Source organism: Eurosta solidaginis, chromosome 4 (assembly GCF_040869045.1).
Source record: "Eurosta solidaginis isolate ZX-2024a chromosome 4, ASM4086904v1, whole genome shotgun sequence".
Taxonomy (NCBI): Eukaryota; Metazoa; Arthropoda; class Insecta; order Diptera; family Tephritidae; genus Eurosta; species Eurosta solidaginis.
The window spans coordinates 272,385,540-272,446,210 of record NC_090322.1 but is presented as its reverse complement, the minus strand read 5'-3'; the positions used below and the strand labels follow the sequence as shown (position 1 = coordinate 272,446,210).

The 60,671-nt window shown below is 37.2% G+C and overlaps 4 protein-coding genes and 1 long non-coding RNA gene across 13 annotated transcripts; 3 read left to right on the top strand and 2 right to left on the bottom strand.

Moving 5' to 3' along the window:
• Window positions 1–20,551: 20,551 nt before the first annotated feature.
• Window positions 20,552–26,459, top strand: LOC137249548 (uncharacterized). 3 transcript variants are annotated; one of them, XR_010952415.1, is made up of 5 exons: window positions 20,552–21,756; window positions 22,246–22,412; window positions 22,487–22,689; window positions 22,749–22,979; window positions 26,017–26,459. It is a non-coding gene; the product is annotated as an uncharacterized lncRNA (long non-coding RNA). The 3 variants fall into 3 exon arrangements; XR_010952413.1 differs by lacking the exon at window positions 22,246–22,412 and having other exon boundaries at window positions 20,564–21,721; XR_010952414.1 differs by lacking the exon at window positions 20,552–21,756 and having other exon boundaries at window positions 21,770–22,412.
• Window positions 26,460–27,210: 751 nt separating this feature from the next.
• LOC137251488 (2',5'-phosphodiesterase 12) lies at window positions 27,211–29,812 on the top strand. Of its 2 annotated transcripts, none has more exons than XM_067786161.1 (6): window positions 27,211–27,679; window positions 27,731–27,991; window positions 28,064–28,744; window positions 28,827–29,109; window positions 29,156–29,313; window positions 29,365–29,812. In XM_067786161.1, exons 1-6 carry the CDS (start codon window positions 27,212–27,214, stop codon window positions 29,476–29,478), a joined length of 1,965 nt encoding a protein of 654 aa, XP_067642262.1. In that variant the 5' UTR covers window position 27,211; the 3' UTR covers window positions 29,479–29,812. The 2 variants fall into 2 exon arrangements, with proteins under 2 accessions (XP_067642262.1, XP_067642263.1); XM_067786162.1 differs by having other exon boundaries at window positions 27,212–27,679; window positions 29,162–29,313.
• On the bottom strand, window positions 29,534–30,562 carry ND-20 (NADH dehydrogenase (ubiquinone) 20 kDa subunit). Its single transcript, XM_067786163.1, has 2 exons — window positions 30,431–30,562; window positions 29,534–30,305 (listed from the first exon to the last, which is right to left on the bottom strand). The coding sequence occupies exon 2, from the start codon at window positions 30,287–30,289 to the stop codon at window positions 29,609–29,611; it is 681 nt and encodes a 226-aa protein (XP_067642264.1). The 5' UTR covers window positions 30,290–30,305; window positions 30,431–30,562; the 3' UTR covers window positions 29,534–29,608.
• Window positions 30,563–44,210: 13,648 nt separating this feature from the next.
• Window positions 44,211–47,339, top strand: comr (cookie monster). Of its 5 annotated transcripts, none has more exons than XM_067786159.1 (3): window positions 44,211–44,370; window positions 45,271–45,991; window positions 46,051–47,339. In XM_067786159.1, exons 1-3 carry the CDS (start codon window positions 44,346–44,348, stop codon window positions 46,499–46,501), a joined length of 1,197 nt encoding a protein of 398 aa, XP_067642260.1. In that variant the 5' UTR covers window positions 44,211–44,345; the 3' UTR covers window positions 46,502–47,339. The 5 variants fall into 5 exon arrangements, with proteins under 5 accessions (XP_067642260.1, XP_067642258.1, XP_067642261.1 ...); XM_067786157.1 differs by having other exon boundaries at window positions 44,251–44,370; window positions 45,075–45,991; XM_067786160.1 differs by having other exon boundaries at window positions 44,275–44,394; window positions 45,365–45,991.
• ND-75 (NADH dehydrogenase (ubiquinone) 75 kDa subunit) lies at window positions 46,595–60,111 on the bottom strand. 2 transcript variants are annotated; one of them, XM_067786155.1, is made up of 9 exons: window positions 59,981–60,111; window positions 59,571–59,762; window positions 59,175–59,506; window positions 58,871–59,107; window positions 58,346–58,809; window positions 57,951–58,282; window positions 47,191–47,557; window positions 47,009–47,136; window positions 46,595–46,953 (listed from the first exon to the last, which is right to left on the bottom strand). In XM_067786155.1, the coding sequence occupies exons 2-9, from the start codon at window positions 59,754–59,756 to the stop codon at window positions 46,789–46,791; spliced, it is 2,211 nt and encodes a 736-aa protein (XP_067642256.1). In that variant the 5' UTR covers window positions 59,757–59,762; window positions 59,981–60,111; the 3' UTR covers window positions 46,595–46,788. The 2 variants fall into 2 exon arrangements, with proteins under 2 accessions (XP_067642256.1, XP_067642254.1); XM_067786153.1 differs by having other exon boundaries at window positions 59,571–59,785; window positions 59,981–60,081.
• Window positions 60,112–60,671: the final 560 nt, after the last annotated feature.

The following is a 60,671-nucleotide window of genomic DNA, read 5'->3' as shown; positions in this document are numbered from 1 at the left end:
ACTTCGAAAATTCGAAATTCCTATTCCCCAATTTTTCTTCTCCCTAGGAGAAAAGAATTGGAGGAATTTTTTCGCGGGAATAAAAAAATCCGGGAGACAAAATTCCGCGAGAATATTTAGAATTGGTCCGTTTATCTTATTTAGTACTTTAATAAAAATGAAAATATAAAGAAAACTATATACTTTTAAATTCTAGATATTTAGTCCTATCGATTATCACCGAATTTATGGATATGCATACGTAAGTTAATGGTTTGATAGTTATTTGACCCAACCTTTCATTTTTGCCCAAAAAAAAATAAAATATTTAGTTTAGTTTAGGGAATTTGCATAGATCGCTTTGTCGCGTCGAAGCAAAAAAAGAGTTCCATTTTAAGAATCGTTCCATTAAGTCATCGAGCTCTGTATCACGATCAAATCTCATTGGAACGATGAGCGCCCAAATTCCAACCTCCGCTAACGCTAAAACTCCATGGCCAAAAATATCTAAAACAGCATCAAGTGCGTGGAAAAGTATGGATCAGTACTATGAGAATTGGTAACACTCAGCGAATGTGTTGTTTTCAACCTTTTTTCCCGCATCGCTCCATAAAATTTTACTTAAAAAGTAAAAACAAATTATCAAACTTATAGCTAGTATTATAAGTTCTTCAAACCATGCCACAAATGCGATATATTTTCCCTATAAAGCTGTATGGGATTTTTCATTAAAAAAAGGTTAGAGTACTAATGCCAGAGAGGATAGATAGAATAAGAGACGTCATTTCAATTTTTATTTGTAATGTACCTGATGGGCGGGTATTAGAAAATTGTGCATGCATGTATGGAGTACTCGCTATGGACCAAGCGAGTGCTCCAAAATTAACCACAATTCATACAAAAATATGGTCCAAGTAACATTGCGATGTCCTAGGACCGGACCATATACTCCAGCTCCGCATTACATCATAGTAATCCATGGAGTACCCACAGTCCAATAAACATCGTGTAGTGATTACAATCGTTAAAAACGAGCAATGATCGGCTTACAATATGTTCGTGTAGAAACATGAGTTGGTCCATTGCTGCATTACAGTGGAGTATAATGGTAAGTACTCCAGTGGACCACATGGTCCAACGATTTTTACAAGGATGTTATTCACTATGGCCATCAGAGGGTTGTGTCTCCGCTTTTCGGTACACCCTGTGCTGTATATAGTTATTTAACCACTGCCGCTAGATGGGTCTCATAAGCATTTCTAAGCGAGGATAAGCGTTTTTTTACTCGCAAACGTAAACGTACGTGTAAAAAAAATAAGTGTGTGCGGTGTACACCCAGGGGAAGTTTACTTCTTTAATTTAGCACTTCGCCGTCTATCACGAGCCCCGTTGTTATCTTTCGGCATATCGGTCCTTAAACGTAACCAACAAAATTATGAAAATTCATTTGTTTACAGATATCGGTAATTCTATTTCTCACAAAATATCACAACCGTAATAAATTCCATTACAAAGACAAATCAAATGCAATTATGATGTAAGTGACGTTTCGCATTAAATGATTAAAAAAACATATATTAAAGATAAAAAAAGAAATTATATGGAAAAAAAAGAAATTATATGAAAAAAAGGAATTATATGAAAACAAGTAAGGAAGGCTAAGTTCGGGTGTAACCGAACATTATATACTCAGTTGAGAGCTGTGGAGACAAAGTAAGGGAAAATCACCATGTTGTAAAAAGAACCTAGGGTAACCCTGGAATGTGTTTGTATGACATGTGTATCAAATGGAAGGCATTAAAGAGTATTTTAAGAGGAAGTGGGCCATAGTTCTATAGATGGACGCCATTTAGGGATATCGCCATAAAGGTGGACCAGGCCTGACTCTATAATTTGTTTGTACGATATGGGTATCAAATGAAATGATAATTTTAAAAGGGAGTGGGCCTAAGTTATATAGGTGGACGCCTTTTCGAGATATCGCCATAAAGGTGGACCAGGGGTGACTAGAATTTATTTTGTAGGATATGAGTATCAAATGAAAGGTGTTAATGAGTATTTTAAGAGGGCGTGGGGCTTAGTTCTATATGTGGACGCCGTTTCGAGATATCGCCATAAAGGTGGACCAGGGGTGACTAGAATTTGTTTGTACTATATGGGTATCAAATGAAAGGTGTTAATGAGTATTTTGAAAGGGAGTGGGCCTTAGTTCTATAGGTGGACGCCTTTTCGGAATATCGTTATAAAAGTGGACCAGGGTTGACTCTAGAATGCGTTTGTACAATATGGGTATCAAACGAAAGGTGTTAATAAGTGTTTTAAAAGGGAGTGTGCCTTAGTTCTATAGGTGGACGCCGTTTCCAGATATCGCCATAAAGATGAACCAGGGGTGACTCTAGAAAAATGAAAGGTGTTAATGATTATTTTAAAAGGGCGTGGGCCTACGTTCTATAGATGGACGCCGTTTCGAGATATCGCCATAAAGATGGACCTGGAGTAACTCTAGAATTTGTTTGTACGATATGAGTATCAAATGAAAGGTGTTAATGAGTATTTTAAGAGGGCGTGGGGCTTAGTTCTATATGTGGACACCTTTTCGAGATATCGCCATAAAGGTGGACCAGGGGTGACTCTAGAATTTGTTTGTACTATATGGGTATCAAATGAAAGGTGTTAATGAGTATTTTAAAAGGGCGTGTGCCTTAGTTCTATAGGTGGACGCCTTTTCGAGATATCGCCATAAAGGTGGACTAGGGGGGATTCTAGAATTTGTTTGTACGATATGGGTATCAAATGAAAGGTGTTAATGAGTATTTTAAAAGGGCGAGGGCCTTAGTTCTATAGGTGGACGCCTTTTCGGAATATCGTTATAAAAGTGGACCAGGGGTGACTCTAGAATACGTTTGTACAATATGGGTATCAAATGAAAGGTGTTAATGAGTATTTTAAAAGGGCGTGGGCCTTAGTTCTATAGGTGGACGCCTTTTCGAGATATCGCCATAAAGGTGGACTAGGGGGGATTCTAGAATTTGTTTGTACGATATGGGTATCAAATGAAAGGTGTTAATGAGTATTTTAAAAGGGCGAGGGCCTTAGTTCTATAGGTGGACGCCTTTTCGGAATATCGTTATAAAAGTGGACCAGGGGTGACTCTAGAATGCGTTTGTACAATATGGGTATCAAATGAAAGGTGTTAATGAGTATTTTAAAAGGGCGTGTGCCTTAGTTCTATAGGTGGACGCCTTTTCGAGATATCGCCATAAAGGTGGACTAGGGGGGATTCTAGAATTTGTTTGTACGATATGGGTATCAAATGAAAGGTGTTAATGAGTATTTTAAAAGGGCGAGGGCCTTAGTTCTATAGGTGGACGCCTTTTCGGAATATCGTTATAAAAGTGGACCAGGGGTGACTCTAGAATACGTTTGTACAATATGGGTATCAAATGAAAGGTGTTAATGAGTATTTTAAAAGGGCGTGGGCCTTAGTTCTATAGGTGGACGCCTTTTCGAGATATCGCCATAAAGGTGGACTAGGGGGGACTCTAGAATTTGTTTGTACGATATGGGTATCAAATGAAATGTTTTAATGAGTATTTTAAAAGGGCGTGGGCCTTAGTTCTATAGGTGGACGCCTTTTCGAGATATTGCCATAAAGCTGGACCAGGGGTGACTCTAGAATTTGTTTGTACGATATGGGTATCAAATGAAAGGTGTTAATGATTATTTTAAAAGGGCGTGGGCCTTAGTTCCATAGGTGGACGCCTTTTCGAAATATCGCCATAAAGGTGGACCAGGGGTGACTCTAGAATTTGTTTGTACGTTATGGGTATCAAATGAAAGGTGTTAATGAGTATTTTAAAAGGGAGTGGGCCTTAGTTCTATAGGTGGACGCCTTTTCGAAATATCGCCATAAAGGTGGACCAGGGGTAACTCTAGAATTTGTTTGTACGATATGGGTATCAAATGAAAGGTGTTAATGAGTATTTTAAAAAGGAGTGGGCCTTAGTTCTATATGTGGACGCCTTTTCGAGATATCGCCATAAACGTGGACCAGGGGTGACTCTAGAATGTGTTTGTACGATATGGGTATCAAATTAAAGGTATTAATGGGGGTTTTAAATGGGAGTGGCCCTTAGTTGTATATGTGAAGGCGTTTTCGAGATATCGACCAAAATGTGGACCAGGGTGATCCAGAACATCATCTGTCGGGTACCGCTAATTTATTTATATTTGTAATACCACGAACAGTATTCCTTCCAAGATTCCAAGGGCTTTTGATTTCGCCCTGCAAAACTTTTTCATTTTCTTCTACTTAATATGGTAGGTGTCACACCCATTTTACCAAGTTTTTTTCTAAAGTTATATTTTGCGTCAATAGACCAATACAATTACCATGTTTCATCTCTTTTTTCGTATTTGGTATATAATTATGGCATTTTTTCATTTTTCGTAATTTTCGATATCGAAAAAGTGGGCGTGGTCATAGTCGGATTTTGGCCATTTTTTACACCAATATAAATTGAGTTCAGATAAGTACGTGAACTGAGTTTAGTAAAGATATATCGATTTTTGCTTAAGTTATCGTGTTAACGGCCGAGCGGAAGGACAGACGGTCGACTGTTTATAAAAACTGGGCGTGGCTTCTACCGATTTCGCCCTTTTTCACAGAAAACAGTTATCGTCCTAGAATCTAAGCCTCTACCAAATTTCACAAGGATTGGTAAATTTTTGTTCGACTTATGGCATTAAAAGTATCCTAGACAAATTAAATGAAAAAGGGCGGGGCCACGCCCATTTTGAACTTTTCTTTTATTTTTGTATTTTGTTGCGCCATATCATTACTGGAGTTGAATGCTGACATAATTTACTTATATACTGTAAAGATATTAACTTTTCTTTTAAAATTTGAATTTAAAAAACAAATTTTTTTAAAAGTGGGCGTGGTCGTTCTCCGATTTTGCTAATTTTTATTAAGCAGACATATAGTAATAAGAGTAACGTTCCTGCCAAATTTCATCATGATATCTTCAACGACTCCCAAATTACAGCTTGCAAAACTTCTAAATTACCTTCTTTTAAAAGTGGGCGGTGCCACGCCCATTGTCCAAAATTTTACTAGTTTTCTATTCTGCGTCATAATTTCAACTCACCTACCAAGTTTCATCGCTTAATTCATATTTGGTAATGAATTATCGCACTTTTTCGATTTTTCGAAATTTTCGATATCGAAAAAGTGGGCGTGGTTATTGTCCGATATCGTTCATTTTAAATAGCGATCTGAGATGAGTGCCCAGGAACCTACATACCAAATTTCATCAAGATACCTCAAAATTTACTCAAGTTATCGTGTTAACGGACAGACGGACGGACGAACGGACATGGCTCAATCGAATTTTTTTTCGATACTGATGATTTTGATATATGGAAGTCTATATCTATCTCGACTCCTTTATACCTGTACAGCCAGCCGTTATCCAATCAAAGTTAATATACTCTGTGAGCTCTGCTCAACTGGGTATAAAAAAAAAAACAAATTAGAGAAAGTAGCCAGCCTCGAACCCGCGATCTTTGCGTGCTCATTTGCACGCTTACCACATGTGCCATACAGACGTTCTCATTTTCATGTCAAATGCCGTACTTAAGATTGTCTATGGTGCTTTTGTTATATGAGTGTGGTGTGTTCGTAAAATTCCACACACCCATATACATACAAAGCATCACTACCCTTCAAAATCTCGCGTGTACTCCATAAATAATGTAAGGAATACTCCTTTGAGAGTGTAGGACTATTCCAAAACTAATCTGTATTCATACAAAAAATGTGCTCCAATTAACATTGCGATGTCCTAGGAGAGGAGTAGGTGATCCCACTCTCGCTTTGTTTGTGAGTATTCCATAGAGTACATACGTGAGAGTACTTTCCAAAGTACTTTCACTGTTGTACTCCATGGAGCACCCACAGAGGACATATGCCAAAGTACTAAAGAGGAATTGTGTTGGAAAGAATTATCGGAGTGAATTTAATTTAAAATGAAAGTAAATGATGAGGGACAATACAAATTTTATATTTTTTACTACGAATATTCTTGTTATTTAGCATTTGCGTGAATAAAGAAACTAACATTGCTCTATACTATAGTATGTATACATAAAACCAGTGCGCATTTTATCAGAGTTGCCATATTAAAATTTTATTATCAGTTATTTGTATGCAATATTTTACTTTTGGCAACTCTGTTCGATCGTCATCGTGTCGTGATCACGGTCGTTAAAAAACGAGCAATGATCGGCTGATGGTGGTACGCAAACGCATTGCAAAGGAGTATTATTAGAGTACTCCAACATGAAGAAAATGGAACACGTAATCCAACAATTTTTGCAGGGTAGCTGCTATATGAGTGTGGTGATGTTGGATTATAAACTCTGAAATGAAGGAATGGTGATTTTATACTCTAAAAACTCTGAAATAAATGAATAGTGATTTTATACTCTGAAAATCTGTTTGTTGACAGATATCGGTAATTCTGAAGTGTAACCTTCTTTAAATTAAACTAAGGAATATTTTTAGACTTTTAATTTTATTATTATTAATCAAATTTCTACAAAAGATACAAGTGGCTTATGATAACTAAAATATGAAACATATGTCTTAGTTTCGATTTGATCAATGTTCCTTTGAAACACGGCGTCAATTGCTGTTTTTGATCGCGTTGTAGATTCAGTGCGACTGCTGCAAAGCTTTAAATTAAATTTGGTGGCGAGAAATTCAATTAATGAGATCGATGTATCCGAGGCAAAATTTACATTGAAATATCCACTTAAAATCATCGGCATTTTGTGGTAGTCTTTTGTGGTTTATTTTATTAAACCCTCGTGGATGAATTCAATAATTTTAGTTATTGCTTTATTGGGAGAAATATAAATTGCTACAATTACAATTGTTTTGCCCAATGTACTCTCAATGTACTCTCACAAGCACATATTTCTCCCACCTTAGAAATCTGAACGGACATTGATTCCAATTGTTTTGCGTTGAGTGTTGTTTGTGGAGTAACAACACTACCCCGGTCATGTGTGTTATGGTAGATTGCAACCCCACCAGCTCTTGTATATGGTATTTTAAATTGGATTACTTTATCGAAATTGGGAATGTCTAAAAACGTATCATTATCAATCCACGTCTCAGAAAGAATTAGAAAATCCGACGATGATGCTATTCTGTCTAGTTAAATATCTTGTAAATGGGCGCGTAAGCTTTGGCAATTAAAAGTGAATAATGACAAACCATTTCTCGCATTTATAAAATCATATTATATATTTTCAATTGTTTCAAGTCGATTCAAGTTAAGCCTTTCAAATTCAGCTCGCAACTCAATTGTGGATACTGTTGGTCTCCGGCCGTGATAAAATGTTCTATCATTTTTTTTGAGACAAAATGAAGCCCTTGGATCGATGTTACTCGTGATAATGCGACGTATAGTAGCTGTTGAGCATGTGATTTATCATGCTGGTAGACGATCTCACCAAATGTACCGCCTTGTGACTTATGAATCGTTATCGCACACGCAGAGACCAGAGGGAAATGGTTTCGCTTTCCAAGAACTGTTTTATTGCGTGTTAATGGTATAGAGGAAGTTCTTCGGTCTATTGGCACTGCCAGTTGTGAAATATTGTACATATATATTAACGCCGCTGCTTTTTTTCTGATTTTTTCACCAGTTTTAGCAGAATCAGCGAAATGCATCCATAAACGACCAATCTACCCATTGTCATTATATTCTATAAAAATTAAGTTTCCGGTAGCGCCATTAGCTAACCCATCTGACACGTCAATATTAGTTGTTAGGATGTATGGTTTATTGATAACCAACGTAATTTCATAAGGCAAACCTCCTGTACTCTGATTCAATTTGCTGTCGTGTAATATTGGTGTTTCTTCCTACATGCTTGAAAGCAATAGTGAGTGAATCACGGACTCTTAACCTCATAATTTTCATAGCAACGTACAATAAATAATACGGTGTAACTCCCCGTCTGTCAGATCTCCTTAATTCACTAGTCGCTATTGTAAATTGTGTAGCGTTTACTCCCTCTCTGAATTTACGGAAATGACCTAAGTAAATCGATGGAAAGGAGAGTTCTTCAGCGTGTTCATCTAAAATTATGCTTTTCGGAAGATTATCTGCCCAGGTGCAATGCGTAAATACTCATCATCATTCCACATCAGAGTTTGTTGCTGCGCAGTTAGACTTTCTTTGAGTGGTATATTTTCACTTATTTCTTCTCTATTGATTTCAATAATACTATCTTCATTGAAAAAGTTTTCATCAATTTTAATATCGTACATAACATATAGTGGTGTTTGCGTCAAATATTGAAGCCATAAACGAAGTGTTCTTTTATTTACCAATCCCGATAAAAAGCTTGATTTGTGAATTTTCTTCCTCTTGATATGAACATTAATGCAATGGTCATCATCTATATTTCGAGGTAAATTACTTACCATATTATTCACGTCGACGGGTACATTAATTATTTGCCCATAAATTCCGTATTGCCCATGAACGTGTCGCAACCGCCTTATTTGCATGAAAGGAATTCGTGGAGAGACGAGTCTCTCGGTAATTAAATCTGGAGGTGGTAAAAACTCTGTTTTTTTTTGGATATTTAAAACCGTTAAATTTAGACATCGTTGGAATAACTTTTTTTTGGATAGCAATGTAACACGTACTGCACAGTAAAATATTCTCAGTGGCGTTATAATTTTCAATAATTTCACTTAAAACTTGTTCATGTTCTGCGCGTGGCGGTTTTAAATCCAACTTGAGCCACAATCGATCACACACGGAGCATACATATCCAAACGGATTGTCTAAAAACTTTTTTTTAAACTCTCTGTGGGCAACTGTGTTTCGGTGAAAATGTGAGTACGGAATATGACTATGTATATCCGCTTGTGGATCAGCTGAAATGTGAGTTATAAATTAAGGTTTTAAGACCAATGAACGAAACGATGTTTACATACATATATATATCGCTCATTTATTTTAAGCAGTGGCACTTTTCAAAATACAAATGTACCTATATGTAGCTTTTTAGAAGAGCCATTTCAGCTGTCAACAGGTATTATTTAATTTTTATCTTAACCATCATCAAAAATTGTTTACACAACAAAGATCATAATTCATTGGGCACAATTTCTCGCAATTAGTTCAAAAATCGTAATTTTAGAGTTATGAAACAATGAATTAAATGAGCGATACATATGTACATATACATATCTATGTAAAAGTATTTGAGTACTCACAAGGATAAACTACATCATCATCAACTACAACAAATATCAAATAAGAAAGATTTGACTATTGATTAGTAAGTAAAGTAAAGAGATGTATTTCAAAATTTTAATTTTTTGGGTAAACGAGTTCAAAATTTTATTTTTTTTTTTCATAGAGCTCCATTACAAAAAAAAAAAAAATCAAAGGCATCGACGGACGCAATTTTCGTACTTTTGATCATTTTGCAAGCATAACGAAAAGAATTTGACACATGCTTTAGCTAAGGGTGCTGCCACAATTTCTGTGACAATTTGAAAAAAAAACGACCTAATTCGAGTTAGGATAACGGCGATATATAGACCTTTATCTGAAAAGCTAGCCACAATTCACCATTGTAACTTCCTATATTTTGTAGCTTCCATTTAGTGCTAGGGCTATGAGTAAGTAACACAGGGAGATCTGTAACGGATTTCTGTTATGAAGCAAGATTATGATTTTTATCCCATGCCACAGATTTGCAAGTGAAATTATTTTGGTAATTCTTTACTTTAGCTCACAACTACTAAAACCCGACCAAAAATATCGGGAGAGGTGTCAAAAGACGCGTTTTGATCCCAGGACCACGAATCCGTCAAAAGTTGTTTCCAAAAAACCGAAAAAAGGCACCGGAGAGCTCCGAAACCGGGGGTGGGATCCATAATATTTTTGCGCGAAACACCTTTCTGCATTGGTGGCCTTCGGCACCGCTTATAAAAAATTACCCTGGGTGGGTCCAACACCGGTTTGGAGACCAAAACTATATCCGCTCAAAACACTTACCCACAGTTTTCATCATCAAAACAACAACAACCACATTAAAATTTTCAATTTTGTTTGCAAATATCTCCGAAACGAAATAAAATTTTGAATTTCCGCTTTCGGACTCGTCATCCTGGGTCCACCTGGACACCTCTCCTGATATTTTTGGACGAGTTTTAGCAGTTGTGAGCTAAAGTAAAGAATTACTATTATTTTCCCCGCTCCGTAACTTTTATAGCATTTTTCTCAGTTAAAAACTGCAATATCACAAGTGAATACGACACAAAATATGTTAACAACTATTTTTGTTGTATAGGGAGAATGTTTATACCAGTGCTTCACGAAATTTTGTATGTTAATGGGCAAGACGAAATAAACTTCAATTGCCAAGTATGAAGTTGCCTCATATTTACAAACGTAACACCTTGGTTGTTTGTGGCGATATTATTGGAATGCATAAGCATGTGTTAATCGCAACTATATCAAAAAAGTGTATGGTGTTGTGGCCTTAATTGCAGTGTGAGCACTAATTTACCCATTAAATCAGCACTTTATGCAATCTCTATCAGACCGATTCTAAATATTCTCGCGGAATTTTGATCTCGCGGATTTTTTGTTCCCGCGGAAAAATTCCTCCAATTCTTTTCTCCTAGGGAGAAGAATAATTGGGGAATAGGAATTTCGATGTTTCGCAGTCAGCTGTTTTGTCAATTGAAATTTAGTTCGCATTTCATATTTTGTTTAAAAAATTGTAAAGTTTAATTATTGTTGCCAATTTGTTTGAAATTAAGAAATAAGGTATAAACAATGCACATTATTGCATTTCATGTGGTATTCACTGAAATGAGTAATGAATTGGTGCCACAGCAACATCAACAGAGGAGCATAAGAAGAAGACCGGCGGGATAACACAAATCTGCCGGAGTTGCCTGCATTAATTCTGCAAAGTAATTTTCTGGCGGCCAAGTCGAGTTGAGTTCGCCATATGCCAAAATCTATTTAAGCCTTCTTAAAAAATCCTTGCCCAATTTCTGGATGGCTGCATCAAATATGCGAAGATCTCTTCCGTTGCTTATGATATACTTTTCGAATTAAAATAAAGAATATTGTGGTTGTTGTTGTTGTTGTATTAACAGTGAAAATATTGTGGTAGAATGTAAATACATATTTTAGCACAAATTTGTACAAATAAGTGTTCTTTCTTAAAATAGCCAATTTCCTTTAACTATTTTGATGCATTCCCTTTAATTTAACTAGTGAAAAAACTCCTATAAAATGGCAGAGAAATCTCCCTCTCCCTCACATTCATAATACCTACTTTTCTCCCATAACCGGTTTCCGCTTTTTCGAACATTGTTCAGAATTCAATTTCATGGTATGAAAATAAATTTTTTGCTTGACACTCAACCAGTTCAACTTTTTTAACATATCAGCCGTTCTAGCATCTCTACGTTTTTTAATAATAAACCTCATACATCTATTTTGAAGCTTTTGTGCCTTATCATTTCTTTGTCCGCTATTATGAATAATATCGATAGGCAATACACAAAATGTGGTTCAATAATAGATTTATAAATAATTCTTTTATATTTTTCTTGTATATACTTGGTAGATCTCTGCACAACACCAATCTTTTTTGCGACTTTCGCAACTGTGTAGTTTATATGTTCTCCAAATTTAAGTTTGTTATCAATTATAATCCCTAAATATTTTATGCTATTAACTTTTTGTATGGTTTCATTATTTATTTTTAGCCCACTTAAGTCCTCATCATTATTATTTTTTCTTGTTATGATCATATATTTGGTTTTGTTTATATTAAGCTTTAGCCTATTCGCACATAGCCATGTGTATAAATTGTTGAGATCATTTTGCATTTTTAATACCGCAGTAGTAATATTATTATCACTGATCATAAGTAATGCATCATCCGCAAATAGTTTGATATCACAGTCTTGTATCGCATTAACTATATCATTTATATATATTAGGAACAATATTGGTGCTAGGACCGAGCCTTGTGGTAAGCCTATGGGCACTTCCAATACATCAGATATCGCTGTTTTTATAACTGTTCGCTGTTTCCTATGTTTTGAATAACTGCGGAACCAAGCAAGCTCTACGTCTTTAATACCAATTTGTTGAAGTTTCTTGATAAGGATTTCCCTATCACCGTTTCGAAGGCTCTTTTAAGGTCAAGAAAGACAGCAACCACCACCTTCTTATAATTTAGATCATCTTTCCACTCCGATATCACAAAGTTAAGAGCTGTTTCACACGAATGTTTTTTCCTAAAACCCGACTGTTGATTGACAAGTATTTTGTTTTAGTATAGATATTTTACCAATTGATTCTTAATATAAACTTCAAGGATTTTAGCGTCACTTGGTATGATGTTTATGGGTCTAAGCTCTTCTGGCTGTATTGTCTTTTTAATTTTTTCAACTGGAATCACCCTTGACATTTTCCACTTTTCTGGTACAATACCATCTTCCAAACTGCTATTAATTATTTGGGCATAGAAAACCCCTGATACACTACACGCAGACAGAATGTTCCTGCCACCTATTTTGAATTTAAACTCTTGCAGGATTTTTATAACTTCAACAGTCGTTATTTTAGGAAACTTAAATTCAGAATTGGCTTGACTACCGCTGAGTGCTATATCGAAATATTCTATATTGTTATTTATTTCTATCACACTATTTATAAAAAATTTGTTAAGGCCATTTGCCAAGGCAAGTTCATCTTCTACCAATATACCATCGATTACCGCTTTATTAATACCATCGTTATCCCGCGCCAAGCAGACCGTCGATTTAAGGTACTTCCACATATCTTTGGCGTTGTTTTCATTCATTATAACTTTATTTTCCATGTATTTAATTTTCTTTATTTTAACTAGGTTTTTATACATTTTATTAATATTTTTGTATTCTTCCCACGGTCCTGTCTGTATAGCACATGTATACAAATAAAATTTATGTTTATTTATTTGTGCAAGTTCTCTATCGTACCTCTTATTCATTAGTTTTATATGTACTTCTTTTTCATAGGTTAAATTTTCCATCGCTTGCGTTAAAATGTGGTTCACTAGTTCAACTTTATCATCTATTAATAAATTTTCATTGAAAGTAAAATTAAAGGACCTAAGTATGTTTAATAAACTGTTATTACTATATTTATCCCAAGCAATTATTTTCTTAATCACTCTCATCTTATATGATTTAGATATTTGAACATTGAACATTATTGTTTCATGATCAGAAATTCTGTATGCTTACAATGATTTAAACTTTATTTCTTCAGAATTTGAATATATGAGATCAATTTTAGATTCAGTTGTATCCGTTTTCCGTGTATTAAAATCCACTTTTTGAACCACACCCATCACGGAAAATATTTCATTCAGTTTTGTACTGTATGTTGATATGTGATTCATGTTGATATTAAAATCACCAACTATTATATTGTGGTTACTTTTTTCATATTTATCAATTAATATTTCATTTAAATAGTCTAGGAAGGCTGCATCACTTGTGCTGGGCGAGTGGTAGAGCACTCCTATTTGCCACTTTTTTCCAAGTTTTTTCAATTTTATTATGATGCACCACAAATTCATGTTTACACTACCATTATATATTATACTAGCTGGCCCGGCAGATGTTATCCTGCCCGGTAATATTGCTTCCAGTGCTTTACAAACTTTTCCTGAAACAGAAGCATTTGTCATTTAGAAGCCCCTATAAAAAATGCCGCACCTCGCTTCCTATCTCAAGCTTTACCTCTCCGTTCGCCTTCTCCCTCTTTTCTCCTTTAAATATATCTTTATTTTTCCTTTCCCTTCCTATTCATTTCCCTTTTCCATTTCCCTTTCTCTTTCCTTTTTTCTCCTTTTCCTTTCCCTTTTCCTTTCATTTGGAAAAGAGGTGTGGCACCCCCCAATTTAACGCCCTCAGATAAACTTCAAGGATAATAAAACACAAATAGTTCAAATTTCAATGTTATTTATTTGAACGGAATCGAAATCAGTAGAGAGCCATATGATGAACAATGTTTTTTGTTTTGTTTTCCGGCGCAAAAACAAACAACGAAGACGGTTTCCCAACACGCGAACAGGCAACGTACAGCTGACCGTGCGAAAAACAGCGAAATTCGAGATCAATCCCACAGACTTCCAACGATTGGCCTTGCGATTTATTGATTGTCATCGCAAAAGCCAATCGAACGGGAAACTGAATCCGCTTGAATTGGAATGGAAGATCAGATGGAATAATCGGAATTTGTGGGATAAGGACTTCCTCTCCCTTGAATTTGCCCTTGATGATCGTAGCTTGAATCACATTGTTCATCAGTTTCTTGACGGACAATCGCGTACCGTTGCACAATTTCGGATGATTCAGATTCCGCAACATGATTATGATCGATGCCTCCATCAACTGTAAATTATGCGGCGGAGTTCCTGGTATATCAAGCGAGTTCAAAAATTCTGTCGGATAGTTTGTCGCTTCATCCTCGTCGGGCACGCTCTCAACGGATTTGCACGAATGCAGTTCTCTAGCTATTTGACTTTGAATAATCAAATTCAAGCTATCGACGTCCTTATTCTTCGCTGCAAGTATTGCCCGTTTACTAATCCAATCCAGATTTTTAAAATTTTGTGCAATGCCGGGGAACACTTTGGTGATGAGTTCTTCATTCGACGATGTGAACTCGCAAAAATTTGCCGGGAACGATATTAATCCAGTGGAAACATCAACAGGTATTTGGCCATTGCCAAGCGCCAGCAGTTGTCTCCAGAATTGAAGAGCCGATGAGTCGTTGTGCAACGAAACTCTCATATTTGTGGTCAATTTCAACTTCTTGACATGCCGCCACAAAGACGACGATTTCAGGCATGCATTAAGTTCATCGGCAGCAGTAGATTTCGGAATGACAGGTAGCGTTTGGCGAAAATCTCCGGGGACCAATATGTGCTATGATATTGGTCCCCGGAGATTTTCGCCAAACGCGGATAGCACACCATCCACAGTACGCAGGGAATCGAAGGATGTAGGGCCTCTGATATTAACCAAAAGCAAGCGAAGATAGAAGCATACGTCTTGGCGTCGATGAACTGTGCATATTTGTCCGAGAGCATCGGTGTAATGGACATCAGTAAAGCCAGCAACAACATTACCTTTTTTCCGGCGTTGAAACCTCTTTGATGCAGCGTTAAATGTATAATAGCGTGGCATTTCCGAATATAGTAAAGTCCTTGCGAACGGATCTCTTTCGCGTGTCGAAAAGAAATTTGTCAACGTTGTATCTGGTGGTTGCTCTGCTCTTTGCGCTGCATTTGCGTCCGTAAAGTAGACACGCTGGCGTTTCTCCAAGTGTACTGCCAAACGTACCACAGTCGGTTGACGTTCATGAATCAGAAACGAAAACAGCCGCCAAATTGCCTCGTTACAATTCACGTAACGTCCAAGTTGAAATTTCGTTACCTCGTCGTTTGCATTCGGTTCACTAATGCAAAATACCGCCATGTCGCTCCATTTGTTCGCATATTTGCAAACGTATTTGATGGATTTAATGGAATTGCAGTACTCAACTTTGCAGTGAGTTCAGAATGTTTTCAACAAAAGCGGACAATATGGAACGATCCAGCGGTTATCGACGATGACATTGTTTCCTTTCACTTTCATCACGATTGATCTGCCATTGTCATCTGGAGAATGACACCGATACAATGGATATCCGTCGATTCCAGAGATTGTGTCAGCCACCAACGGACGGGGGAAACGCTTTGTGCAATTTCCGTTTTCCATGCACGGCGTGTCTGGGTTGTGGACTCCGCAAGGCCCACGGATCATGTTCGTTGTCACAATGGAATACAGCTCCGGATCAGTTTCTGGATCTGGTATTTCGGCCGAAATGATCGAATCAACATTATCTGGACGGATCGGTTGAGCATCCAAAGCAAAATGTGTGCATGTGGTAAGCCATGCTTAACCATATGCTTAACGATGTAATCCATGAGTACTTTGATCTTTTGCCTGAACACTCGTGCAATGATGTCATGTCGATCGCTGGATATATGTCCTATCAACAAGAGATTCGTAATTTCAGGCCATTTCGGATTGCAAGTGAACGTGATGAATAAATTCGGCCGTCCGTAATTCCGCACATACGTCATCGCATCCTGAGCGTACTCATGCATGTGGCGCGGGCTTCCAACGTAAGTAGCTGGAAGAATGGTCAAACAACCGATGTTGGTTGCGTCACCTTCAGTAGCCATGGCATCACGCCAGTGTATGTATTCATCTGATCGTAACTTGGACTGATTAAAACGAATGAAAAGCACATTTGTTTAATAAAAAATGATAATGGGAAAAGTGCACCTGTCAAATTACGCTCAACCTAAGCACAGCGCCATTTGTTATTTATCTCGTTAATTTCTCCACTCAATGCAATTTTATCACAATGAATTTCACAAATATCCGAAACTTACAGAAACACAGCACCATCTGTTATTTATCTCGTTATATTAATAATAAATTTTCGATTTCTCCAATTTTCCGACTTTTCCGCAGGGTTTTCCCAAAATTTTCTTTCGTAAAAACCTTCTCCGAGCAATTACGAAGAACTGAAAAAAAATTTTTGCCAAATCAGTCCTGCCGTTCTCAATTTTCGATTTCTCCAATTTTCCGACTTTTCCGCAGGGTTTTCCCAAAATTTTCGTAAAAACCTTCCCTTAGCAATTACGAAGAACTGAAAAAAATTTGAGCCAAATCGGTCCGGCCGTTCTCAATTTTCGATTTCTCCAATTTTCCGACTTTTCCGCAGAGGTTTCCCAAAATTTTCTTTCGTAAAAACCTCCTAGCAATTACGAAGAGCTGAAAAAAAATTTGAGCCAAATCGGTCCGGCCGTTCTCAATTTTCGATTTCTCCAATTTTCCGACTTTTCCGCAGGGTTTTCCCAAAATTTTCTTTCGTAAAAACCTTCTCCTAGCAATTACGAAGAACTGAACAAAAATTTGAGCCAAATCGGTCCTGCCGTTATCAATTGATGAATTACTATACATTTTTCACACCATTTTTATATATATAGATTAAAATTTATTTCTCTATGTACATATATTAGTACTCCGCCAGTATGCCTACTGTGGGAATCATATCGTATCATGTTAAAAGATGATATTTCTAATTCATTGTCTTCAATATCTTTTGTTGTACACGTTTCAGAGCATAATATGATTGCCGGCTTGAGAACTTCCGCCGTCACTTCCAATTCACTTTTATTCGAAACTATACTATTAATGTTTAGGTAAATACATTTTAATATATTGTTATCAGCTTTTGCAGACTTGCTTTTTCGATTAACTTTTGCAGGAATAAAATCCTCAAGTTGATCTGTAACTTCTGAGTAGTGCGTTAGTTGCTAATAGCCAAGCCTATGCTTTTTTGCACTTAAGTGCTTTAAATAAACCGGACATTGTCGGCTATTACACAAGTGATTTACATCTAGCCCTAAGTTTAATTTTTCATTGGCCTTTATGCAATTTATACACTTGTTCATAGGCGTTTCATTACACTCCGTGGTCAGGAGATATTTGCAGTTGAAGTTGGCGATTTTTATGTGGTTGTTGTTGTGTCTACCCACAAAAAAAATTGTGCATCACCGTGGCGGTAGCCAACTCAGAAAGGTGTTCTGCGCAAAAATACTATGGATCCCACCCCGGTTTCGGAGGTACCCGCGGGTCTTTTTTCGGTGTTTCGTTAATATCTTTTGAACGAGTTAAAATTTTTCTTTTCCACCTTCGGATTATTGTTCTCGAGATTAATACGCGTCTTTTGACAGCTCTCTTGATATTTTTTGACGCGTATTAGCAGTCGACCTCTCAACTAGACTATTACCCTGTATTCATACAAAAAATGTGCTCCAATTAACGTTGCGATGTCCTAGGAGTAGGTGCTCCCACTTTCGCTTTGTTTGTAAGTATTCCATAGAGTACATACGTGAGAGTACTTTCCGAAGTACTTTCACTGTAGTACTCCATGGAGCACCCACAGAGGATCATATGCCAAAGTACTAAAGAGGAATTGTGCCGGAAAGAATTTAATTTAAAATGAAAGTAAATGAGGATCGAGGGGCAATACAACTTTTTTATTTTATACTACGAATATTCTTATCATTGTGCATGATAACTAATAGCTGAATTCAGTAAGCCGTCTCTAGTCACTATTAGAGACTATTTGGGGTGAAAATCACTTTTGAGACAATTTGCCATTCTGTAAGCTGTCTCGCGTCTCCAGCCTCACAAAAGCAATCACTAATTTGTGAGCTGGGCCGGGGCAGATCACAAACGTGAAAATTTCAGAAAAAGTATGAAAATTATTTGGGAAAAACGCTTTAAATATATTCTTTTTATTCCTCAAATTAAAATAAGCATAGAAAAAAATAAAAAACAGAAAATACTTTAAAAAAAACATCGAACTCTAGTGGCGCCGCTGAGATTCGAACCTACACACTTTGGTATTTTCTATAAAAGTTGTGAACGGTGTCTTAGCGAGCTCAGCCACAACACCACTCAACATTGCGTTGACAAAATGCAATGCCATATTATTTGTTCAATGTATGAGTAAATTGTCATTTTGGTGAATTTCGTTGATATGGTGAATTGTTTTTGTGACTTTCGTTTACTGAATACCGAAATCATTTCAAGTCAAAAAAATTGTCTCTAAAGGAAAATCTCAAATTTAGAGACTTGAGATGAGACTGAATTACAGAATTCAGCCGTAAGTGTGATATCTTCTGCATAGACGTCAAAATTCCAAAGTGATTGGATCACCTGATTTGTAATTGACTATCTCTGTCTCATTCTGTATAGGCGACGCCATATTGAAATATCTGTCAAAACGCTAAAAAGTAGCCATATTGAACATCCTGTCAGGCAGTTGACAGATAAGATATCACACTTAGTCATCATTCACAATGATTCTTATGTTAGCATTTGCGTGAATAAAGAAACTGATATATTTCTATACATAAAACCAGTGCGCGGTTGCATTTTATCAGAGTTGCCATAGTATAATTTTATTATTAGTTATTTGCATGCAATATTTTACTTTTGGCAACTCGGTTCGATCGTCATAGTGTCGTGATCACTGTCGTTAAAAAACGAGCAATGATCGGCTGATGGTAGTCCGCAAACGCATTGCAAAGGAGTATTGTTAGAGTACTCCAACATGCAGAAAATGGAACACGTAACCCAACAATTTTTGCAGGGTATACATACTATAGTATAGAGAAATATTAGTTTCTTTATTCACGCAAATGCTAAATAACATAAGAATATTCGTAGTAAAAAATATAAAAGTTGTATTGCCCCTCTTCATTTACTTTCATTTTAAATTAAATTCACTCCGATAATTCCTTCCGAGACAATTCCTCTTTAGTACTTTGGCATATGATCCTCTGTGGGTGCTTCATGGAGTACTACATTGAAAGTACTTTGGAAAGTACTCTCACGTATGTACTCTATACAATACTCCCAAACAAAGCGAGAGTGAGATCACCTACTCCTCTCCTAGGACATCGCAATGTTAATCGGAGCACATTTTTTGTATGAATTATAATTCCGGTTTATTTGTAATAATAATGCCAAGGTTGGGTTTTTTTTTCATGTATCTCCGTTCGGATTCGGTGCTCTATTCTCAATCAATCTTATTTTTTTTTTCGTGTCTCTATCATTGCCATATTTTCACATTTTTTTTTAAACATCTTTCTTATAATAAGTTACCGATGTTTTCCTACAGAGGGCTGCGTCAGCTAAGCAAGAATCAAAGCGAGCACCTGATTGGCTGATCGCCAGATTCTTGCCTAAAAGACAGCGCTGCCATACTTATATTTTTCACATTACACTTTCTGCTCGTGCAACCGATCTGACTGTTAGATGGCGTTGGCTGTAATCCATCCAGTGACTATTAGGGCTGGCACACAATTATTACTAACGACGAGTGTCAGTACCTTCATTTCTGATGGATTACAGAATACAGATTAGTTTTGGAATACTCTTATACTCCCAAAGGAGTATTCCTTACATTATTTATGGAGTACTCGCGTTTTTTGAAGGGACTTGTAGATACGAGATTAACGAATAAACGGGACGATGTGTATATGCATATTATGCATGATAAGTTTCTACATAGGTATATTGTAATTTATTCTGTGAAAGTACATAATGTAAACAAATATGTATAGCAAGAGGCAACACTTTTTTACTATTATCTTTACTTATTTGCGCTTACGTTTCTTCATTTTTCAAATTTGCCTTTTTCTAAACAACAGCTGTTGTGTGGTTATTTCGCTGTAACCCCCTACTTTTGTGGGTAAAAAATTATCCAGCTACCCAGCTAGAATGTTGTTACCACATCAGGGGCGCTATTCAGTAACTATGAGTTTTGAAATGTACATTTTTCTTTCATACAAATTATATGAAGAAAAAGTGTACATTTTAAAACTCACAGTTACTGAATAGGGCCCCAGAATCGGGGCGTTAATCGCATCTATATCAAAAATGGCATTGTGTCGCGGTCTTTAGGTGCAGTGTGAGCACTAATTTACCCATTAACAGCCTGATTCTAATGTGGTACAACTTTCTTCACCACGGCAACTTTCTTCATGTGGTAGCTTTTGTACCCTTTTGGTATTCTGCCCACGAAAGTAGCCGGATAATTGTTTACCCACTAAAATAGGTGGTAACATCGATTTAACCACACAAAAGCTGTTGTTTAGAAAAAGGCAATACTGAAAAATAAAGAATTGTGAGCGCAAATAACTAAACATAATAGTAAAAAAGTGTTGCCTCTTGCTATACATATTTGTTTCCATGTACTTTCACAGTATATATTACCATTGTTTACTATATAGTTTGGCAGCTTAAGTAGAGGTTATTTTGCGAATAGAGTGGAAGGCAGTGGACTACGCAGTCGAATGCATTGTTTACTATATAGTTTGGCAGCTTAATTCGAGGTTATGTTGCGAATAGAGTGGAAGGCACTCGCAGGCCGTGAAAATGGGCACTCGAATGGAGTGGAATGAAGAACAGCAGGAAGACCGGAGTTGCATTGGATCAATCATTGCATCAATATTAAAGATAAATTTAGGAAAAATAATTAAATACTTGAGTATAAGCAAACATTTTCTTTCAATTACTGCAATTAAGTTGTCCTAGATGCTATATATTCCAAAATTATAACATTTTATGTCTGTTTAAAAATTTAACTTCAATTTCCGTAATATGGCCATTAGTGATGTTTGTGTGTGTGTGCAAATTTTGAACGACGAGCTGTTACCCTACAAGACGGAGGTAACTAGTTCCCCAACCCATTCAAAGCTTTTTTCGCTCTCCACTAACACATCGACGTTTCTTGCTGTCATCGAAATGACAGCGTCATCTTAATACGACAATTTATTAATTATTCCGGGAAACATTTTAAAACGATGAAAAACTATAATTGTGGTAATTAAACTAAAAAAGTGCTTGTGCTACGAACTTTTAGGTGTGACGTGTGTTAGCTGTTTAGGCACTTCTAAATTAACCTGGCGCATTAACTAGAGGCAGCCAAGTCCTCTTGCCACCAATTGGAATTGGAAGATTCGATTTCCAAAACTAAAAAAGGTAACGTTTTCAGACAGTGCACAACCTAAACAAAGGTGGGTAATAGTCTAGTTGAGGGGTCGACTGCTAATAAGCTACCAAAAATATCGAGAGAGGTGTCAAACGACGCGTCTTGACATCAGTATTAATAATCCGATGGCGGAAAATAAAAATTTTAACGCGTTCAAAAGATATTAACGAAAAACCGAAAAAAGACCCACGGGTACCTCCGAAACCGGGGGTCGGATCCATAGTATTTTTGCGCAGAACATCTTTCTGCGTTGGCGGCCTTCGGCCGCGCTTATAAAAAATAACCCTGGGCTACGCCATGCCAAGTCCGGGTGTGTGGTATAATCGTGGCTACCGCCACGGTGATGCACGATTTTTTTTTGTGGGTATGAACACAACAACAACCACAGGGAAATCGCCAACTTCAACTGCAAATATCTCCGGACAGGGATAAAATTTTTCGTCTTTTGACACCACACTCGATATTTTTGGTAGCGTATTAGCAGTCGACCCCTCAACTAGACTATTACCCAAAGGTGGTATCAAAAGACGCGTGTCGAGATCCGTTTTTAGAATCTGAAAGTTGTATAGAATCGACGGGATGGCCTAGAAGGTTTCAGGTGGTCATACTAAATCGCTCCCGGGGAGTGTCCTTATCGCTACAACCAAAGCAACATTATTTTTCTCTGCTTTTCATTCATACGTATGTGTATTTTTAAATAATAAAAAAAAATGTTATATTATTCTAATATATATCTCTGCCGGGGTGCGATTCAGCTCAGGATATGCCAAAACAACAAGAAACCTACAATTAAATGCAGATTCACGTGTCATTTGCCAAGGATTTACCGGTAAACAAGGTACTTTCCACAACCAACATGCTTTGGAATACGGTACAAAATTGGTTGGATGTATTTTCCCAAAAAAGGGTGGAACTACGCATCTTGGTTTGCCAGTATTTGCTTCGGTAATTTATATTGGTTTGTATTGATTAAAAATTGCAATAGTAAATAATGTAATGTGAATTAAAATTGAATAGGTAGCCGAAGCAAAAAATGCAACTGATCCGCATGCAACTGTTCTTTATGTGCCGCCACCGGGAGCTGCTGCTGCTATCATAGCAGTATTACAAGCACGACATTTCTTTGATTGGTTGCATAATCGAAATTGTGCCCTAACATGATATGGTTCGCGTTAAGCACGCTATGTTAAATCAATATAAATCTCGTCTAGTCAGGCCCGATTGTCCAGGATCATCGCACCAGAAAGGGTAAGTAAATTGCCTACCATATTAAATATATAAACAACATGTATGAATTTGTTAGTGATAATTTGTCATGCTTTTGTTGATAATCAACTGAAGAAGGCAAATACCAAAGAGTTCGAAGTTCATGTAAATACCAATTGATTTCCTAAAAGCCTTCGGGGAGTAACCTTATCGCTACAACAACAACAACAACAACAATAGAGGTACTCCTACCCCAGAAAATGGTCAACATTTATAGTGCATACAAAGAACATTTCAACTCACCAAATTCACTCATATTAACAGAGTATATGTGGAACTTAAGAGCGAATTTAGAGTTTCACAAAGTTGCACTGCCACACCGCCATTTTATACAGGGTAAAAGTGTAACGCTTTTGCGTTGCGAGCAGGCAAGAATTTTCACAAAAGAACGAAATACCCCGTAAAGGCGTTGCCTGTTTTTTAGAATAGAACAACAACGCTTGCGTAACACTTTATCCAGAAAAGAAAACGCTATCATAGCTGCGGGTTGCACAAGGCGAGTAATCAGCATTCGAGTTTTTGTCGAGAATGTGACGTAGTGCTCCGTTGTAAGCTCCTTTCATATTGGCGCCGTTATCGTACCCTTGTGCACGACAATCTTCAATCATGTATGGCAAATTAGATCAGCGATTTTCTGAGCAGTTTTTTGCTTACAATTCACGAAAGCCACAATCTGTTCTGGAATTGTAAATTTGTTGCTTTCGAATTGAAATGGAGTGAGCGCAAAATGAACGTAGTCAACGTGACTAGCATCAAGCATAGCATCAACGATAATAGCAAAATACTTAGCTTTCTTGCCTTGATCTAATAAAGTTTCCCTCACATGCTTTGCACAAATTTCTATAAACTCGTTCTGAATGTCTGGGGAAAGATAGTGAACTTGTAAACGTTTGTGCTGCTATTGTGAAATCCTAACTTTCTCCAAATGATCTCTAAGTATAGGATCATAATGGCTTATGAGATCTTAGATGCCCAAAAAATGTCCATCCTTTCGCTTTTTGAAAAAAAAAATTGTGTCCAAAATTCTATATAAAATTTCTTTCCACTTTTGAGTTTCAGTGATTAGCTGTTCATTGATAAGTGTATCAATTGTAGCCTCCTTTCAAATTAGGTTTTGTAAAGATCGCCATTGAATATAACAGTTAATGTGATCTTCAGTATTTTCGTGTGATGGCAGTTTAGCGTATAACTTCTTCCATACCTGGAATTTCGAATATTCGCCAGGACAACAAATTTTAGGTCGATTTAAAGTATTGGTGCTTAACAGACGACATGGTAGGCAATAAAAAGCATTGCTACTGGCACTCCACACCAACCAGTGACGCTCCACTTTCTCTCCATTTGGCAAGATTCTGTTTAACAACGAGGTAGGAAATGCCTCGTCATGACAATCACGTGGAAAAATAACAGGGCACTTTTGATGACCTCGACGAATTATTTCGTTGACTTCTTCAGATCGCAAAAACTCATTATTCACGGTACCGATATCGAAGTCGTTTAAATAATCTAGACTTTGATACAGAGTTGGTGGTATTGTTGGAAGGCTTTTTGAAGATGAACCTTCATCAGTGTTACCACGAAAACTTTACGATTTCGGATTCACATATATTTTTGTTTGATATTTTTATTGTCTCCTCACTGTTCGAGGGACCAGGTAAAAAATCATTATCAATATTCGTTGCTTTTGAAATTCGGCTTAAAATTTCCACATGGAACAACTAAAGACTCTCCTCAATTAAAAAAAATGTCTTAGTACCTCTAAATCGCGGGCCACCCGAGAAATACCGGGCCCCTGAGAAATATCGTGCCCTGCGCTTGCCAGGCTAAGGCTCCAGCTAATAGGAGGTATAAAGCTGTCAGATCTAGAAGCAGCAAGTGGCTTAAGTCCTAGGAAGCTTCTAGTATTTGTCAAGAGGACGGAGTTTTTTTTATAACATAGGTCCTGGTTCTTGATAGGGTTTTCAGCTTGGTCGTTAAAACAAACTTCTGGTAACACTACGGACTCATTCAGTCTATGTGAGATCCTCATGAACCGGCAACTTCAACCTAACCTATATTTTGTGTTTTGGTTTTTACTTTAGAATCTACCGGTTAAGTAAGCGATGTCAGCTAACTAAGCGCCTTCAAATGTATATCCATAAGGAACATGAGGTCGCCAGAGCCTCGGCTGTTAAAGAAACAGGATTCGCCACGGGTAGGTGACATTGACAGTTGGGTTGGAGAGGCTATATATTGCGCTGTCAACCCATTGAAAGGATTGCGCTACAAAACCCCTTGAATCAAATTGGTATTTTAGTCGCCTCTTACGACAGGCATAGCTACCACGGGTATACTCGAAGCCCACTAACCCGCTGGAGCCATGAGAAGCTTGAGTGCACTTTGGGTGTCGCAAGGCAAGTTCCGTCGTGCCTGGTTTTGTTGGGTGAGCGGCCAGGCAAGGCAGCAGGGTACACATGCACGATTCAGGAGGATACCCTCGCTGAACCCAGAAAATCTGGGAAAATTAGATGTACTGCTCAGATCCAGCAAACGAGTATGTTCTGTACTGGCATATGATAAACTTGCAGACAACCAAACGTTTACTTTCCTGTCCAAAAGGGAATTTGTGCTCGGCACTGCTGCTAAAGAAAAATAGACGTAGTCATATCAATTCGTTCCCGGGTTACTGGGGGAAAGCAGTTTTAGCAGTACTTTGCCCGTTTCAATTTGCACATCCATTCAAAAAACTTCGCATAATGGATTAAACAGTCATCTGCATTTATTCGTTTTTGTTTTTGTAGCACGCCTAATTTACTATCTATTACCCCAACATCTATCAATTATCCCTTGTTATAATCTTCGGGTACCCCCGCTACCGGAAGATGCCTTGGCATGGTGGAAGTTCACTTGAATTTACTTTACAGGTCCTGATTCTGGTTATCTGAAATCCCCTTGAGTATCTTGTATTTATTAAGCACTTCCGGTTATATTAAAAACTTATTATCTATCCTTACTGATATTCGTTTCTTTTTCATTCTAGGTAATTCGATTTGACGATGTGGGCATAGCAATATTCCAGCTGTGGCTGTAAGAAGAACGTACATTTGCTCAAACTACAAGAAAACTGCGACAACTGTCCCTCGGCCTTTTTAGTATCACATATAAGGCCCTACCACGCATATTATGGGAAAGGGTCAAGTTCAAAGGCTCAACATCACCTGCAAATCGACTTTGATAGCACGCAATGGGGCTGCATATATTCCGGTATTATATCTACAACACTAATATCTATGCAAACTGATACTAACAACAACACCCGCGCAGGAAAAATTGAGCACCATCAGTGTGAGCTTCGAAACTCAAAGTGGTTTCAGAAAGGGCACGACCACGAATGAGTTTATGTCTTTACATATGTAGTTTGTACATATAAATATGCACATTGTATACATAATTTATTCATAATTAAATATTATTGAAACAAAATGGACGCGTTTCATTCATATAAAAAGCGAATTGACAGAAGGTAACCGGTACGGGTAACCGATAGGTCAGTTACCTGTGTTGTTGTTGTATATGTTTTGGTTAGCGATAACGAAAACATACCTAATGAAGTAACTTAAAAATGTAAATAACATCGAGCGAGAAGGAATGTCGAAAACACAATAGGTAAGAGCGAGAAAGCGAGTCACACGTACACTATTTTGAGAGAGCGCATGGGTTTCCTTTTTCACGACAACAATGTAAAAATCATTAAGACGATAATTGGTGACCAAGTTATTGGTAACGACTAAGTAATCGATTAGGTAACGGGTATCTGTCTTGTAGGGTAGTTGCGCTACTTGGTAAAGTTTACAATGGTCGAATGTCATATAATGAAGGAATGGTGTTCGGAGTTTTTTCAAAGTTAAAAAAAAATGATAAAGGATTTAATATAAATAAAACTATTGTTTTAATAACAACAAAAACGCCATATATATTCTGTATACATAAATTTGTAAGGATTATCTCACTTTAAAATTTGAATTAAATAATCTAAAGTTTTTTTTGAAACTGAGTCGAGAACTGTGCGTGTGAATGTGCGAATTTTCACCGATCAGCTGTTAGTTGCGCTTGGTAAAATTTACGGTGATATATTACAAAATAGCTATGTAAAAACGTATGCATGTATGTACATACATATGTATATACACATCGTCCTGTTTATTCGTTAACAATCAACATTTCATGCCATCTCTATGTGTCAATTTTTGTTCCCAATAATTGCAACAAATTCGCCAATCTGTCAAATGCCTCTTTGCTCAAGGATTTTGTGTTCATTTTTTTATTTAGGTCATAAGGCAAACATTTCCTTAGTTAAATTTAATAAAAAGTTATTAAGTTTAGTCATAGATTCACACAAAGCTGCTTGGATTTTGAGTTCTCGTGATTCGCACACTCATCGCACTAAATACGATATGGATAAAGTTTACTTACGTCGTAATGGTGATAATGAGGAACTCCACATCAGCTTTCGATATATAAATGAAACTTTGCGATTGGATAGGGAGTTCAATTTTTGCCGAAAAATAAATGAAAACATAGACGATGCTTTGAATCGCATTAGAAACAATATAGAAAAAGAGTTAAATAAAAAAGCCAAAAAAGGCAAGAAAAAAACACCATCCCAAACAAGAGCACCACCACCAGTATATAGCAATGAAGAGGTAAGTTCGCTACGTTTCAAATCAATATGAATTAACCTGAATTTGATTTAGATTCCTGTAGAAATTTTGAGGTCGAATATAAACAAAAAAATCGAAAATATGACTTTGGCTAAACTCTTGGAAGAAAAACTAAGTGACTTACAATTTCGTGTCATTGACCAAACCTTCCAAATAGTATACAACGTCCCATGGGTATTAAACTTAACCCTACCTGCAAATATACTGGCCGGTTACAGAGTTTACCCAAGTAAACTGGAACTACAATTCGCCGGTCGAGCTTACAGTATCGGCAAATGGTATAAGGCGAAAATGGTAAGTTAAGTTTTTTTCTTTTACCGAATTGAAAACGAAAACTACATTCACTATATTGTATGTTTAATTTAGCCAAAAAGTGGAGACTTGCGTCTTAAGGACATTTGGGAAAATTGCGGCAACGGCTTATATTATGAAACCACTAATAATGATATAGGTTATTATTTAAAATTTCAGCTAACACCTGGTGATGAATTTGGTCACTTCGGTCCGTGGGTGGAACAAATCACTAAAGCCGAAGTGCAAGCTGGTCCTGGAGAGTGTCCATTTGAAACAAGACATTGCTTTACCAAGCGAAGCTTGGACGAAGACTCTTTTCGCGTTGTATCATATAATATACTTGCTGATCTCTATGCTGATAGTGATTACACGCGCACTCACCTATTTCCTTACTGTCCGCCATATGCGTTAAAAATTGACTATCGCAAACAATTATATTTAAAAGAATTAATTGGTTACAATGCAGATATAATATGCTTACAGGAAGTCGATTTAAAAATTTTTGATTTCGATTTGGTGCCTGCTTTTGATTCGGCTGAATTGGGCTATAATGGCGTGATGGATCAAAAGGGAACATGTGGGGAAGGTATCGCAATATTTTATAGAAAATCAAGATTTGATTTATTGGGTAAATATGAACTTAATATTGGTGAAGGTATACGTACACTTCCACAATTCACCGATTTATGGAACAAGATTAAAAGAAACCAGAAACTCGTCGAGCGTATTTGCGATCGCTCCACCACGCTTCAGGTTTGTACATTTATACATACATGGTTCTATATCCTATTCAATTCTAGTACTATCAATACTTAATCAAATGAATCTTTTACAGATATTGGTGTTGAAATGCAGAAGTAATGACAGATATTTACTTATGGCGAATACGCATTTGTACTTCCATCCGGACGCAGATCACATACGACTTTTACAAATCGGCTTCGCCATGCTTTATGTGGATCACATATATCAAGAAACTATGTTAAAACTTAATTTAACAAATAAAGGAGAGTTGTCATTGATATTTTGCGGTGATTTCAATAGCGTGCCGGAATGTGGTATCTACAAATTAATGACGGAAGGGAGCGTGGGAGAAGATTTTATTGATTGGATAAGCAGTGGGTTTTGTTGGTATATAGCCGTATTTTCTTCTAATTTTTCCAGTTGCAGATGACCAGGAAAAAGTTCAAAATGTTAGCCTTACACAACCCTTCAGAATGAAATCAGCATGCGGCACACCTCCTTACACCAACTTTACACATGCATTTGCTGCATGCCTGGATTATATATTTTATCAAACTGATGGTCTAGAAGTGCAACAGGTTATAATCTCTTTACGCGACTTAACCAATTCTCTAATTCCATCTTTCCAGGTTGTTCCACTACCCACTGAAGAAGAGTTGCGCTGTCATATAGCTATCCCTTCAGTTGTTTTTCCATCGGACCATGTAGCGCTCGTCGCAGATATACATTTCAAACCTACATAGTGTGTTATGCCAGTGTGTAATAATGTACAAAAAAAAATTTGCTAAAAAATACAGATTTATTTTAATTTTGCAATGAAACAGCCAACATCATTTATTATACTATGGATACACTACATCGTAAATTTTTCATTTATTTTCTGTACCACATTTGCAGTGTTTTCATGCGTTTTACTTTTTTTTGTAATTGCAATACACCATACATTAGTGCTTCCGCTGTTGGTGGACAGCCGGGCACATATATATCTACTGGTATAATACGATCACATCCACGAACGACAGAATATGAATAATGGTAATAGCCACCACCGTTAGCACAACTGCCCATTGAAATTACCCATCTGGGTTCAGGCATCTGGTCATATACTTTGCGAAGCGCAGGAGCCATTTTGTTGGTGAGAGTACCAGCAACAATTATAACATCTGCCTGACGCGGCGATGCACGAAACACAACACCGTAGCGATCCATATCGTAGCGGGGCGCAGCGATGTGCATCATTTCAACAGCACAACAAGCCAAACCGAAAGTTAAGGGCCATATAGAACCTTTACGACCCCAATTTAAAAGATCATCTAAACGAGCAAGTGACCATTCTACCATGTTTGGTTGATTTCTTCCAAAAGGTGAGGCGCTTTGTTTCGGTAACGGATTTTTTGGATCAACCACTGGCATGGTTTGTTGTTGTCGCAAAGCCAATTTGTTAAAAGCTGGACCGAAAACTCCGTTAGTTCCAATCAAAAAACTAGGCGATCCAGAGGTGGAGAGCAACACTTTGGTCGTTTTGTTTACGAGTAAAGTAACGGATCGCAGCATGTTGGATAATTTAGTCCTGCAAATAAAGAGAAAACTATTGAAATTTTTGATGACCTTAAGGAAAATACATTCACTGATTTGTATAAGGAAATGACGGCAGAACACATTTACAATTGGCAGATTTTCGTAAAAATTGCAAACCTTTTTATATAACCAGACTATTCACCAAATTAACGCAGAACTCACAACAAATGTCAATGTCGATCACAATAACATATCGGTTTCGGCACTGTTTTATGTAAAGGAGATATCGATGGGTTCTTGGTTGTCAAAACCTTTAATAATATCGATATATTTTCGATGCTAGGTAATTCTATACGAAAGACTCTTAAAGCCAAATTAAACTTCCTTAAAGGCGAATTAATGGTGACTTAGGCAAGGTGCACACGAGGCCGCGCGCATAGGCGCGTACAAGATATTTCATATAGCTACAATTTCTCTGCGCCTCAAGATCTGCACACGAAGCTTCTTTCGGTAATAGTCTAGTTGAGGGGTCGACTGCTAATACGCTACCAAAAATATCGAGAGAGGTGTCAAACGGCGCGTCTTGACATCAGTATTAATAATCCGAAGGCGGAAAATAAAAATTTTAACGCGTTCAAAAGATATTAACGAAAAACCGAAAAAAGATCCGCGGGTACCTCCGAAACCGGGGGTCGGATCCATAGTATTTTTGCGCAGAACACCTTTCTGCGTTGGCGGCCTTCGGCCGCGATTATAAAAAATAACCCTGGGCTACGCCATGCCAAGTCCGGGTGTGTGGTATAACCGTGGCTACCGCCACGGTGATGCACAATTTTTTTGGGGGGTACTAACACAACAACAACCACATGGAAATCGCCAACTTCAAATGCAAATATCTCCGGACAGAGATAAAATTTTTCTTTTCCGCCATCGGATCATTGTTCTCGAGATTAATACGCGTCGTTTGACACCTCTCTCCATATTTTTGGTAGCGTATTAGCAGTCGACCCCTCAACTAGACTATTACCCTTCTTTCGAGCGTCGCTACAAAAAGCAAACAATTATTGAAAAAATTAAATTTCTTCAGCTATATCCGTCCCCGAAACCAAAGGAAAATAGGTATTAAACGTTGTTTGCATCCCCTTTGTAAATTATGAAACGCAATTTTAAACCACCGCGGACTAGAGAAAAGAGTGATTTCTAGTTTCCAACACTTTTTAGCCTTTTAAACGCCCAACAATGTCTAACCGAGCTGTTGTGGTGTTTAATACTCTTTTTCGCTTTGGTAATATACCTTTCACGCACTTTTATTAACTAAAGTAACATTTTTTAACGAATTACACAAATTTGCATACAAAAAAATGTAAACAAATATCTTGTTCTTCTTTTTTTCAAGCGTACGTACGCTCAGCGACCAACATTGCTGTACGCTTAGCTACACGAAAATTTCATGCTTTGTCGCTTTCATGCAGCTGACGCCTCGAATACAGCTGTCCATTCAAATACATGTGTTCGGCATCAAGCGTACAAATATCACCTGCAGCGTCTATGACGCGTAGCCTCATGTGCACCTTGCCTTATAACCATAAAGCCATTACCAGTTAATCAGCTGATCGAACATACCTTATGGAAAGGAATGTAATCGATTAATGGTGCCATACCATACCATTCCGTTTTTCTAAGTTGCAAATTAGTTGGCGGAAAAATATTTTCTTTTTATTTTTTTATTAATTTATAACAGAATTTTAACAAAAATGTAAGTAAAACTTGTTAAGAAACGTAAAAGGCTTGATAATGATTGTTTTTTATATGTTTCCAGGTAAAAATCAACATGCCGATGCCGAAGTCCTTGGACGAATTTGCCCCGCAAAAGTATTTGACACATACTTGAAAGCATCCTTATTAAGTCGAAATTTTTTTTTTTTTTTTTGAACCAAAATAAGAAAATAAGTCATTAAACTTTACCACTTTTAAGTTCAATTTCTTACAATTCGTCACTCATCTCAAATGGATTACACAAATCTCACAATATTTGCCTTTCCATTCTCGTCTGGCCATACTAATATGCGTTGCTTTCCAACTCCATAAATAATGCCACGGCTATTGATTCCATTATAATAGACATCTACAATTTGTGTCTGTTCGTTGGGACCAGTTATATGCCAAAGCAAGCTGCCGGAGTAGAGGAAGGTGAAGCGAAAACGTAAACAATCCTTGCGGAAAGAATAAATAAATCTTTATAAAGTATTTTAGGCCAGTGCAATGAAATTAGCATCCATAAAATTCAGAAAATGTCAACTATATTAGTGCAGGAATCCGTTTTAACAAAACTTGGTGGCCACGGCAGGGAATTGGCCAAAAGAACGACAAAAACACACAATTATGAAAGCACTTCACTAAAAAAAATATAACACTGCGGAAATATATTCTATTGCTTTTTTTTACAAAATGGCGTGGATAATAATAATATAAATAAAACGAAATTTATGATAATAACAAGGAGGAACGTTAATGAGGATATAATTGGTTTAAAAATAAATGATGAAAGCATACAAAAAGTTGACAGTATAAAATATTTGGGAATTATAATTGATAACAAACTCAAGTTTGAAGAACATATAAACTACACAGTCCAGAAAGTTGCGAAAAAAATTGGGGTTATGCAGAGAACATCCAAATATATTCAAAAAAAGTACAAAATAATTATATATAAGTCCATTATAGAACCGCACTTTGTAAACTGCCCATCTATTCTATTCATTGTGTCAGACAAAGAAATAGATAAACTTCAAAAGATGCAAAACAGATGAATGAGATTTATTCTTAAAAAACCTAGAGATACTCGTACGGCTGATATGCTGAAAAGTTTGAACTGGTTAAGTGTAAAGCAAAAGATTTTTTTTCACGCTATGAAGTTTATATTTAATATTAAAAGTGAAAATGTACCTGAATATCTAAGTAAAAACGTAGTATTAGTTAAGCAAACACATAACATTAATACAAGGAATAAACACAATTACAAAATTCCAATCCAAGTCGAAATGCAGAATAAGGCTGATTAATAATCCGAAGGCGGAAAATAAAAAATTCAACTCGTTCAAAAGTTATTCACCCCTCTTCTGCATTTCGATTACGTTCCCGTTCTACGCTCCGCTTTAATCGCAGTTTGGTATTCTGCATTACGACAGAACCGTAAAGAGAAAAAAAAAGCACTGAAAAACGTTTATATTTTATTATCCACGCCATTTTGTACAAAAAAAGCAATAGAATATATTGCCGCAGTGTTATATTTTTTTGAGTGAAGTGCTTTCATAATTGTAAGTGTGTTTTTGTCGTTCTTTTGGCCAATTCCCTGCCGTGGCCACCAAGTTTTGGTAAAACGGATTCCTGCACGAATATAGTTGACATTTTCTGAATTTTAAGGATGCTAATTTCATTGCACTGGCCTAATTGGAAATTTTCACGATTTTTAGGTTAAGGCACCATTAATCGATCACATTTAGATGGTTATGGATATGGGTATGGTTACGACTATGACGTTAGGGTTAAAGCCGGAGTCATTGGTGCCGTATGTCGTATCGCTGTATCCGTATCCCTAACGTAAGCAGCTGTTTATCGTTACGACGGTAAACCAAGCCCCAATTGGTTGGCTACGATACGGTTACGACCTTAGCGGCACCAATAATCGATTGCATTGATTCTCATAAGGTTGGTCGAATCAGCTGTTAAAAGGTTACCGATACGGTTACTGATAAAGCACCAATGTCTCCAGCTTAAGGAAGTTTAATTTGGCTTTTAACCCTAACGTCATAGGCGTAACCATACCCATATCCATAACCATCTCAATGTGATCGATTAATGGTGCCTTAACCTAAAAATCGTGAAAATTTCATAAAAATGACGAAAACGCAAAAAATTACAAACATATTCCACAAAAAAATAAGTATCTTAGTCATAACGTATCCAAAACAATGAAGAAAATCTAAAAAAAGTTATTAAATTCACCAACTCAAATATTTTTAGGTTATGGATATGGCGAGAAACCAAAAACCAATTGATTGGCTATGGCGTTAGCGTTATGGTATGGCACCATTAATCGATTACATTCCTTTCCATAAGCCATAAGGTAGGTTCGATCAGCTGATTTATCTGGTTATGGCTTTATGGTTATAAGTCACCATTAATCCGCCCTTTAAGGGGCCCTGATCTATATGTACCAGTTACAAATCAAGGTTTTTTGGTTTGCACTCGAAAACCCATAAACTTCAACTTAATGTCTGAAAACTAGTTATTAAGGCCATAAAATAAAAACATTACATTAATTTGATAGAAAAACTATAACTTTTTGATATGAAAAATACAAGAAAAGTTTCTGTCCGGTTTCTGTCCCCTCATTGGACCCAGAGCCAAGATATCAACGCCTCTGGGAGCACACCTGAGCATTTTTCAAGCGGAAGTATTCGCTATAAGCCAGTGTGCTGACCTGAACCTTCACCGCGAATACTCCAATGAAACAATTGCCATACTCAGTGACAGTCAAGCCGCCCTCAAGGCGATCTCGGCGTCTGAAATAAAATCAGCACTAGTCCTTGAGTGCGTTGGAAAGCTAAATCACCTAGGAGCACACAACAAACTGTTGTTGGCCTGGCTTCCTGGCCACAGGGGAGTGGAGGGCAATGAACAAGCGGACAGCCTGGCAAGAGAGGCAGCAACGACATGACCTATTGGTCCTGAGCCGTTCCTGCCAGTAGGCCCGCAGGAAATCAGAGGGCATCTACTAGTAGAAGAAAGGGGAAAGAGGGAAGAACACTGGCGCAATATGCCAGGCCGAAGGCAATCTAAGTTACTGCTAGGGGGCTACAACACAACTCGATATAGGGCATTAATGGGCCTGTCGAAAGATCACCTGAGGATCCTAACAGCTATTCTTACAGGACATTGCAGACTGAACAGCCACATGCAGAAGCTGGGCATACTATCGAACAACACATGTCGATTTTGTGATCGATCAGCGGAGACGGCGGAACATGTACTCCTGGAATGTGACGAAATCTCAAGACGTAGGGCTAAGTTTTTGGGCTCACCATTGCCAGAGCATTCTCACATCAAATCCCTCAAGCTAGTTGAACTGCTAGGGTTCATCAGAGAAGTCGGCTTGGATGAGGTGCTGTGAAGCAGTTGAGGGCACAATAGACCAATATTCGCAGTGCGATCCTCAATTAATTATCTATCTATCTTCTGTCCGGAGAAACTTGCAGTTGACGTTGGCGATTTTCACGTGGTTGTTGTAACGTTTTTGTGCACTGAATACATTTTTTTTACAAATTAATTTTGATCCCACCCCGTTCGTACACCGGCCAGGGTAATTTTTTATAAGCGCGGCCGAAGGTCACCAATGCAGAAAGGTGTTCTGCGCAAAAATATTATGGATCCCATTCCGGTTTCGGAGGGACCCGCGGGTCATTTTTCGGTTTTTCGTTTATCAGCCCTATTCTGCATTTCGACTTGGATTGGAATTTTTTCGATTTGGCAATTTTGGTATTCTGTGTTCCAATCTCTTTCGATCCAACTTTGAATCGTTCGATTTTGTGTAGTTCCGTTTTTCTAAGTTGGAAATTTGTTGGCGGAAAAATATTTTATGTGTCGATGTCGAAGTCCTTGGACGTATTTGCCCCGCAAAAGTATCTAACACATACTTGAAAGCATCCTTGTTAAGTCGAAAGTTTTTTTGAACCAAAATAAGAAAATAAGTTATTAAACTTTACCACTTTTAAGTTCAATTTCTTACAATTCGTCACTCATCTCAAATGAATTACACACATCTCGCAATATTTGCCTTTCCATTCTCGCCTGGCAATTTTCGTATGCGTTGCTTTCCAACTCCATAAATAATGCCGCGCTATTGATTCCATTATAATAGCTATAATTTGTGTCTGTTCGTTGGGTCCAATTATATGCCAAAGCAAGCTGCCGGCGTAGAGGAAGGTGAAGCGAAAACGTAAACAATCCTTGCGGAAAGAATAAATAAAACTTTATAAAGTATTTTAGGCCAGTGCAATAAAATTAGCATCCTTAAAATTCAGAAAATGTTAACTATATTCGTGCAGGAATCCGTTTTACCAAAACTTGGTGGCCACGGCAGGGAATTGGCCAAAAGAACGACAAAATCACACTTACAATTTTGGAAAGCACTTTACTGAAAAAAATATAACACTGCGGCAATATATTCTATTGCTTTTTTTGTACAAAATGGCGTGGATAATAAAATATAAACGTTTTTCAGTGTTTTTTTTTTACAAATTTTCTTTAATTTATTTTGTTCCAATGTTCACACATTCCGTACCAACAGCTGATTTCGAAAAATCATTTGCTCTTCCTCTTCTCTTTATGATTCTGTCGTAATGCAGAATACCAAACTGCGATTAAAGCGGAGCGTAGAACGGGAACGTAATCGAAATGCAGAATAGGAGTGAATAATTTTTGAACGAGTTGAATTTTTTATTTTCCGCCTTCGGATTATTAATCTGCCCTATTCTGCATTTCGACTTGGATTGGAATTTTTTCGATTTGGCAATTTTGCACCCCTATTCTGCATTTTGATTACGTTCCCGTTCTACGCTCCGCTTCAATTGAAGTTAGGTATTCTGCTTTACGACGGAATTGTAACGAGAAGAGGAAGAGCAAATGATTTTCCGAAATCAGCTGTTTGTACGGAATGTGTGAACATTGGAACAAAATAAATTAAAGAAAATTTGTAAAAAACACTGAAAAAAGTTTATATTTTATTATCCACGCCATTTTGTACAAAAAAAAAGCAATAGAATATATTGCCGCAGTGTTAGTGCTTATGAAGTGCTTTCATAATTGTAAGTGTGCTTTTGTCGTTCTTTTGGCCAATTTCCTGCCGTGGCCACCAAGTTTTGTTAAAACGGATTCTTGCAGGAATATAGTTGACATTTTCTGAATTTTATGGATGCTAATTTCATTGTACTGGTGTAAAATATTTTATAAAGATTTATTTATTCTTTCCGCAAAGATTGTTTACGTTTTCGCTTCAACTTCCTATACTCCGGCAGCTTACTTTGGCATATAACTGGACCCAATGAACAGACACAAAATGTAGATGTCTATTATAATGGAATCAATAGCCGTGGCATTATTTATGGAGTTGGAAAGCAACGCATATGAGTATGGCCAGGCGAGAAAAGAAAGGCAAATATTGCGAGATTTGTGTAATCCATTTGAGATGAGTGACGAATTGTAAGAAATTGAACTTAAAAGTGGTAAAGTTTAATGACTTATTTTCTTATTTTGGTTCAAAAAAAAAACCTTTCGACTTAATAAGGATGCTTTCAAGTATGTGTCAAATACTTTTGCGGGGCAAATTCGTCCAAGGACTTCGGCATCGACATCTGTCCTTAATATTGTAGTAGCTGCTTTGAGATTTTTTGCAGAAGGCAGTTACCAGCATGTTATAGGGGCGGATTATAATGTAGGAATGGGATAGTCAACAGTGTCAAAGTCACTGTCTACGTTTCTGGATGTAATGCAACCAAATGTATGCCCCCGGTGGATAACATTTGAACAAAGTGAAGAGGAGAAAATACAAGCGAAGCAAACATTTTGTGCGAAGGCTGGCTTCCCAGGAGTCATCATATCCCGCTTTGTTGCCATTAAATTAGCCAACGTCTCATACTGCACTTGTGTTGGAAATATAAAACACAATCACCATCAAGCCTTTTACGTTTCTCAACAAGTTTTACTTACTTTTTTGTTAAAATTCTGTTATAAATTAATAAAAAAATAAAAAGAAAATATTTTTCTGCCAACAAATTTGCAACTTAGAAAAACGGAACTACGATCGAAATGCAGAATACACAAAATCGAACGATTTGAATTTGGATCGAAAGGGATTGGAACACAGAATAAAAGTTGCCAAATCGAAAAAATTCCAATCCAAGTCGAAATGCAGAATAGGGGTGTTGGTATTCTGAGTTCCAATATCTTTGGATCCAACTTCGAATCGTTCGATTTTGTGTATTCTGCATTTCGATCGTAGTTCCGTTTTTCTAAGTTGCAAATTAGTTGGCGGAAAAATATTTTCTTTTTATTTTTTTATTAATTTATAACAGAATTTTAACAAAAATGTAAGAAAAACTTGTTAAGAAACGTAAAAGGCTTGATGATGATTGTTATACTCAGTTGAGCAGAGCTCATAGAGTATATTAACTTTGATTGCATAGCGGTTGGTTGTACAGGTATAAAGGAATCGAGATAGATATAGACTTCCATATATCAAAATCATCAGTATCGAAAAAAAATTCGATTGAGCCATGTCCGTCCGTCCGTCCGTCCGTCTGTCCGTTAACACGATAACTTGAGTAAATTTTGAGGTATCTTGATGAAATTTGGTATGTTGGTTCCTGGGAACTCATCTCAGATCGCTATTTAAAATGAACGATATCGGACAATAACCACGCCCACTTTTTCGATATCGAAAATTTCGAAAAATCGAAAAAGTGCGATAATTCATTACCAAATACGCATTAAGCGATGAAACTTGGTAGGTGAGTTGAGCTTATGACGCAGAATAGAAAACTAGTAAAATTTTGGACAATGGGCTTGGCACCGCCCACTTTTAAATGAAGGTAATTTAGAAGTTTTGCAATCTGTAATTCGACAGTCGTTGAAGATATCATGATGAAATTTGGCAGGAACGTTACTCTTATTACTTTATGTCTGCTTAATAAAAATTAGCAAAATCGAAGAACGACCACGCCCACTTTTTAAAAAAAATTTTTTTTAAATTCAAATTTTAAAAGAAAAGTTAATATCTTTACAGCATATAAGTAAATTATGCCAACATTCAACTCCAGTAATGATATGGTGCAACCAAATACAAAAATAAAAGAAAATTTCAAAATGGGCGTAGCTCCGCCCTTTTTCATTTAATTTGTCTAGGATACTTTTAATGCCATAAGTCGAACAAAAATTGACCAAACCTTGTGAAATTTGGTAGAGGCTTAGCTCCGAGGACGATAACTGTTTTCTGTGAAAAAGGGCGAAATCGGTTGAAGCCACGCCCATTTTTTATACACAGTCGATCTTCCGTTCCGCTCGGCCGTTAAAACGATAACTTGAGCAAAAATCGATATATCTTTACTAAACTCAGTTCACGTACTTATCTGAACTTACTTTGTATTGGTGTAAAAAATGGCCGAAATCCGACTATGACCACGCCCACTTTTTCGATATCGAAAATTACGAAAAATGAAAAAAATGCCATAATTACATACCAAATACAAAAAAAGGAATGAAACATGGTAATTTTATTGGTCTATTGACGCAAAATATAACTTTAGAAAAGAACTTGGTAAAATGGGTGTGGCACCTACCATATTAACTAGAAAAAAATGAAAAAGTTTTGCAGGGCGAAATCAAAAGCCCTTGGAATCTTGGAAGGAATACTGTACGTGGTATTACATATATAAGTAAATTAGCGGTACCCGACAGATGATGTTCTGGATCACCCTGGTCCACATTTTGGTAGATATCTCGAAAACGCCTTCACACATACAACTAAGGGCCACTCCCTTTTAAAACCCTCATTAATACCTTTAATTTGATACCCATATCGTACAAACACATTCTAGAGTCACCCCTGGTCCACGATTATGGCGATATCTCGAAAAGGCATCCACATATAGAACTAAGGCCCACTCCTTTTTAAAATACTCATTAACACTTTCCTTTGATACACATATCGTACAAACAAATTCTAGAGTCACCCCTGGTCCACCTTCATGTCGATATCTCGAAAAGGCGTCCACCTATAGAACTAAGGCCCACGCCTTTTTAAAATACTCATTAACACCTTTCATTTGATACCCATATCGTACAAAAACATTCTAGAGTCACCCCTGGCCCACCTTTATGGCGATATCTCGAAAAGGCATCCACCTATAAAACTAAGGCCCACTCCCTTTTAAAATACTCATTAACACCTTTCATTTGATACCCATATCGTATAAACAAATTCTAGAGTCACCCCTGGTCCACCTTTATGTCGATATCTCGAAAAGGCGTCCACCTATAGAACTAAGGCCCACGCCCTTTTAAAATACTCATTAACACCTTTCATTTGCTACCATATCGTACAAACAAATTCTAGAGTCACCCCTGGTCAACCTTTATGGCGATATCCCGAAAAGGCGTCCACCTATAGAACTAAGGCCCACACCCTTTTAAAATACTCATTAACACCTTTCATTTGATACCCATATCGTACACAAAAATTCTAGAGTCACCCCTGGCCCACCTTTATGGCGATATCTCGAAAGGGCATCCACCTATAGATCTAAGGCCCACTCCCTTTTAAAATACTCATTAACACATTTCATTTGATACCCATATCGTACAAACAAATTCTAAAGTCACCCTGGTCTACCTTTATGGAGATATCTCGAAAAGGCGTCCACCTATAGAACTAAGACCCACGCCCTTTTAAACTACTCATTAACACCTTTCATTTGCTACCCATATCGTACAAACAAATTCTAGAGTAACCCCTGGTCCACCTTTATGGCGATATCTCGAAAAGGCGTCAACCTATAGAACTAAGGCCCACACCCTTTTAAAATACTCATTAGCACCTCTCATTGGATACCCATATTGTACAAACGCATTCTAGAGTCACCCCTGGTCCACGTTTATGGCGATATCCAGAAAAGGCGTCCACCCATAGAACAAAGGCCCACTCCCTTTTAAAACACTTATTATATTACACTTTTCGTTTGACACCCATATTGTACAAACGCATTCTAGAGTCAACCCAGGTCCACTTTTATAACGATATTCCGAAATGCGTCCACCTATAGAACTTAGGCCCACTCCCTTTTAAAATACTCATTAACACCCATGATTGATACCCATATAGTACAAACAAATTCTATAGTCACCCCTGGTCCACATTTATGGCGATATCTCTAAAAGGCGTCCACATATAGAACTAAGGCCCACGCCCTCTTAAAATACTTATTAACACCTTTCATTTGATACTCATATCGTACAAACAAATTCTAGAGTCACCCCTGGTCCATCTTTATGGCGATATCTCGAAAAGGCGTACATCTATAGAACTTAGGCCCACGCTCTTTTAAAATACTCATTATTACCCTTTATTTGATACCCATATCGTACAAAATAAATTCTAGAGTCACCCCTGGTCCACCTTTATGGCGATATTTCGAAAAGACGTTCACCTATAGAACTTAGGCCCACTCCCTTTTAAAATTATCATTAACACATTTCATTTGATACCCATATCGTACAAACAAATTCTCGAGTCAGGCCTGGTCCACCTTTATAGCGATATCCCTAAATGGCGTCCATCTATAGATATATGGCCCACTTCCTCTTAAAATACTCTTTAATACCTTCCATTTGATACACATGTCATACAAACACATTCCAGGGTTACCCTAGGTTCCTTTTACAACATGGTGATTTCCCTTACTTTGTCTCCACAGCTCTCAACTGAGTATGTAATGTTCGGTTACACCCGAACTTAGCCTTCCTTACTTGTTTTTTATATGTTTCCAGGTAAAAATCAACATGCCGATGTCGAAGTCCTTGGACGTATTTGCCCCGCAAAAGTATCTAACACATACTTGAAAGCATCCTTATTAAGTCGAAAGTTTTTTTGAACCCAAATAAGAAAATAAGTCATTAAACTGTACCACTTTTAAGTTCAATTTCTTACAATAGGTAACTCAGCTCAAATGGATTACACAAATCTCGCAATATTTGCCTTTCCATTCTCGCATGGCCATTTTCGTATGCGTTGCGTTCCAACTCCACAAATAATGCCGCGGCTATTGATTCCATTATAATAGACAGCTATAATTTGTGTCTGTTCGTTGGGTCCAGTTATATGCCAAATCAAGCTGCCGGAGTAGAGGAAGGTGAAGCGAAAACGTAAACAATCCTTGCGGAAAGAATAAATAAATCTTTATAAAGTATTTTAGGCCAGTGCAATGCAATTAGCATACATAAAATTCAGAAAATGTCAACTATATTAGTGCAGGAATCCGTTTTAACAAAACTTGGTGACCACGGCAGGGAATTGGCCAAAAGAACGACAAAAACACACTTACAATGATGAAAGCACTTCACTAAAAAAAATATAACACTGCGGAAATATATTCTATTGCTTTTTTTTACAAATAGCGTTTTTCAGTGTTTTTTACAAATTTTCTTTAATATATTTTGTTCCAATGTTCACACATTCCGTACAAACAGCTGATTACGAAAAATCATTTGCTCTTCCTCTTCTCGTTACGATTCCGTCGTAATGAAGAATACCCAACTTCGATTAAAGCGGAGCATAGAACGGGAACGTAATCGAAATGCAGAATAAGGGTGAATATAATTATAATAGCAGTCGACCCCAGTTCTAGACTATTACCAAAAATTATCTTGGGTAGGTCCAACACCGCTTTGGGGATCAAAATTACATTCACAAAAAACGCTTTTCTGCATAAGTGTATGTGTGTATAACAAAATCATCAAAATTACAACCACAAGAAAACTTTCAACTTTTTCTGCAAATATCTTTTGCAAAGACACAAAATCCGTCCTTCCCGCCTTTGGAGCATTGTTACCGAGGTTAACACATATCTTTTGACACCTCCCCCGACATTTTGGACATGTATAAATAACGTTGTTGCATTAAGGATAGAGACACTCCCAGAAGCATTTGGGGATTGTTATCGATGTTGATGGTCCTTTGCCGGGTATAGATCCGGTGCGTTCCGATAAAAAAAAAACACCATTAAAGTATTAGCCCACCCCACCCCTAGTTCTATGAAGAACTTGGGGCCGCCAGATCCTCGCCTGCTAAATAGCTGTATGATACATTCAATTTTGTAACAGGACTCCCCTCGCGTAGGTGAGGTTGACAATTGGGTAGCGGAAGCCTTGAAGCTATAAAGCTTTGTATTGCGCTATCAACCCCTTAAATCACCCATAAATTACGTGACCAGCACAAGCAACCCCTTTTTTTAATTTATTAAAAATGAAATAAATATAAGTCACGATATTCCTCCGAGAAGATTAAGACCGTGTTTCTCTTCCGATTTGCGTTTTGTTTGTTTTTATTTTTACCTACAAATTAGTGGGTTGGGACCTATATATGTTTTATGCCGATGTTGATTTTTCCTGACCTTGAGCCCAGAACCTTCGGTGTGGTTCCCGAACACGCTACCTCCATACGGTCGTTATTTCTAAGACCACGTTTATCGTTTATGCGTTACTCTACAATAAATCGCCAAAAGATAATCTACGTGTTTACATTTGTTCCATCCCTGCGAACTAGATTATATTCTGTAAAATTTTCACGTTCTTTTTGATTTTGTGCGTTAAATTAGAGATTGCACCATTGTGGATAAAACAAGTGTGATATCTTATCCGTCAAATGCCTAACAGGATGTTCAATATGGCTGCTTTTAAGCGTTTTGACAGGGTGTTCAATATGGCGGCGCATAGGGCCGGCTATCTTCAGCGGGTGATAGAAAGAGATACAGAATGGGACAGCGATAGTCAAAAAAAATCAGGTGATCCATTCTATATGTAATTTTGACGTTTATGCAGGTGTTATCACACTTGTCTTATCCACAATGTATCAAGCCACCTAATATAAACGCACGCAAGTCATTTTCTGGCAAAAATGTCTCATGCACATACAAATTGTATGAGAGCAACTCAAATTGAATTTGCTGCGTGAATGCGTGAAACGATTTCCAATTTTTGTTCTGCGTGACATTTAGATTTGACGGTTGCACACATGCTTTACATTGTCGCAACGCATGCTTATTTGGGTTAAGGCAAAAAACGCCGGTTGTTTGCGTGCGCTAAAAAACCGCAGTGCGGTTTTATTAGGTTGGCTTGTATTGCACTCTAGAAATTGTGGCCAAATTATTGGAAAAAAAAAATTCCCACCTCTAAATCTTTTTAGATTATTACCGGTTATCGAAGAAAAAATTTATATGGCAAATTTAGTTTTATAATTAACGATTTGGAATTAAGTACGAATATGAAGATAAATAATTTCGTTATATGTACGCCATGTCTTATATAAAAAGGTAATAGTCTAGTTGAGTGGTCGACTGCTAATACGCGTCAAAAAATATCGAGAGAGCTGTCAAAAGACGCGTATTAATCTCGAAAACAATAATCCGAAGGCGGAAAAGAAAAATTTTATCTCTGTCCGGAGATATTTGCAGTTGGAGTTGGCGATTTTCATGTGGTTGTTGTTGTGTCGTTCACCCAAAACAAATTGTGCATCACCGTGTCGGTAGCCACGGTTATACCACACACCCGGACTTGGCAAGGCGTAGCCCAGGGTTATTTTTTATAAGCGCGGCCGAAGGCCGCCAACGCAGAAAGGTGTTCTGCGCAAAAATACTATGGATTCCACCCCCGCTTTCGGAGGTATCCGCGGGTCTTTTTTCGGGTTTTCGTTAATATCTTTTTAACGGGTTAAAATTTTTTTTCCGCCTTCGGATTATTGTTCTCGAGATTAATACGCGTCTTTTGACACCTCTCTCGATATTTTTTGACGCGTATTAGCAGTCGACCCCTCAACTAGACTATTACCTATAAAAATATTAGGCAAAAATTCAAGAAAAAAGATGTATGAAATGGGCAGCAGAAAGTTATGTCGCGAATTGCAACTCTGCTTTACAACAAATTTCCTTTTCCGTTTTCCTTTCTGTCACCGAAATCGGTTAAAACATTTCAAACAATAAATAAATTTAAATAGATTTAAAATATGCAAAACCACTTTTTGCCACTTTTATCTACAATGGATAGCTCCACTGAAGCAAACACTTATGTTACTAGACAAGACATTTTGAACTTTCCATTTCCATACAAATTGTGGCTAGTTGTCCACATGGATTTTTGCGATTTTCTACGTTGGAATCGTGATGGCACTGTTATTCTTCTTGATTTAATAGCGCTAGAGGACTACTTAAATACAACGCGTTCTATATTTAAAATAAAAAATCGCTCAGTATTTCTCGATCATCTTGAACAATTTAAATTTGATAGATTGAACTCGATGCCGGAAGCGGAAGAGGATTTACTGTTGCAATATAAAAATGAAAATTTTCAGCGACACCGCCTGGACCTTTTAGCAAAAATTCGTCGACATACTTATCAGCTGTTAGGTGAAATTGAAGATGAGAACACGAATGCTGCGGAAGGTACCGCACAGATGCAGCGGTTGGCGGAGGAACTTAAATATCGTCACGTAGCCGATCGAATGTTGGGAGATTTGTGCTTTATGTCTCATGGTGGTCTATCAAACATCCAAAAGAGCCGCCTGCGATTTCAAACAATTTTAAGCTTTCAAAATGAAACACGAATTTTAGAAGAAAAATTGCAAGCGTCTGATGACTATGCAGCTGTACAAGCTCAACAACGACGCCTTAAGTCTGATGTTTCGGGACGCGCAGCTATGGCGGTTGCGGAGGAAGAGCAAGTTATAGAACTACCCGTAGATTTATTTGAGAATCCGCATGACTCAATTTTACACTTGGGAGATGATTTTCGACCAGAATATGCAGGTTACTATGGAAACTGTTGTAAAGAACAGGTATTGCATTTCTTTGGCGACTACTTGCCAATGTATGAAGATGGTTCAATGGAGGTAAAAAAAATTGTTGCAGAAATGTGGTAAGATTATGAACTATTTTTCACATTTAATAGAATTGAACAAATTTATATTTGCTTAGTAATACTCACAATCAACTCACTTCATCATCAGTTGAGGATCAATTATGTGGCCAAACTGAAATGAATGAACGTAATTTCAATTTGGGCTCATCAGAACCATTACAACAAGTACTGCCATCATTAAATTTATCTTCAACATTGGAACCTATTTTCAAGAATGATGATGAAGATAATGATAATCAAATTGAAAGCCACGATGCAAAAAATATTTATTACGGAATTAATGATTCCGAAGCAGACATTTCAATGGACGAATTTATCAAATTCAAAGCTAACGATAAGGAAGATGCAAAAAAAATTAACGTCGATACCGGAAAAGACTTTCCGCAAATGCCAGCTGCAGTTAAATTGGAAATAACTGATGAATCAGATTCGGAAAATGAAGCGAATTTCCGCAATTTCTTTAGTCAATATCGGGCATCCTTGAACTTATTATATGAACGCCATTGATAACAGATTCAGTGGTAAAGCCCAATGACTAGCATCAAAACATCAGATTGTTTAATTACCGTATTTTAATAATATTCAAACTTTTATGAATCCTTAAATTTTCTAATATACTTGGAACTTGGTTTATTAAATATATCCGATTTTCTGGTTGCCTATACTTTGGACACATCCCAAATATGTCTCTTCTAATTTATACATACAGAAACACTATATACAACGCAGATTTTTTTAATATTGATTTAAAATATTTTATAGTTATTATAGTTTTGCTATGTATAGATGAATATTTAACAAGCCGCTTGCCTCTGGTGTTCCTCCTTGGATTCTTCTTCGGTTACTTCGCGTATGCATCTAGCCATTGTTGGTGAAGCACGTGAAATAGGATCAGTCATGAAGTAATCACGTAATTTCTTTTGCTTGACATCTATTTTGGTGTTTTCAATTGCTTTCGACTAAAAAAAAAACTATATCAGAGTTTGGAACTAAAAACAAAACTATGATACTTACGGTGGCCACTTGTTCACTTAGACTGCCGAATGTAGAATTTTCCAATTTGCCAAAACGTACTAAATGCGGAGCAATGTCTTCAATGCGATTTCTCAGTTGGTCCAAATTATCATAGGGCAAAGGTGTCCCTAAGGGAACAATTGTTTAAACGCGCAAATAGCAATTGTGTAAGTCCTACATACCTAGAATTTCTGAAAGGGCTCTCAAAATCTTCCATTCCTCACGCGCCATACCAGGTGGCGAGACAGCTGCTAAAGTTTGCTGCGCACGACCTTCTGTGTTAACATAAATTGCCTGCTTTTCAGTATAAGCGGACCCAGGAAGAACAGCATCTGCTACTGAAGCACCATTGTCGCCGTGATGTCCAATATAAATAACATAGCAATCTTTAGGCAACTTATCTCGCGTTACTTTGCCAGAATCAGCACCAAGCAGTATTACGACTTTCGGTTGTGATTGAAGGGCCGCTTGTATACCGGGCTGATAGCCAACGTCAAGAGCACCAGTTTGCCCCGCATTATTTTGTAAAACATTGAATGAGTTCCAATCCTGAAATTATATGGATGGTACATAATATAACAAACTGCACAATGGTGCGAGGAAATCAGTACAAATACTATAAAATCTCGGAAAGTGGAAGTAAAATTTCGAGATATTGAGGGAAAATGCAGGTGTTTATAGGGCCTTTGACATCAAGGCGTACGGAAGTAAGTGGGGCTTAAAATATTTCCTCCGTATGTCATTATTATTATTTATTTATTATTACAGCGTTTTAAGCCTAAAGCTTAGATTATTATAAAGGTAGCGACAAAGCCATGCAGCCCACAAAGATCTCATGTGAAGAGGATCTGGAGCAGTTTTGCTAGCCTTATATATTTGTTTGTTTTTTTGTATTCTATTTATTTTTATTTTTGTTATGTGAAGATGGCGCAAATTTTCTGTTCGTATTTGTTTTTACGGTATTTGTGTTTTCAATCATTTAAAGTTGCTTTAGCCTCCACTTCCTCTCTTTTTAGTGATTGGAAACAATAGATATTCGAATAGCATTGAAGACAATAGCCTTGCTATGCTAACATATTATGCAAACGCCAAAAAGGGTTTAATGTTGTTCATTTCAATGCGCGTAGCCTGAACATCGAAAAAATGGATATTATTAGAGCTGTGTTCGAACCGTCGTGTGTTGACGTTATTTGCGTATCCGAAACCTGGTTTAGATCTGTCAAGGACGCCCATTTTGACATAAAGGACTACGTACTGTATAGGATGGATAGGAAGGATAAAAAGGGTGGTGGTGTAGCTATATATTGTAGAAAGTATCTTAGGAGTCGGTTAATATCAGGTATATCTGATAGCGGTACTGAGCAGTTGTTAGTTGAAGTGTCTAGTCCAAAGTTCTTTTATCGTGTGTTTATAATCCTCATAAATATTGTAGTGTTAAGGAATACTTTACAATGTTGTCCTCAGTCGCTGTTGATTTTACTGATATTATTATATGTGGAGATTTTAATGTAAACCTTTTATGTAGTGACGTATATAGCAGCCGCCTGTTAGACGATGTTTCCGGTGTTGGTCTTGGTGTAGTTAACATGTCTGTTCCCACAAGGTTCGGACAAAATTGCTGTCCTAGTCTTCTCGATTATTTCATTGTGTCTGATGTGTCAATTGTTCTAAAGTTTGATCAAATGTCGTTTGTCTCGGACCATGACCTAATTTTCTGTTCGTTTGACATTCAGTTTAATGACAATGATATAGCTTCTAGTCCGCCCCTTTTCCCAGATTACCGAATGCTGAACGTAAACAATCTATTAAATGACATTGCTCACATTAACTGGTCGGTTTGTTGAAGTCTAAGCTCGGTACATGAAAAATTAAGATTTTTGAATGGTATCCTGGGAAATCTCTATACGGCTCATGTTCCGGTACGTGCCTATCTGGGTAAACCATCTTGCCCTTGGTTCAACAGATCAGTTCGAACAATGATCATCAAGCGTAATAAAAGATACTCCGTTTGGAAAAGGAACCGCAATGAAACCAATTGGCGCGCATACAAGCTTGTCCGGAACGAGACCACTGCTATTATAAAGCGAGAGAAGTGTAAATATTTTAGTAAGATGTTGGACACATCATTGCCGAATCATGTTTTGTGGCGTAATTTAAAACATCATCGTGTACATGTAAGTGACAGTTCTGATTGTTCCCTCTGTCCCGACCTCCTAAATAATGCATTTGTTAGTACTAGTACCCCCTCTTATGCTTCCTCTGACATGCCTGTGTGTCGAATCTTTGAGTTTAAAACTGTGTCGGAATATGATGTGGCTAGATGCATTTACAATATAAAATCGAATGCAATTGGTGAGGACAACATACCAATTAAGTTCGTGAAATTGATTGCACCTTACATTTTGCCAACCCTCACCCATATCCTGAATCACAGTATCACAACTTCATGCTTCCCTGATGGGTGGAAAGTTGCCACGGTTCGACCCATCGCCAAAACTAGGTCTGCATGTTGTCCCAGTGATTTTCGGCCAATAAGCATCTTGCCTGCTCTCTGAAAGGTCTTCGAGATATTGCTGTTCGAACAAATACTTGACCATATTAAAAAGTTTGCCCTCTTGTCCCCATATCAGTCAGGCTTCAGAGCTAGCCACAGTTGTTCCACGGCTATACTAAAAATTTTAGATGACATTAGGGGATCCTTCGACAAAAATCAACTGACTTTACTATGTTTACTTGACTTTTCAAAAGCGTTTGACTCGGTGAATTATGACTTGCTTTGTATGAAGCTAAACAACTACTTTGGTTTTAAGGATTCCGCAACGCGTCTCATGCGGAGCTATCTGACGGGTAGATCCCAGCGTGTCAAAATGGGCTCCGAAGCGTCTAGTCTAAAACCGTTACTCACTGGGGTACCGCAAGGATTTGTTGTTAGTAAGGTGTATTATGTTCTGAGGAACCTGAGAATGTCTGCAACCTTTACCCCCGCTAACATTAGGAGAAAGCTTGCCATACAATTAATTATGGCGATAATTTGCTACTCTGAGCTAGTGTACAGCAAGTTAAGTTCCCAGTCTGCACACAAAATTGATGTAGATTAAGTAAGTTTGACCAAATATCTGGTTGGAGATCGCGTTTGTTGGGCTGTGAAATTTCTAATTACCTGAAAGCCAGAAACTGTATTTTTCTCTATCGACTTATTAATTGTAAAGAGCCAAGCTACTTATATGATAAGTTAGTTTTCCCCAGATCTGCCCGAATCAACGATTTAATAGTGCCAACTTATAACTATTTAACTTCGGCCCGGCTATTCTTTGTCAATGCTATTCGTACATGGAACCTATTCCAACACCTATTCGAAGTAGTCTTAATAAAAGCAACTTTATAAATATTATTTATACTTATTTCAGTTAACGTAAATATGTATATCTGAGTTTTCGCTATCTACAATTACTAGTCAATGTGAATGAGCTTTCCCACTATGTTATTCTCAAAGTGTAATAATTAATTTATTTATTTATATATTAACTATAGATGCTAGTTTTAAATACAATTTTCCTATTAAATTTTTTATTTATAAATTTGAGTTTGTTATTAAGTTTGACATAGTTCGACTTATTTTATTATTTTTATTATTATAAGAGTTATTCATCTTGGTTGTACTATAAAAGATCCTAGATCTTATTGTACTAATATCTTGTCAATGAATACATACATACATACATACATACATAAATACATTTTAATAATAATAGGATTTCTAGAATTTGGGGTGTCGGAACGCATGAGATTCCGATCAGCACGGGAACTGGTGGTCCCAACGGGCGAGTCTTGGAGTAATTTCATTGGCAGGTTGGAATAACGTGTTCTCAATCCTGCCCTACTCCAAGACGTATGATTACACAGTTTTATTATTTATGCTGTCGGAATGCATTTGATTCGTCAACCCAAAAGCTAACAGCTCAGCAGAATGAGCCACTGTTGTTGTTGTTGTTATAGCGATAAGGTTACTCCCGGAAGGCTTTGGGGAGCGTTATCGGATACAGATCCGGTACGCTCCGGAAACACAGCACCATTAAGGTGTTAGCCCGACCATCTCGGGAACGATTTATGTGGCCACATGAAACCTTCAGGCCATTCCTCCCTTCCCACCCCCAAGTTCCATGAGGAACTCTTTCTCAATTTGATTGCGAGCGATATATGTATTTGACCTGATGCATAAAGTTCCTGTGTCTATTTGGATTGCCATGTAAACTTTTTTTGAAGGTGTTTAAGTTTTCACAATTTTTAGCATGATTAGGTAGTTCATTAAAACATTTCAGGCCCTTGTAAAATATATTTTGCTTGTCCATTTGTTTTGAAAAGAGGTAATCTAAAATTATTATTTTCCCTGATTATGTACGAGTGGGTTTCATTCACATAAACAAGTTTTTCACTTCTGGTAACGTTCAGAATAAGACCGTACGTGAGTAAAAAGCAGCTTAATGTTGCTTATTAAAACAATGCCAAATTTTAATATGGGCCTAGTAATTCAATCACGTTTCCTATCACGCTGAAAAGTTGTTATACATTTCCTACTATAACCTTTAAAAGGTTAGAACATTTATTACCTTCTATAAAATAATATACACATAAGAATCTTATTAGCTACTTCATTGCGTTAATTTCTTCATTTAGCAAGGCCAATGCCTCTTGAAACTCCCTTCCGACTAGAATAATCCTAATAAGTAATGCTCTGTATTTGAACAAGAGTTAAATTAGTTTTAAAAGATAATTTAAATGTACCTGTTATACATACATATATTAACAAAACAAAAAATTGGCAGTACTTCAGTTTAAAACTAACAACTTTTAAAGGATAGCTGAAGTGGCGATAACTTTATTTAACTGATACACAGTTCCGTTTATACCTTATGTACTTTGATTCCTTCTTATCCTGCCTCCCAATCGCCAATCACCTATTTATTCCATGGATTAAATGTATCACTTCAGGCTTGGCTGATACATTTGTTTTGGTGCAAATGAAATACTTCAATTCACCACTCTGCCCAACGTTTCGCTGACCAATTCCAGCATCTGCAGGGCCGACTCTGTTTATTTTTAAAAGCAAAAGACACAAGTGAATTATACATGAGTACAAACAACATAAACAGAATAAATATACGCACTTATGTTGTTTGTACTCATGTATAATTCATTTGTCTTTTGTTTTTAAAAATAAACAGTTTCGCCCCTGATGATGATGGAATTTGTCAGCGAAACGTTGGGCAGAATGGTGAATTGAAGTTTTTCATTTGCACCAAAATAAATGGATCAGCCAAGCCTGAAATAATTCATCGAAATCTAATTTTAAATGTTCGAAAAAATTGCAACAATATGTATTATTTTATATAAGGCAAATAGGGAAAACATTTCTCTTAGGGAACAGTACTTTAATAATGTGCGGCAGTTTAATGTTCTCGACAAATTTCTTTATAATCGCTACATGCGTAGGCTCGAAGATGAGCTTAAAGAAAATCCAATAGCCTTTTGGAACTTTATCCGCTCCAAACGTGGTTCAACGAATATTCAGATCTGTATGACCTTTAATGGGGTAAGCTCCCAGTCGGTAACTGAAACAGTTGAGCTTTTTGCGGAATTCTTTAAATTTCACTTTGATGATGCCAATGTACGTTTGGCTGGCTCTCATACGCGCTCGGGACTTTGTGATCAGATAGATTTTGGCTCCCTCATTATCTCCGAGGATGATGTTCGCAATGCTATGCCTTCCCTTAAACCCTCGCTAAGTTGTGACACTGATGGCCTTTGCGCCTTTGTACTGAAGCACTGTAGTTTAACTCTCTGCGCCCCATTTGCCATATCTTCAATATATCTCTGTCCTCTGGATCTCTTATCGATAGATGAAAAAAGGAGCTCAATTTGTCCTATTTTTAAATCATCTCTAACTATAGGCCTATTGCCAAACTCACAGCATTTTTATTTTATTTTTATTTATTTATTTATCCGTCTAGAATTTAAACAATTATACAGACCAAATATACCGACACTTAATTCTCAGATGTAATACACGATATAAACAACATAAGCAGTCATCAATTTTAAAGTAATATTTAAACAGTATTGAATTAAACGCTTGACAATTTCAACTAAAAACTTAGAAGTAAGCAAATGTTAAAATGTTGTAAATGTGTTAAAATGTACTCATGAAGGAGCTAGTAAATAATAATTTATGAAATTGACAATAAAGCAAATTAATAGTAGATAAAATATATACAGAATAGAATTTATACAGAGTAAATTTGATTGCATACATATAAAAAAAATGATGACAACGCAATTTTGCAAACAAGTTTCAAGTAACTGGTACTTCAAATTTGAAACAGAGGGTTGAACAGTATATCACGGCTTAGCGTTCTTTGCTTCATTTCGAATTACAAATTTAATGCAGTTAAAAGGTATTTTTTAATGCCAAGAAACGAGTCGCAGACGTCTAAATTTTTAGTGTTTATTAAAATCACGACATAAACAGTGAAGTGGTTCGTGCATTTCATAATTCGACCTGCATGTAGCTACAAAAATTGATTGAAAATGTCTAGATGGCCTAATAGGAACGTTAAACTTAATTTCACCAAGCAAAAATGGATTATTTATTGACCCTCTTATTAATTTAACAATAAATAAGACACCAAGCATCTCTCTGCGGCTCTGCAATGTGGAGAGCTGTATTAGTTTTAACCGGCTGCAATAGGGGGGGGGGGAAGATTTTTAGAAGGATCCCATGGTGTTTTAAAGCGAAAAGCAAAAATCGTTTCTGGCCCGATTCCAGCTTGTCAGAATGTACCTGATAACGCGGATTCCAAATTATTGAAGCATATTCCAAAGTAGGTCTGACCAATGATATAAAAAGAGTTCTTGTAACGTATGGGTCATTAAATTCTTTAGTCCAACGTTTAACGAAAGCCAAAGTACTTTAGCGTTATTCACGCAAGATTCAATATGAAGTTTAAAATCGAGTTTTGGGTCCATTGTAACGCCTTAATCAATAAAATTAGTGACTTGCTTGATTACATAGTCGCCAATAACATAATCATGGGATTGGAAGGACTTCCTTGTAAAACACATGAACTTACATTTAGGTAGGTTTAGTGGCATGGCGTTTACATTACACCAGTCACCAAGACTATACAGATCAGCCTGAAGACATGGCCTATCCACGGGTGAGCGGATAGGCATTACAAGTTTGACATCATCAGCGTACATCAACGGCTTGCAGCTCTTCAAAACACTAGGAAGGTCATTAATGAACAACAGGAACAAAACCGGACCAAGATGGCTGCCTTGAGGAACACCAGAAGTTACGTTTATGAACCGTGACCAACAATTATTAAATATAACTGTTTGTTTTCTTTCCTTCACATAAGAAGAAACCCAAGATAGAAGCAAAGGAGGAAATCCTAACCGATCAAGTTTGAATAAAAGTATAGAATGAGAAACTTTATCAAATGCCTTACTAAAATCAGTATAAATAACATCAACTTCACAATTAGTCTTAAAACTGTTGGATACAAAGGTTGTAAACTCGAGCAAGTTGGACACCGTTGATTTCCCTTGCAAAAGCCATGTTGTGAAAAGTCCATTAATGAAGATATTCTAAAAGCAATCTGTTTTGTGATAATCAATTCAAATAGCTTAGGAATAGTGTTGAGTTTGGCTATTCCTCTATAATTTATAACACACTTTCTGCTTCCATTTTTATGCAGTGGTATAATGAATGATTCTTTCAACTTCTTGGGGAATACCCCTTGCTTCAGGGACGCATTAAACAAACAGGCTAGAGGTTGATACAAGTATCGATCACAAGATTTCAGCACTACCGACGGAATTTCATCCGGGCCACTAGAGTAAGAAATTTTTAGATTTTCCAGATGAGTTAAAATATCATCAGTACATATATGTGGGACTGCATGGGAATCCAGAGGAGACAATCTGAAAGGATAATTCGATGGCGGGTAAACATAAGTGTTTGAATAATTAGATTCAAAGAAATCCGCAAACATGTTAGCAATTTTGAAGCTATCGTTGGAAATCTGATCATTTAGCTTCATTGTAGAAGGAAACCCTTTTATCTTGCTTTTTGAATTAACAAAGCTGTAAAACGACTTAGGATTGACAAAAATTTGGCTTTTTATCCTACTGATATAGTTCCTATAACAAATTCTGTTCAATGTGTTATATTTGTGACGTAAAATTGAGTAGGCGGCATAGTCAGTCATTGATCCAGAAAGTTTGTAACGTTTGAATGAACGCGTCTTCTGATTTTTCAGGCGTTTCAATTCTTTAGTGCTCCAAGCCGATGATGATATAGCAGTGGTTTCGGACGTAGGTATGCATTTTTTAAATATTCCGTATAATACATTATTAAAATGGGATATACTCTCATCAATATCCCCATCGTACTCAGGCCAATTTATTCTCGATACTTCGAGTATTACTTTAGACCAATTGGCTTTCCTAAACAGAAACCGGTGAGGGGTCTTTCGCACTACGTTGGAGGAACGCTCAGATAAATTATGAGATTCCATAAACATCGCGAGAGCAGGATGATACACATCTTCAGGCAGGGCAAGGGGATCGCATCGATTTACAAAACAATTTGAATCGTCTGAGAAAAGTAAATCCAAGCATTTACCGAATTTATTCTGAATGTTGTTAACTTGAAAAAGTCCAACATATGCAAACTCGTTTAGGAAATCATAGTGGATAGCGCGAGAAGAAGTAGGGACTAGCTTCCCGTCGATAAGACTCCATGACACACATGGCAGATTAAAATCGCCAAGTACAGTGATAGAATAACAGGCCCTGGCAGAGCTGCACACAGCTTTCACTATTGTGGAATGATTCAAATATAAGAAAATGTCAGATTGTGGGGGAATGTAATTGGCTATAAAATATTTGTAGGTTGAGGAGAGTTTTACTCTCACACAAAGAAGCTCAGCATCCTCAAAGTCAGGAAAATGTAGTTCCTCCGCGGAAAACCTAGTGTGAACAGCAATTAACACACCTACCAGCTCTGGCCAGTCGGTCTTTTCTAAACACTTGAAACGAACTAGATAAAACTTCAGCATTAAAAACTGTTGGTTTTAGCCAAGTCTCAGTAAAAACGAGTACATCATAAGAACTCTCATGACTCAGTAAAAAAATTTCCGTTAGTTTGGTATTCAACCCCCTAACGTTCTGATAAAATATACTAAGTGAGATATTATTTACGTTTGATAAGACATAATTTAAGTTTGTACCACTTCTGGAGTGTTGCCTGGCAAGTTTTTTGATGCATTTAAAGTAGCGCGGTCACGGTTCGACTTTCTAGTAAACAAATGCACCACAGAGTGTTTCGGCCAGAAAGTAGAATCGAGTACCCTATCAAAAAATTTGTCAGGAACTAAGATTCTGAATGAAGAGATCTCTCTCCCAGACTTAAAATAAAACTTATAAACATTAATATTGCTGTTGATATTGCCGTGATACAAAAATGGACCTACGGGTGGGAACAGCAGTCACCTCCCTAGGAGCACCAGGTTCTAAAGCAACCGATTCAGAAACAGGGACTGTGATTAGGGCTGCGAGTGCGGTTGTTGTTACAGTAGTCGAATCCTTACCAGAATTGGGTTGAATAGCAGGAACATTAACACACATCACATAAAATCTTACTATCTAAACTTGAGTATATTGGATTTCATTCTGTATTCTTATCTTGGTTAAAACCGTATCTGTCAAACCGGTCTCTATGTGTTGAAATCGAGGGCTGCAAGTCCCTCCTTTTTATGCAACGTCTGGAGTTCCTCAGGGTAGCATTCTCGGGCCTTTGTTGTTTGCGCTTTTTATAAATGATATTGGTTCCTGTTTTTTTTCGTCCTCTTTCCTTCTATATGCAGATGATTTAAAGTTATTTCATAGAGTTAATGGCGAGTCGGATTCCCAACTCCTACAAAATGACCTAAATAATCTTATCCAATGGTGTAATGCCAATAATCTCTTCTTCAATGTGAATAAATGTTTTCACATGTCTTTTACTAAATCATTTAACTTACATTCCACCCTCTACAAAATCGCAGGTGCTCCACTGGTTTCGGTTAATGAATTTATTGACTTAGGTGTTGTTTTTGATTCCTCTTTCTCTTTTGTCAATCATATCTCTTATGTGCTTCCCAAGGCTTACAGAAACCTTGCCTTTCTTCGTAGATATGCAAAAGACTTTAAGGATCCTTATACAAGGAAGGCTCTTTATACCTCTCTCGTTCGTTCAAAACTAGAATACGCCTCAATTGTTAGGAATCCTATCTATAGCTGCTATGCTGCCAGAATTGAAAGGGTTCAAAAAAAATGTATTCGTTTTTGTCTATTTTCACTCAACTTTGACGACCCAATTCCATCCTATCACTCGCGCTGCTTACTCATAAATCTACAACCTCCCGATTCCAGAAGGATAGAACATCTGCTAATGTTCCTCTATGATCTAATAGTTGGCTCTCTTGATTGCCCATCTCTCTTAGCGATGGTGTCATTTAATGTACCTAATCGGAGTGTTCGAACATTTTTTGACCCAATTTTTCGGGCACTAACTGAATTTAATAGACTCTCAGGGAGGTTTTTTATTGATTTTTCTTTGTTGAGAAACATCTTCAAGTCAACTCTGCAAGAGTACCTCTAATCTTAACTTGCAATATCTTTTTGTTTTTTGTTTTCGCTAGTCATGTTACTTACGTTTTTCGTTGTGGTTTTAAGTTGATAATTTGTTTTAAGTTTTTTAATTTACCTTTGTATTCTCGTCTGTAATATTATTCTAATCATAGACTGAATAAATTATACATTATACATTACATTGTACATCTGTCATTGCGTTAATGAAGTGTTACATTTCACTTCCGCTCAGTTATCTTTTACTTACCTTTTTGTTAAGTTTATTACAATACGAGGACACAGTTGCATGTATTCCAGCTGCATCAGACCGTTCCAACAACTCAGCTCCAAGTATAATTGCGGGCTTTTTGGCCTTTTCCAGCACTTTTGAAAACGGATGTGCACCACTGCAAACTTGTTTGATCAAGCTAGCATCCGCACCCAAGTATTCGTAGTTATACGATAAATCGATTTTTGGACCAATAGAAGCAATGTCCATTTCGTTATTAATATAAGATTTCCGTAAGCGGGTATTGAGTAAGGGAGCTTCATATCGTGGATTGGTACCTATGAGCAATACAGCATCAGCTTGTTCTAAATCTATAATAATGACCAATAATTTAGAAATGAGTTCTATTGTTGTAACTAATATGCGCATCATACCAGCAATTGTTGTATTGCAAACATAATTTGATCTCAAATCTGTAGATGAACCTTTAATATTTAAATTTTGCTCGGTGCAAAGAGTCTCGGCGCCACTACGATTTAACAAATCTTTTAAAGCTACCAGAGCTTCTACATCAGCTAATTGACCAGCCACAGCAGCTAGGGCACCTTTAGCATTTTTGATGACTTTGGCGATAGATATTAGTGCCCCCTCCCATTCAACAGCTTGTAATTCACCATTTGGCTTACGCACCATTGGTGCTACCAAACGTTGCCGCTTTAAACCATCGCATGCAAAGCGAGATTTATCAGCCAACCATTCTTCATTTATATCTTCGTTTTCACGCGGCACAACTCGTAACACTTCATTTGTACGTGTGCTTACAACAATGTTACTGCCAATAGCGTCCAAAACATCAATGCTGCTAACTTTGCGAATTTCCCATGGTCGAGCAACAAAGCTATTTGAAACATTCATTTGTATTATACGTATGTGCAAAAAAATTCAAAGAAAATGTATACCTATATGGTTTGCTGGTCAATGCGCCTACTGGACACAAGTCAATGACGTTCCCGGAAAGCTCCGAAAGGAACAACTTCTCAACATATGTTCCTATCTGCATATCATTACCACGTCCAGTGGAGCCAAGATCTTCAACACCAGCAACTTCACAAGCGAATCTTACACATCGCGTGCAGTGAATGCAACGTGTCATAATTCCTTTGACCAACGGACCAAAATTTTTATCTTCTACAGCTCTGTAAATTAAATTTAATCCATTGTTTGCAATTTGCATATGAGATTAAACAAAACTTTTAATTTCACCTTTTGCCTGTATGATTAATATCAGTGAAACGGGAGCGATCTGAGCCAAATGCCATTGCTTGATCTTGAAGATCACATTCCCCACCTTGATCACAAATCGGACAATCTAGTGGATGGTTCATTAACAAAAATTCCATTACACCTTCCCGTGCCTTTCTTGTCATTTCCGAATTCGTTTTGATCCGCCAACCCTTCATAACAGGCATGGCACATGCTGCAACCGGCTTGGGACTTTTTTCAACTTCTACTAAACACATACGACAGTTGCCAGCGACGGACAATCTTTCATGATAGCAAAACCGGGGTATTTCAACCCCAGCCACAGCGCATGCCTGCAAAAACAAAATAAGGCATCCAATAAGTATTGAAGTATAATGCATTATTACCGATTACAACCTGTAAAACTGTTGTTCCGGGTAAAACGTTAACAGGCACATCATCTACAAAGACTTCTATTTTTTCAGGTGCCTTAGCAGGTATTTGGCCCACAACCGCGGTGGTACGAACAGCTCTACTTGCAATCCGGTGTGTAGGAGAACCAAATGTTCCTTGTAGAACTTTTGAAAGCGGTGCACGAAACATTTTTTCCTGGAGAAATCAATAGCTTGATACTATAAACATAATTAGCAAACAAATATATAAAACTACAATATAGCTTCTGTTGCATTACATAAGCCAATGCAAAGTTAAAAAAAACGGCAAGGAAATAATAAAACAGTATTATGTATTATAATTTGGGCTATCACCACTTAATGCTAATATCTAAAAAAATTATTATCCCAAAATATTTCGATCCAAACACTCACGGGAAACTATTATTATTCGTCCAGAGCAAAACTTTGTTAGTTTTTATTTTATTTATGAGACTATTCTTTTTCATATGTTCACTGACAGTTCACTGTCAAAATATATATAAGAGGTGACGGCAGAGAGTTGCATTAATTAGGGCCAGTTTATCCGTCGTCCAGAAAATGGAGGTTGTTCAAATTTTGGCCGAACCGCAATGAAGTTTTTCATATAGATGCGTTCAACGCAATCTTATGAATTCTAGCAAAGAGGATAGATAATAGGTGGCACCTAAATATCCCTTTTGGCTTTAGGCCGCCTTTGGGGTATGCTTTTGTGCGGCAACATTGGTTTTTTATTATCTAGATAATTTGTAGATACGGCAATAGCTGGATTTTGTTTACCCAACATGGAAAAAATTCGGTAATAGTCTAGTTGAGGGGTCGACTGCTACGCTACCAGAAATATCAAGAGAGGTGTCAAACGACGCCTGTTCACATCAGTATTAATAATCCGAAGGCGGAGAATAAAAATTTTAACTCGTTCAAAAGATATTAACGAAAAACCGGAAAAGGCCCGTGGGTACCTCCGAAACAGGGGGTGGGATCCATAGTATTTTTGAGCAGAACACCTTTTTGCGTTGGCGGCCTTCGGCCGCGCTTATAAAGAATAACCCTGGGCTACGCCATGCCAAGTCCGGGTGTGTGGTAT

Coding starts and splice junctions, on each gene's coding strand:
- LOC137251488 (XM_067786161.1), top strand. CDS start 27,212: ATGTGTCAATTTTTGTTCCCAATAATTGCAACAAATTCGCCAATCTGT. Junction 29,110..29,155: donor TTTTATTGATTGGATAAGCA/GTGGGTTTTGTT, acceptor TAATTTTTCCAG/TTGCAGATGACCAGGAAAAA. Junction 29,314..29,364: donor ATGGTCTAGAAGTGCAACAG/GTTATAATCTCT, acceptor CCATCTTTCCAG/GTTGTTCCACTACCCACTGA.
- ND-20 (XM_067786163.1), bottom strand. CDS start 30,289: ATGCTGCGATCCGTTACTTTACTCGTAAACAAAACGACCAAAGTGTTG.
- comr (XM_067786157.1), top strand. CDS start 45,084: ATGCAAAACCACTTTTTGCCACTTTTATCTACAATGGATAGCTCCACT. Junction 45,992..46,050: donor AAAATTGTTGCAGAAATGTG/GTAAGATTATGA, acceptor ATATTTGCTTAG/TAATACTCACAATCAACTCA.
- ND-75 (XM_067786155.1), bottom strand. CDS start 59,756: ATGTTTCGTGCACCGCTTTCAAAAGTTCTACAAGGAACATTTGGTTCT. Junction 58,810..58,870: donor TTGACCAGCAAACCATATAG/GTATACATTTTC, acceptor TGTTTCAAATAG/CTTTGTTGCTCGACCATGGG. Junction 46,954..47,008: donor TAAGTGAACAAGTGGCCACC/GTAAGTATCATA, acceptor TTTTTTTTTTAG/TCGAAAGCAATTGAAAACAC.